This window comes from Plecotus auritus (assembly GCF_963455305.1).
Source record: "Plecotus auritus genome assembly, chromosome: 3".
NCBI classification, from domain to species: domain Eukaryota; kingdom Metazoa; phylum Chordata; class Mammalia; order Chiroptera; family Vespertilionidae; genus Plecotus; species Plecotus auritus.
This window is the reverse complement of record NC_137772.1, coordinates 103,367,572-103,434,094: the sequence shown is the minus strand read 5'-3', so window position 1 is coordinate 103,434,094 and position 66,523 is coordinate 103,367,572. Positions and strand designations below refer to the sequence as shown.

General features: G+C 41.8%; 1 protein-coding gene across 1 annotated transcript; it reads right to left on the bottom strand.

Moving 5' to 3' along the window:
- Positions 1 to 6,555: 6,555 nt before the first annotated feature.
- KL (klotho) lies at positions 6,556 to 47,855 on the bottom strand (the record flags this gene model as incomplete). Its single annotated transcript, XM_080660385.1, has 5 exons — positions 6,556 to 6,893; positions 7,422 to 8,523; positions 16,810 to 17,078; positions 17,999 to 18,509; positions 47,034 to 47,855. The coding sequence occupies 5 exons, from the start codon at positions 47,853 to 47,855 to the stop codon at positions 6,556 to 6,558; spliced, it is 3,042 nt and encodes a 1,013-aa protein (XP_080516511.1).
- Positions 47,856 to 66,523: the final 18,668 nt, after the last annotated feature.

The following is a 66,523-nucleotide window of genomic DNA, read 5'->3' as shown; positions in this document are numbered from 1 at the left end:
ATAAAAAATTCCCTTCTATAGATTTCTATGTTTAATTGAAATATTTAAAATGTAGAACAATTGGCAGCTACATTAAACTGTCAAGCATAGCAAAATGGTTGTGCAATGTTCTCCCTTTTTCTGTGACATGAACACACACTCAACAAATGGAGGGGTAAAGGAACATGGAATGACTGTGTTTATTTAGTGTGCTGGAAAGACAAAAAAGAAATCTCCCCAGTGCACTGAGTGAAACATAATTGCTGACAGAATAGTAGCTACAGGAACAATAAAGTAAAAAAGTCAGGTCTCATGAAAAAGTGACTGAAAGTTTGCCTACTAGACCAGCATTCTTCTATTTTTTTTATAATTCCACAAAAGGAAGACAAATTGGGATCATGCTGACTTTTTAAACAGTTATAACCCTCTCTCCCTCCTTTGCTCCCTCCCTCATTTAGCTATACATCTAAGAACTTAGTAGAATTTTCCATTTGTTTGAAGTTTTTTTCAAGACTTTTTATTGCAACCACATTTCTTTTCCATTTTTGTGTTTATTTTTGCTATTGATTATTGCATGTATTTTTATATCTATCCATTTTATCAATTCAAGCACCTTTTTGTAAGCCTCTTGAGATTTCCAGGAATGTAATAATATCAACAAGAGTTTTATCATTTCTTTTCCAATGTTTATACAAATTTTTTTACTGTCTTGTCTTACTGCATTTGCTAGACCCTCTAACAATGTTGAAGAATAATGACAAGAGCAAGAAGTTTTACCTAATTCCTGATCATAATTAAAGTACTTTTAATACTTTTCTTTAGAATAGTGTTTAACAATGTTTTGTAGTCTTTATCATACTTTAAAAGGTATCTCATGTACATATTTTCCTAAAGTTGTTTTTAAGAGTAATTGCTGAATATTTATCAAAATGACTTTTCAGCAGCTATTCATATGTTCATTTTTCTGCTTTATATTGCTTGATTTCCTGTTATCTATGCAACCTTGAATTCTTGAAGTAAACTCTATCTGGCCATAGTTTAGTCTGTTAATATATTGCTGGATTATTGTAACTAAAATTACATTTAGAAATTTTTTCATCGTAATTTTTTTACAGTATCTTTATCAGATTATAGTAATAAAATTGACTCCATCAATACAATGAGCATTTGTCTCTATAGTCTTAAATAGTTTAAATTACATCAGAATTGCTTACCCTTTAAAGCCAGTGTTCAGCTACAAAATTTTTACTAGTAAATCCTGTTAACTTTTCCAATAACATATTTTGAATAACTTTTAAAATCGCTTCTATGGTGCTCAGTCTATTCAAGTTTGCTACTTCTTAATTTAAATTTAATAATTTAGCTCTAGCCGGTTTTGCTCAGTGGATAAAGTGTGGGCCAGCGGACTGAAGGGTCCCAGTTTTGATTCCAGTCAAGGGCACATGCCTAGGTTGTGGGCTCAACCCCTAGTGGGGGGCATGCAGGAGGCAGCCTATCAATAATTCTCTCTCATCATTGATGTTTCTATCTCTCTCTCCCTTTCCTTCCCTCTCTGAAATCAATAAAAATATATTAATAATAATAATAATTTATATTTCCCTAAGAAATAATGTTTCCTAGATTTTCAAATCACCTTTTTAAGATTGAAATTTTCAAGCGCATACACAAGTATTTTTATAAGTATTATAGGAACACTAAAAGACAAATAGAAATTTATTGACTCCACCTTGTAGCAGACACTAGCCATAGATTTAGGACAGATTGGTCCACTTTTCACCTTCTGTTTTTCATCTCCGAATTTTCTATAAACGTTTTCATCACACCTGTCCCCAGTGGCTAGTAACTTCTATTTACACTTAGGTCCCAGTTTTGTGTCATGTTCCCACAGGAAGTCCTCCCTCTTACTCTAGACTAGATTGGAGAACAGCTTCACAATATGCCAATAATTTCCTTCTTGGCACTTGTCCTTTGTAGTTATATTATACTAGAGGTCTGGTGCACAAATTTATGCACAGGTGGGGGCCCGAGGGGGGGTGGGGGAAGCCGGGATGCGATTGGCCCTGTGGGTGGGCGGTGGGATGCCCTTGCCAGCCTGATATCGAGATCTGTCCCGCTGATATTAGCGCCAGTTGTCAGGAGCTACCTGGCGGCCGCTTTTAGATTGTTTCTTCCTTGCAGAGTGTTGGCAGTGCTGTTGGGATCCTGCCAGTGGCACTGGTCCGTCAGTGCCTGGCCTGTTCTCTGGAGATTGGACCTGCAGGACTACTGAGGGAGTGAGTGGCTGCTGCCATGCTGGTGGGAGGCCAGGACAGGTCGGTCAGCTGAGCAGCACTCCCGCTGTGGGAGCGCACTGACCACCAGGGGACAGCTCCTGTGTTGAGCATCTGCCCCTGGTGGTCAGTGCATGTCATAGCGATTTGTCAACCAGCTGTTTTGGTCATTCCGGTCATTTAGGTCGTTCTGGTCATTTGGTTGCTTAGGCTTTTATATATATAGATAGTTATTTGTATAATGTCTTTCCCTCCAACTATCTAGTAAACTCTGAGGGTGAGAAATCTCTGCTTTATCTTATCAGAGAAGAGCTGAACATGGTAGAGTGACTGGCACATAGTAAGTATGCAATAAATATTTTCTGAATGAATGAATGAATGGTTTGTTAATCAGAGGAGATGTAATTCAGGACTGTCACTGGCAGTTAGTTTTCCACCAGCAAAACCTCAGGGAATCACAGTGTATCACTCAATACCCCTGTAGAGAGAGTTGTTCCCACAACTACTAAGAGATGTAGGTGTTCCAAGGGAATGGTCTCTGTACTAATAAGAGAGAAATATGGTAATTGACCGTCACTCCACAATGCCCACAGCCAACCAGGAGGGAATATGCAAATTAGTGGGACAAAGATGGCGGCAGCCACAGAGCCAGCCAGAGCAGGTGGGAGGCTTGGGTCGCCCAGGCCAGCCGCCAAGGGAGGAACCTGCAAATGGCCCTCAGCTCCTCACCCAGGCTGGCCACGCCACCATCAGGGTGAGGATTTCCGCTGGGTGGCGTGGCCATCCTGAAAACAGCCCTCAGCCCCTTACCCAGGCTGGCCATGCCCCCATGTGGTGAGGGTCCTTGCTGGGGGGCATGGCCAGCCTGCAAACAGCCATCAGCCTCTCACCCAGGCTTGCAAGGCGGGGACCCCAATCCTGAAGGGGGTGTGGCCAGCCTGAAAACAGCCCTCAGCCCCTCACCCAGGCTGGCCATGCCCCCCCAGTGGGGACCCTCACCCCATGGGGGCATGGCTGGCCTGCAAACTGCCCCAGCCCCTTGCCCAGGCCGGCACCATCCCCAGTGGGGACTCCCACCCCCATGGGGGCATGGCCAGCCTGCAAACCACCACAGGCCCCTCGCCCAGGCTCCCCCACCCTCCAAGGGAACCCCCACCCTGATCCAGGACACTCTTCGGGGCAAACCAGCCGGCCCCCACCTGTGCACCAGGCCTCTATCTATACTAATAAAAGGGTAATATGCTAATTAGACTGGGAGACCTTCCAGGAGACCTTCCAGATGTTCTTCTGGACAAAGCCATGGTGGCAGGGCCAAGGTAGAGGCAGTTAGGGGCCAAGAGGGGAGGGCAGTTGTGGGTGATCAGGCCAGCGGGGGGGGGGGGCAGTTGGGGGAGAGCAGGCCATCAGTGGGGGTCATTTGGGGGAGATCAGGCTGGTGGGGGGGCAGTTGGGGGTGAGCAGGCTGGCAGGGGGGCAGTTGGGGGCAAGCAGGCCAGTGGGAGGGCAGGTGGGGGTGAGCAGGCAGGCAGGCAGAGTGGTTAGGGGCAATCAGGCAGGCAGGCAGGTGAGCGGTTAGAAGCCAGCAGTCCCGGATTGCGAGAGGGATGTCTGACTGCCGATTTAGGCCCAATCCTTGTGGATTGGGCCTAAACTGGCAGTCGAACATCCCTTGAGGTGTCCCAGATTGGAGAGGGTGCAGGCCAGGCTGAAGGACAGCCCTCCCTCCTGTGCATGAATTTCGTGCACTGGGCCACTAGTATTTAAATAAATAAGTGTGTGTGTATATATATATGTAATGTGTTTATATATGTTTATACATATATATGTATATATATGGGGTAGGCAAAAGTAAGTTTACAGTTGTTTGTAACTCAAAAGAATGTCATCATAACTGTAAACCTATGTTTGCCCACCCCTGTATATGGCATGGTGAAAATTCCAGAATTCCCAAGAGTAAAGCATCAATAGAAGGAGTGTAATGCTCTGAGACACTGCTTAAGAAATGAACATGCTCTGGGCTGATCTGAGAGGCACTTCTCTCCTTTCAGGCTGGCAGTGAGCCATGGACCTCCCACTAAGGGTCTATGGTGACTCAAAATTAGCATGATGCTGTCATTGTAACTCAGCTGAATGATTTTGAAATGTTGTTTCTCCTCAGTACTTTGGTGTCTGTCATTTTCAGCTCTTCCCCTATTTTGCTTTCTCAGTGTCTGAAATTATCTTTCAGCTCAATCACAGAGACTAGCCTGGGGCACTCTCCCCAACCTACGTTGCAGTTTGCTCCCTCTTTCTGTCAGGCCTATTTCCTCACCACTCCAATCATGTTCTATGTGGTTTAGACAACTCAAAAACATGTTTTAAAGAAATTTATCTAGCAATGAATAATATGGTTCAGAAAGAAGGTAAAGTTATAGGTCAGTTTATTATAATCCATTATCAAGTAACTGTAGTGCAGGACCATGCAGTTCCCCGGGGATTGGTCACCCAGGTACTGTAATTACTTCTCTATGCACTCAAAAAAATGCTTGTAGAAAGAAAATAATGTTTAAGTAACATTCATTATTTAACAGTAATTAACAATAAGAAACTAGTTCAATAAATAGGAATAGTTAAATAAGTTGTGATAAATTTATATAGTGGAATTACTCTATGACTATTAAAATAGGGTGTTTTTGAAGATAAATGACAAAGGAAATGCACACAATAAAAATTAATAAAGATACATAATTTACAATATGATGTGACTCTAAAACGCACTTTTTTACATATAGGTTCTGTGGGTTTTTTTACAATTAATATATATTACTCTTCTAATCAGAAAAATACATACATAAAATAAACTATGATTATCTAGTTTCCAGTTTTAATAAGTACAATTTTGAAAAGATTAACCCAAAAGTTTACCTTTCAATGAAAAAAATCATACCACCCCTAAAGATGATACATAATACAGTACAATATTTCTTATCCATTGCATTACTGGGTCAGCAAAATTAGTTATGCCTGATATGATGTTGGTTTATTTTGCCTGACACAATGTTGGCTCATCTATAAAATAAACATTAAGATCACCTACAACTCTAGTGTAATAGATTTCCCTGTCTGAAAATAAGCAAGACTTATTTAAAGGGCATTAGAGGATAAGATTTAACCCTTTCTGGAAATCAGTAGCATGCTTCAGTGTAAAAATTCAACTAATTAGCACAACTAATTCAAAGTTAGTTCCACAAAAGTAGCAGCAAAATAAATAAATAAATAAGTAAACTGGACTTCAGCAATCACAAAAGAAAAATTTCCAGTGTTATCAGACCAAATGCTTTTTAATCTATTAATACTTAAAACTCAACTCAGAGAAATTATGGCACATTCTAAAGAGCAGAAAATGAAGTCATTCTTCACAGGATGAATTATTATCTTGTTTTTATTCTCTCAAGAAAGGTCACCTCATTCATTCCAAGGTCTGTTCTAAAATGAAAGGGTTTATAATAAAATTAATCATAATGTTGCTCATAATACGTACTTTTTACTCCTTCCCTCCTACTGGAGCTACTGCAGTATAATACACTTCAAAATCGGTTTATGCTTCCTGAAGAGCCCAACATCTCATGAGTCATGTTTATTTTTCTGCAAGCATACAGTAAAAATCCCTTATGACACAAAGCCTTCAAGGACCAAGGGTTTAGAGAACTCCTTGAAAGTCACATAAAAATATAAAGTTCTGTAATTTGCTCTGGCAAGTATATCATTAACCAGATATGTAAATTAACATTAGCAGCATTTGAGAGAAATGCTGCTTTTAAAATAACTGTTCCAGCCACAGGCCTTTTGTCATCTCTCCTATATTCTATCATCTTCGTGACAGAGACCATTAGGCATATCATGGTAGTTGGAAGATGGTTACTTGGGACTTAAGGTTGTATTCTAACACTTGCAATTATTACTTTAAGTAAACATTATATTTAGGAATGGGCACAGATAAAAATAGCCTAGCTTGTCATTAAATTTCTGTAAAAATATTACAGAATGGATGTCATATCTCATGCTTTTGTTACACAGTGTATGGTAGAAATTATGTTTGTTTTTTAATTACCCCTCAAAGATAAACAAGTCCAGGCACTATTCACATTATTCAAGATTTTATAATCATCTATGCTTATTTGAAAACGTTTGTCATATGCCACAAAAAGGTTTTGTAGAAATCAGTATATGAAATCTATAGCTTCACAACACTGACAAGTGCAAATGATTAACAACTAATATGTGTGCGTAATTATTTCAAAATAAGTGAATAGGAAAATTTTCAGGACTACTTGTAACTTCCCCTGCCTTTCTTAGAGTAGTGAAAAATAAGAGAAAGAGAAATAATTAAAGCAAAAAGTAGAAAAGCTATGAAAGCTAGTAAAGTCTTTCGAGTATGAAAAAAGCTGCACTCGGTGCACAGGGTGAATTCTTCTGGACAAAATCTCTCCATGGTTTCAGCACCTGGGAAGCCATTGTTGTCAATAATTTTCCTATAATGTTTCATGGACGGTTTTGGTTCAAACTGATTGGCAGCATAACGATAGAGGCCAAACTTTGGAGCTGTGCGATCATTAAATGAAAACACAAAGTAGCCACAAAGGTTGATCCCATCCAATATGTAGGCTGGAAAAACAAAAGGACAGGAGAATAGTTAATGAAATATTTTGCACATAACACTTTACTTTTACATGGCCTTGTTGTCTCAGGAGAAAATGTCAATACAATTATTAAAACTTCAGAGTAAATTGTATTTAATTAGAAAAGTCTTCTTTTATGGAAAGACAAATAGGTAAATACCAAGACAAAGTATGAGCTACATTTAACATAGTAGGTTTTACAAAATGAAACCTACTCTGAGGTACTTGAGCTAATCTTCACATACATGAAGCAGATCAGACTGCTTTGAGGCCATCTGAGGATGGAGGACAGGATGGTCCATGCTTTTATAGGTTCAGAGTAAGTTGTAAGCCACTTTTAGCTAAACTCCTTTATCTCTGGAGAAAATACTAACTCTTGGTAGGACTTTTTCAGTGTGGCAAGAAATGAACAGTGCTTCTCTCTGAAGGTGACTGTGTGTATTTGAGAATTTCTAACAGGCATCATGCCTTCGAGTAACATAACCTTCAAGAGACAGTTTTCAGGAGGCCTTACCTTTCAGAGCTTCATTTACATAATTCTGCATATAGTACACCCTCAAATTGTCTTGGCCTGCTTGCAGATCATCATCAATGCCATTGGAGATTATATACATGGGGAGGTCTCCATATTTCAACTTTAGCCAACTCAGGACCTTGCGTAAGCCCCAGGGCACTACTGCTACCTGACTGGGGGAATTGAGCCATGTGATATCTGTCATTTCTTGAACTTCCAGATAATCATTATATTTTATTGGATCTTCTTTTTCCCAGTCTACAAGGATGGTGGTGTAATGGCTTAAAGCCAAAAAGTCAAAGGAACCCTGTATGAGCTTTTTTTCATCTTCAGTGAAATAAGGTAGAAGGAAATTGTTTCTATGATTCAGCCAGTCCCTCATCACACGTGGATAATCTCCAGAACCAAAAATGGGCTCTGCCAGCCAGCCAATGTCAAATTCCAAAACTCTCTCTGCCACTTCTTTGTCCTTTGGGGAGAAAGGGCAGGCTGGTTCTATCCAGTCAGCCTGCAAAGCTATGGATATTTTTCCTTTCTGAGAGCGCCTAAACTTCTCATCATACACGCGCCAAGCCAGAGCATGGGCTTTCAGCAGGTTGTGCCCTGCACTGTAGGTCATGTTCCGCGTGTACGGCTCGTTCATGGTGATCCAAAACTTGACGTGGGAACCAAGATCTTTAAAGCACAACCTGGCATACTCTGCAAAAGCCAGGGCCGTCTGGGGATTCTCCCAGGCGCCCTGCTTGGCCAGGGGCTCCGGCAGGCCTTGGTGCGGGGCCACAGGTCGCCACAGGGCCACCACGGGGGTTATGTTGGCATGCAGGAGTTCACTGGCAACGCAGCGATAGTAGTGCAGGACCGTGTGGTTCACCTGGGATTGGTCACCCAGAGGCAGGATCAGGGCCCAGTCCAGCGAGAAGTGGAAATGTGTTACACGCATTTCCTGGAGTAGGGCGATCTGGAGCTGGATGACAGTAAAGTCGACACAATAAGGTTTCCTCCTCTTGGTCACAAGGCCGTCCACCTTAATGAGCTCCTTACTGTGGTGGACATCCCACAAGTAAACGTTCGGGTCGGTAAATTGAGACAGAGTGGTGTCAACCTAGGAGGAGCAGAGGGACCATAAGTCTATGACTTTAGCTGGGCAGGCCTGGAAAAGTACTTCAATGCAATTCTTTCAAGGAAGCTAGCTAGCAAGATGAGCAAAAACAATAACCTTTCTAGCTAAAAATTGAAATTATTTTTCATAAATAGTGAGTTTCTGAAGAAGAAAATAACCCACTTTCTTTTTTACACATTTGTTTTACCTGTAGTTCTCTTTATTTAAACCCATAGTTCAATATTTTAAAAATCTGAATTTTTTTAGTTACTTCAGATAACAAACATTAGTAGTGATTCTCACACATGTCTGATCTGTGTTAAGCAAGCAGAGTATTTTTGAACATTTTTCTTTTAATATAAGAAATCACTATGGTGATGAGACTTAAAAAAAAAAAGTTTAATGAAAAAGATAAAGCCTAAAACCTAAGTGAGTTAGAGTAAAAAAATTGAAATGACATTTAAAAATTATATTGTGCTTTTAAAAATCACATTCTACACAGATTTGCTCTCAGAAGAGGAGGTACTAAATAAGCATAACTGTAGCCTTTTGTTAGCTTTGCAGTTGATGACATAATTTAACAAATTCAATCTGACTGATGGTAGAAAGTGACAAAGAATATGGACATAAGAAACAATATTGTCATCCATCCATAATGGAATATTTTAACATAGTTTAAAATTTTTCCTAATTGTTTTTCTATGATGATCTTGACAATATGGTTCTCAACATCTGACATCAAAGCTTCCAAAATAAAAATAGGTATTCAGGACATTGAAAATTGTAAACTCATAATGACAAAAATCCTCCCTCCACATGTAAACCATGAAGGGAATGCAAACTGAAAGTGCACCCCAAACTCATTGTCTACATCTGTTTTCTCCTGGCAAATAGTTTCCTTAAAGAAGGTTACTTGGTTTGACCCTTTGTATAAAAACAGGGGTCAGACAAACTCCAGTTTTGAACCTCTAGTAGAGATTTCCTTAAAGTTTTATGGGCCTGTTGCAAATGAGCTGCTGTTTCATTGGAGGGGTCGGTGCTGTGTTCCTAAAGGAAAATAATATGAACAGCATGTCAGAGGGAAATTGCATTTTCTGGAAGGTTGTCCCTTGTAGATCACCCACACATGCATTTCCCCTAGTACTGTGGGAATGCTGTCAGAAATATTTTTCCTCTGTGATGTACCTACCAATCATGTTTCCTTGGCTTTGCAAGAGAAAATATTTGCATGCTCTTTTGAAATGAAAGTGTTCATAGTTAGAAAGAATTTTTGGATTATTTTTATAGAACTCTGAGTTGACTAGATTTGTATCTTTTCTACCATAATTGTTCCAAAACACCAGCTTTTATTCAGTCCATTTGAAAACAAAAGAGACACTAAAGTATAAATCTTGGGGGTAGAGGAATTTATTTCTTAAAAATACGGGATATTTATGGAGGCTGCTGGAGACCCAGGCAGTTGCTCTGTCAGAGACAGCAAGAGCACCGCTGTCTATAGATTCTTCTAAATTCTTCTTGACTATCTCAGGGCAGTTTCCTTCTCAAACCCTGCCCACTGTACTAACTGTTGGAACTTAGTCCAAGTTCCTCCTTTATCTTCTGCTCACTAGTTACAGGTGTTGGGTCTGAGCCCCTCTGCCTGGGGCTGAGTCTTCTTGCACACCGGGTCTTAGATGGAGAAGCCATGAGAGGTTGTGGGTATATAAGAATGAGTCTTTGTTGCAGAAGCCAGTGGCCATATAGCCATTAACCAACAGAGTCCTTTACAGCAGGCCTATACAGCTGGTGAACAGATACATCTTTCCCACAAAAGCAGCATTAGTCTCTGTACCCACAGCTATTATCTGAGCCAGGGGTCCTCAAACTTTTTAAACAGGGGACCAGTTCACTGTCCCTCAGACCATTGGGGGGCCGGACTATAGTTTAAAAAAAAAATATGAACAAATTCCTATGCGCACTGCGGGCCTGGGACAAGTCAGCTGCTAAGCAGGACAGGCGGGCCGGATAAATGTCCTCAGCGGGCCGCATGTGGCCTGCAGGCGTAGTTTGAGGACCCCTGAATTCGCATGCTGCCTCTAAACCCACCACCTTACATCATAGTGGTATCTGAGCTCTTTCTTAGAGCTACAGCCTCAGTAGGCTCTCCAGCCTCTCTGGCTCAGTAGCTTCTCCTCTCTCCCTTGCTCAGCACACCTGCTGGTCTCTGTAGCCTCACATAGTACCTCTAAGCTTCTCTCTCAGTATACTGGCTGGTTAACTTAGTAGCTATATCTGAGCTCTCTATGAGCTTTTGGCCTTACATCATAGCAGTACCAGCTCTCAGCTCTGTCTGAGCTTTCAGCTCCCTCTGAGTTCTCTAGCCTTCCCCCTCGCCCCCCGACCCACCAGCCTACTCTCTAGCAGACTCGCTTGTCAGTAATCTGTATATTACTCCAGAGACAAAGAAGGCTAGTTGCCAATAATTACATCATCATTTGGGTTATAGAAGGGTGCAGGGTATGGTGAGATCGCTGTGGCCTTACAGCTGTGTTGAGAGTGGCCCCAGCCATTTGGCATACTGTCAACAAGGCCTTTCACACTCTGAGTGGCCTTGGCTGTCTGAGGACTCTGGCATGGTTCTCACATGGTCTTAAAGGGCTGGTGCACAAACTTACACAGTCCCACTCCCTCTGAACTCCAATGCTTGGACAGCAGCTTGGGGGGATCCAGGTACAAATGGGAAGGAACCAGATTGTCTGGCATCAGAGCAAGAACTTGGGGGGTGGCTTTCTCCCAGACAGAGGTGCTTATAGCAATTATTGTTCCTATGCTGAGACCTCATCTATCTCAGAGCTGACTGGTAGGCACCATATCTAAGTCTCCACCAACCTGGCTCACACTATTCATTCTGCCATGAGGAGCCTCTGAGACTCTGCCCCATCCAATTTGCAGCCCCATCCAAACTGTTTGCAGTGGCTTTTCCATATGAATGACCTCTCCGGGCTCAGGCTTCCCTAAAATCTCTCAAACAAGCATCAGCTGGCATCAGCATGACCCAGCACAAGCAGCAGCCTACCTTGCTTCACAGCTTGGCCTTGCCTGAGCACTTCCTAGCCCAACACAAGTAGCAGCCATATTCAGATCACTCTGTAGCTCCTGCTGAGTGGTTCCAGGCAGTAGCTGACTTTTCACCTCTCTGGAGGCCCCAACGCCAGTGCACCCAGTGGGTAGCTTCAGAACATACCAGATTACAACTCTACACATCCTCAAGTGATATACTCAAGGGGCAGACTCAGTGAGCTCCAAAACCCCACTGAAGCAAGCCCTGCTCCATAAGGGTGTCTCCTACACAGCAACTCTTCCACTATAGTTGCAACTGAACCTCAAAGCAAATTGGCCTGGATGTTAAATCCTCCGTGATGTCAACAGCAATCAATGTTCAACTACAATAGGATAGTGCACACAGCTCGCACAGGAGTGCACCTAGAGTTCCAGCTCAGGTGACTGGGGAGGATGAGCCACTGGGCCCTACAGGACACCTACTACACAAGGCCACTCTACCAATTCCAGGAGACAAAGCATCTCTACCTAATACATAGAAACAAACATAGAGAAGCAGCCAAAATGTGGAGACAAAAAAAACATGTCACAAATGAAAGAACAAAAAAAAATCTCCAGATAAAACTAAAAGAACTAAATGAAATGGAAGCAAACAAACTACTAGATACAGAGTTTAAAACAATGGTTATAAGGTTGCTCAAGGATCTTAATGAGCTTCAAGGAACTTAGTGAGACTTTCAAGGATCTTACTGAAAATTCCAAAGACATGAAAAAGGAACAGACAGAAAATAAGCATACATGAACTGAAATAAAGAATAATTTATAGGAATTCAACAGTAGAAGATTCCAAGAATAAAATCAACAATTTGGAATATGAGGAAGCAAAAAAACAGCCAATCAGAACATCAAAAAAAAAAAATAATAATCCAAAAAAATGAAGATAGTGTAAGGAACCTCTGGGACAACTTCAAGTGTACCAACATTCACATTATGAGGATGCCAGAAGGAAAAGAAAGCAGCAAGACATTTAAAATCTATTTGTAGAAATAATTACAGAAACCTTCCCCTATCTGGTTAAAGAAATAGACTTACAAGTCCAGGAAGCACAGAGAGTCCCAAACAAGAGGAACCCAAAGAGGACCATACCAAGACATATCATAATTAAAATGCCAAGGGTTAAAGATAAAGAGAAAATCTTAAAGCAGCAAGAGAAAAGCAATCAGTTACCTACAAGGAAGCGCCCTTATGAATGATTTCTCAACAGAAACTTTGCAGGCCAGAAGGGAATGGCAAGAAATATTCAAAGTGAGGAATAGCAAGCACCTATTACCAAGATTACTCCACCCAGCAAAGCTATCATTTAGAATTGAAGGTAGATAAAAAGCTTCACATATAAGAAAAAGCTAAAGGAGTTCATCACCACCAAGCCAGTATTACATAAAATATTGAAGGTTATTCTTTAAGAAGAGGAAGAGAAAGAGGAAGAGGAAGAGGAAGAGGAAGAAGAAGAAAGGAGAAGAAGAAGAAGAAGGAGAAGAAGAAGAACTGTGAATAATAAAATGGCAATAAATAAATATCTATCAACAATTGAATCTAAAAAATCAAAATAGATGAATAAGAAATTTAATGAACAAAATAAAATGATCAATAAAATAGAACCAGAGGCATGGAAACATGGAACAGTCTGATTAATCTCAGAGGAAAGGGTCAGGGGGGTAATATTAACCAAAGAACTTACATGCATATATGCATTGCCTATGGACACAGACAATAGGGGTGGAAACCAAGTGGAGGAGGGAAATAGGGATTAAAAAGGGGGACATCTGTAATACTCTCAACAATAAAGATTTTAAATAAATAAATAAATAAATAAATAAATAAATAAATAAATAAAATACAGAACCTTTAGAAAGGATAGAATTTAGGCAAAATTATATCTAATCTCATTTAAATTAGTTGACTTATCCTATATAATAAAAGAATAGTATGCAAATTGTCCCCTCCACCGGGAGTTCTTCTGGGAGTTCGACTAGGGTGTAGAGCTGGCTGAGGGAAGGGAGGGAAGCCCCAGGTTGCAGTGGCAGCAGGCAATCAGGGGAAGGGAGGAAGTACCTGGTTAGCAGCCGCTAGAGCCCTACCAGTGCATGAATTTCATGCACTGGGCCTCTAGTTTCTTAATAAAAAATGAAATAAAGCTGAATCAGAAGGAATGGGTATACAGTATGTATTTTGTATGTTATGGAAGAAACTTTCTTCTAACATAACCACTGCTAAAGAAGCCGTATATTCCCAGAATGTAGCGTGTTCCATACCTAATTCACTATGAGAATTAGTAGTTGTGGAAAATTTGGTCCAAACACAATGACAATCCATGTGGATAAGCCTAAGGTCAGATTTCAGACAGGTTGTGTGCTTAATGATTTTTTAAGTTTTTCAAGTAAAATGTATGCCTCATTAATATTAGGATTTTGAAATGCTAGACAGGAGGAAAAGATAAATTTCAATGGTTTAAAAGTCACTTCTCAGGGCTTTAATATAATGTAGTAAAAGGATAGAGTAAATTAAAACATACTCCCACATTCTTCTGAACTGCCCTAACAAAAACCTTATTTTACTTTGTCAATTAGGAAGCCAGCTTGGGAAGGGCACTACCAAAATAATGCATAGCTCATGGTGAAAAGCAAAAAAAATAAAATAGCAATTGCAGCTTTTTCCCACGAAAGAGCTTTTGGAGTTCAAGTCCACCATGGGCTTGAAAGTGACTTAATTTTTTGTTGGACTGATTCTGCATAGGAGAGCACTGGGGGGCTCTGCTAGGTGGAGGAGTAGGGACCCTGAGCTGCTGACCTGAGAAGAAAGGTCCATGGCTGATAAGTGGCTGGCATTAGATCAAATTCTAAAACAAGTGCTTCTAGGAGTAGAAAAAGGGGTTCTCTGCCCATCTCTGCTCCTCCTCACTGTCATGCTTGTTGCAGCTGATCAGGTATTTCTCTTCCCTTTTGAGGAAATAAGATATATTCTTAAGACTTTCTCACTCCTTACCAGTCCCCAAGGTAAACACATTCCCCTTGGGTGGGGAATGAGCAGAGTGAAAGGGCTCTCAGTGTCTCTGAGCTCACATTGTCTGCACAGAGAGGCTAGTGGAGATGTCTCTCCACAAAGGACTGAACTGAGAATTACCTGCCCAGGCTCAGGCTACCATCAGAGATCTGAGAGGAGCATAAGCCCTCAATGACAAGGGGTGCAGGGCCCAGTAGTGAGCAAGGCATGATAGGAGGTCAAGAGATGGAACAAGGGCCGGGTACCATATCACCCAGCCCCATTATTAAAGGGGAGGAAGAAGGAGGAACTGTGAGTCTACCTTCCTCCCTTGTCCCTTTCCTTCTCTCCTCTCTCACTTGCACCACTCCTGCCCCTTCACATCTCACTTAAACTCCACTATTTATCCCCCTTGCAGGAAGGGAATTAGAATAGGGAGGTTGCAAATATCAGTGGGCTGAGGTAGAAGAGAGGAAGGAGGCTGGAAAACACCCCACTGAGTGGGTGGAGCTGAGATTTGCTGTTTTGCTTCTGATATCCTTGCTAACCTGTAAGGAAGGAATTTCGCTCTGAGATTGTCTCTAAAACTAACTGGAGGTCTGAAAAAGACATAACAGTAATACAAACCAGCAATAAACAAAAAATGTATTAAGTATAGGGTTGATATATTTTCTTATAAATAAAAGATTATAATTTGATATTTACAAGAAAAGAGCAACCCATTTCAACTAGAAGGACTTTCCTCAGATCCAAGCATTCTTCCAAATACTTTTGAACTGAAGGGTAACAGAACATGCCACCCCAAAATATGCCCCTTTAGTGTATTGATTATTTTGAACTGCAGGCACTTGAAAAACATCAAATGCAGGGAGAGACTTCCTTAGCACTCCCTTTATCTGCCTGAAGATGGATCCTCCAACAGGAACTGAAAGTCATAAATCCCCTCCCCAGAGTTTTATCAACCAGGGAAGATTGACTCTTGTTACAGAAGAGACTAGAAGTCAACAACATATTCAGACAAACTTTGTCACAAGCTATCATAGTTCCCATCTATTCTTATAAGGGCCCAGTTATGTTTTCTAAAAATCATTTACTCTCCATTAAGAGACCTATGTCCCCACTCCCCTTTTCCTGTTAACATGGTATTTAAGCCTGAATTCTAAGCCACCCCTGGAGTTATTCATTTTTCACTGAGTATTTCCAATGTATATATGAGGTATACATGTTAATAAACTTCTGTTTGTTCTTCTCTTGTTAATCTGACTTTTGTTACAGGGTTCTCAGCTAAGAACTCAGAAGAGTAGAGAAAAAGTTAATTTTCCTCCCCTACAGTACCAATGAATTGGCTAGAAGCATTCAACATGCTTAATCCCATTGCTTGTCTTTGGATACTGAACTTTGCCTATTTTTCATACTCTACTCTCGCATATGTTATATTATTTATGTATCCATCATTTTCACTCAAGACTCCTTTCACAGCAGGGATCATATCTTACTCATCTTATTGTATGCTCCTCTCAAACATTGTAGCATAAGTGTATATGCTAAGCATCCAATAAGTGCTTACAATTCAATTATACTCTAGAAAACAAATTTCTTTAAAATCAAAGAAAAATTAAATTAAATCTTAATTTTTTAATTTAAGTAAGTAAATTAAAATATTTTAAAATTACATTAATATTGAGAACTAACTACATAGTATGTACTCAATAAATATTGGTTGACCATTATGGAACTTCCTTACCATCTCAATGTCTATTGCTCAAAATGATTTTGAGCAAGAGTTTCCATTCTCTACATATTTCAGCAAGATTGTGGGATCCAAAGCTATATCTCAGGAGGGCTCTGCCCGTCTCAGTTTTAGCAGCTCCACTGAGATATCAGATAATTTGGAGTTCTGTGTTACTTCTCCTTTATAGAAGAACTCAGCTGCTTTAAAAAGGTTTGAAAATTGCTGTGTTAAAAAAGAATATTTTATCTTATCAGATCTTAAATATTACACTTTTTTTATTTGTTCCCCTTAGGGGGCTGATTTAAAGTGCAAGGCGAAGCTAGGAAGATTTTTGGAAAGAAGGATGCAGCATTCAAAAAATCCTCTTAAGGAGCTGTGTTTGGTCCAAAGAACAATGTGCATGACAACCTAATAAGGAGGTTCTACTTACTAGTGATAGGGCTTGTGAGATTGTTGATTGGTTTTGTCAACTGACTTACTTGAATGTAGCTGTCAACAATTCCCCAAGCAAAGTCACAGGGAAATGTCCCTTCTAAGGGTTGATGTTCAGGTAAAGGAGGGAAGCCATTTTTCTCTATCAGCTGTTGGTAGAACAAAGCTGAAGACTTTGGCAACAATTTCTTATCCTGGCTCAAAAAATCAACATAGAAGAGTCCACGCCTGATGCTGTAGCCTCTGTGCCACTCGAAGCCGTCCATGAGGGACCACGCTGTGTACCCAACGATGTCCACCCCGTCCAGCCTGATGGCTGCAAAGGGAAGAGAGGACAAGAGATCTGAGGGTTTTACTATGTAAGGAATAAATTATATAGTGTGCTTATTGTTTGGTAGAGCAATGACCTACAAAAGAATCTAATCAAACCTAGATAACTCTATAAATAAATGTCTTCACAAATAGCTTATCTCCAGTAAGTTTTTATTTAGATTTCTTTTATTTCCAGTGGGTGCTCTTTGGGCCTGGGATTATGTTCCCCTTTCTATCCTAACATTGTGCCTGATGCAATAAAATGAAGAAAGTTTTTAAAAGCATGAACTACTTACTATTTTCTCCAGAAAATGTTGATATTCTTTTTTCTTAAAAAAGTGTTTCATTCAGGCCCTACCCAGTTTGGCTCAGTGGATAGAGTGTCGGCCTACAGACTGAAGGGTCCCAAGTTCGATTCCGATCAAGGGCACATGCCCAGGTTGTGGGCTCAATCCCCAGTAGGGGGTGTGCAGAGGCAGCCGATCAATGATTCTCTCTCATCATTGATGTTTCTATCTCTCTCTCCCTCTCCCTTCCTCTCTGAAATCAATTTAAAAAAAGTTTTTTAAGTTTTTCACTCAGTACAAGCAATAAGAACGCAAAAACATTTAAGGGGAGCTAGATACTTTGAGATTTACTTAATCCTTAATGTAATATAAAAATCTATAGTAGTAACTCTGAAAGTCAAGTAATTTCACATATTATAACCCAGTTTTTGATTTACAAAATGGGTTTAAAAATTATTTAAGTTTCTTAAGGCCCCAAATGAAAAAGGTGTTACATAGATGCATTCTTATTATTGCCAAAATGAACTTCTGCATTATGATTAAAAACTATAAACTCACATAGTTTATTACAGATCATCTTAAAGATTGTTTTACCAGTGGATTTTGGCAAGAATTAGAATTTTATCCCAAATCCTACCTTTTAAAGTTTCCATTATAAATTTTTTGAGGTAATACATATATTTGGCATCATCCCTCTTGGTGGTCCCTGAGACAAACCAGCTGTTTTCCACAATAAATATTTGAGGGTGGTTATATTCAAGGTCAATCCAGGAAAGCAGTTGCCTCAGGCTGGGAGATTCTAATTGGCGGAACTTCATGCTAGGGTCCAATAGTTGAAAACTCAAGGTTGGTCCAAAGGAAAGAGCAAAAAAGTCAGCTGTGCCTTTGATGAACTTTTTCTCAGGTTCAGTAAAAGCAGGCAGAAGAGATGAAAGATTATTCTTCATGCTTTCAGGGTAGTCACCATCAATAAATATGGGTTTGGCAAACCAGCCTAGAACAAAGTCAAGAGATTTTTGACATTCTTTGATGTTGTGGTCTGTCATTCTTCGCGGATTGATCCAGTGGGAACTTAGGGCAATGGACACCTGGCCCCCCTGAGTTGGACGAAAAGTTGTATTGTAGAGATGCCAGATTTTGGCATGAGCCTAAAAAGAAAAAGAAAAAAAAAAACCATGATAAACTTATTTATGATTGTGAGGAGACATATAATACATATTTGAATTCCCAACCCTAGTTGTATCTGTTTTTCATCAAACTTAACTAATTACTAACTCCACAATGTAAAAGTCACCTGGAATCAGTAAATTACTTCAGAGGTAGGTCAGCCAACAGTGAGTTACTACCCTGACTGGAATTATTTCCATTGTTTTTCAGCAGCTGGTGTTGAATGTGTAGTTATTATTCATACTTTGAAAAATTAATGAAATAAAAATGTTGTAATATCTTACTGCTTAATTAACTTTGTATTATGTACTTTTAATTAATAGGCTTGGTGAAAAGAACCAATCCCAAATCTGTGATTGCACCAGAAATCTCTAAATAGGATTATATATTTTTTTATCCTAAGAGACTGGGAATTTTCAGGTTGACTCAAATTGTTGGAGTCAATTTTATATTATGTACCCATCTCTCAGAGCTAAAATTCTAACACATGTTCTCACAATCTTTGTTTTTCACTAAGAAAAATCAGTGCATAAATTAAAGGATCAATTCCAATATCTAACCTTAGCCCACCCACCAGAACTCTGGAACAGTGCTGACTTCCCACAAGACCCAGCATTCAAGGTACAAACAAAGCAAAAAACAAAACAAAACAAAACAAAAAAAAAACAAACACACACACACACACACACACACACACACACACACACACACAAAACAAAAAGACACACCGAAATACAGCTTTAGGAGATCTGATGTCTGTAGTTAGTCAGCACTCAGCCTGGAGTTTCCTACAGCAAAGAAATGGGCTTTGCTTCCATAATACCAACTTTATATTCCCGTAAAATCTTATTGACTTCTGATTTCTTATTTTAATTTGTTTCCTTTTTATTGATAAATAGTGAGAATGATATGGGGTTTCCTACCTTAAATTATGTTTCTCTTTACTTTTAAATTCCTCAATTTATTCTATTTTGCTAAAAATACAAGTGCTGTTTATCAGCCTTTTACGCTCTTAGTATATCATCTTTAAAAACTTATTCTAACTCTGTTTGACCCAAATTCTCCAAAATGATCATGCCAGTTTTCATTCCACTCCCTAGGCTCTTTCTCTCAGTATGCCTAATATCCTCTTTATTTTTTCGGAATAATCTTCTGGTTATTTCAGTGTGGGTGTCCAAGAATGGCATCATTACTATTCTTATGAGTTCAGCCAAAGATTTCAGTGGAATAAAATAGTTTATGTTGAACTTTCATTTTTAGTGTCTTAGTAAATATCTATGTTTCATTTCATTGAATGTATTTTGTGCGTGTGTGACCCAAAGCAGCTATCTATATGCCAAGAAGAAAATGGAGAATAAAATGTTGATCCAAATAATGGTGACATTTGCACATGTGATTCAAAACCTGGAGCTTAATTGTGCTATACTGCTGGCTTTCTGATGTCTTCTACCCTTCTCTGTCTTTCTCTGTTTTGACATCCAACTCTTCTTTCCCACTTACAAGAAATCTCAGCCTGACATTTAACAGTTAAACAGAAAAGAAAGAGAGCCATTCACACTAGTACTCGGGGCTTCAGACCAGGGGACTTTATTAATTTGGCCCAATTGGAGGCCCACGACAATTATGCCTTAAATTTTACATACCTCTACAGAATAAATGCTGCAGTAAGTAGAGTGGGGATCAGGCAAGAGTGAGAGCAACCAAAGAACTTCCTAATCTGTGTGAATTTTTCAGGCAGCTGAAGTCACAGTCATCCTACATAATAAAAGGCTAATATGCAAAGCGACCTAACAACAAACGACCAGTTGCTATGACATGCACTGACCACCAGGGGGCAGATGCTCAACACAGGAGCTGCTCCCTGGTGGGGGAGTGCCACAGGGGGAGTGCCACTCAGCCAGAAGCCTCTCCTGACTCCACAGCAGCACTAAGGAGCAGCTGAGTGGTAAGGAGCTTGCCATTAAGGAGCAGCTGAGCAGTAAACCTGCCACTAAGGAGTAGCGAGACAAGTGGTAAGGAGTGAGCAGGTCCTGGGGATCAGGCCTAAGCTGGCAGGCGGACATCCACTGAGGGGTCCCGGACTGGGAGAGGGTGCAGGCCAGGCTGAGGGATGCCTCCCTGCCCCCAGTGCATGAATTTCATGCACCGGGCCTCTAGTATAATAGAATTGTTTACAATCATGGACTACTACTATAAGCATAACTACTTTGACATGACTCAAAGGGAGTTGGGCAAAAAAAACAAAAGACCTGAGCCATATAGCAATACACATGTGGTATTTGATGTCAGATAAAATTCCTGCTCCATCATGTTTAGCTACATCTTTTACCACATTACTTAACCTGAGCAAGTGAGACTAACTTTCCTGTGTCTTTCATGCAGTTATTATGAGGATTAAATAGGATAATTTAAATAAAACACCTAACACAAAGTTTGCATATGTTAGGGTCTCCATGAACATTTATTCCTTCTGTCCCTAAGGATGAGCAAACCAAAAAGGAAGATGTTGCAGCTAAGGAAACACCCTCTGTTAAGGAATCATGTGATGCAGTGACATGTCCTGTGGTTTGGATTAGAAGAGACAGGTTTGGATCCCAAGTCCTCTATCCATGACCAGTGTAAGCTTTAGTTATTTCTCTGTAAAAATGGAAATAGCATCTATTCTCCTGTAGGACATTGTGAGGATTAAATGACATGATGCAAGTGAAAGCTTATATCAAGTTGTTTATTATTTAGAAAGTATAAATTTGCAACATTGGAAGGTATGATAGTTAATTTTATGTCAAGTTAACTGGGTTTAGGGAACCCCAGACAGCTGGTAAAACATTTGTTGAGAGTTTAACTAAGCTACTCATGGTATTGCTGCCTCAGAACCCACTTTGTTCAATCATGCAGCCTCAGGGACCTTAAACAGACACTGGACTTTCATAAAAACTCATGACCTAGAACAGGGGTGGGCAAACTTTTTGACTCGAGGGCCACAATGGGTTCTTAAACTGGACCGGAGGGCCAGAACAAAAGCATGGATGGAGTGTTTGTGTGAACTAATATAAATTCAAAGTAAACATCATTACATAAAAGGGTACGGTCTTTTTTTTTTTTATTTCAATAGTTTTATTCATTTCAAACATTTTAACAAGAAGAATGTAAACACTAATTATTATAATTTGAAACTTCAAAAAATGGAGGAATCATAGCACAATAACATACCTTATATTGAAGATGGCAAAGGCAAAATAAAATTGCCTAACGAAGGAAAGGTACAAAAGCCTTTCAAATTAAACTTAAATATAATAAAATAATTTAAAACTAAAACAAATAGAAAAGAACAAAATGTGTAAACAGTAAATTAAACATTTTCTTTAGTGCAACTTCCAAATTATGCCCGGGATGTAGATGTAGATGGCAATGTAGACTGGGTTGAAAGGTTTTTGGTCTTTAAAACATCAACTTCAGTGGGAACAGTGTTGTTGGTCTCCTTTTTAGCTAATGCTCTGATACTGTGCTCTCCAGGGGCATGTCTCCCTACATCACCACGATAATGTGTCTATGCATTCCCAGGGTGATGTCGGGGGACTCGTCCGCGGGCATTACAAGGAGCCAATGGAAGATTGAGAGGTTGTTCCTTCTACTGAATGGGCGGATATAAATCCGCCCACTCAGAAGGAGCTGCCGCCGTGTTTCCCAACGTTGCCATGTTAACACTGCTGCTGGTGAAGGAGCGTAGGGGAGAGCAAGAGAACCCTCCGCTCTTTCAGCTCCGCAGGCCGGGTAGAACAGCCAAACGGGCCGGATCCGGCCTGCAGGCCATAGTTTGCCCACGGCTGCCCTAGAAGGTGGCCTGCAGAGTCATAAGAAATTGTGAGTTCCTGATATGACTTTCCCAACAGCCCTTGTGATTGACAGTCTCTCCTTCCTCCCTCTGCCTGTATGCCTTATGCACCTCTTATATAAGACTCTTGTGGGGCTTACCAAAACCATCTTTTGGTTTGAATTGACCAATTTGGCTCTAGCCCAAGAACCCCAAAGCACTCCACCTATAAACCCTAATAAAGGCATGTGTCCCAAGTTTGTTTTCTCTCTCTCTCTCTCTCTCTCTTTCTCCCTCCCTCTCTCTCTCTCTCTCTCTCTCTCTCTCTCTCTCTCTCTCTCTCTCGTACTCTGCCTTGACATCCCTGTATGGCCCCTTAAGGCATGCCATGTACAGCCTCTAGAATCTCTGAGTACCAAACTTCTCTATATCAGTTTCTCTTGTGCTGTTTCTCCCGTGCTCTGTTGTTAAACCCGGGCTCACACCCTATGCTCCATTTAGCAAATGTCAATTTAACAAAACTATGGCAACATCATTTCTGGGTATGTCTGAAAGGGTATTTCTGGAAGAGATTAGCTTTTGAATTGGTAGACTAAGTGAAGAAGATCACCCTCACCTATGTGGCTGGGCATCATCCAATCGAGGCCTGAAAAGGCAAAGGAAGAATGAATTTGCTCTCTGATGAAACTAAGACATCCATCTTCTGCTGTCTTTGGACATTGGCTCTTTTGGTCTTAGGCCTCCAGAAATGGACTGAAACTACACCACCAGCTTACCTGAACCTCCAGTTTTCAGACAGCAGATCATGGGACTTCTCAATCTCTCTACATGTGATCCAATCCCTCATAATAAATCTATTTCTATATATCTATATTTATCCTATTGGTCTGTTTCTCTGGAGAACCCTAACTAATATAGAAAGCATCTTAGGTACCATTTAGCTTAACCACTTGCCCCATTCCAAACCCCCCAATGTATCTGTTATTTGATTGCTCTCTACAGCAACACAAATTGCAGGTCACTCCATGTATGGCATCTTATCCAGGAAGTCCCCTTACCCCCTCCTATCCCACTTGCCATGCTGAGCTGCCCGGCCTTCCTCTGGATGCTCTCTAAATCTTATGCAAACTTTTCTTACATCATGTGGTGAGTGGCTACAGTGTTTGGGCAGGTTCAAGCCTCAGACTAATGAGAGGGCATAGTCCTCTCATGGCCACAGATAGATCACTCTACAGTGAAGCTCAAAGTCAACAGATCCCACAGACCATAGTGTTATACATAACTCCTGTTGATGGACATTTGTGTTGTTTTCAGTTTTTTTGCTATTGTGAATAAGGCTACTTTAAACATTATTGAACAAATCATTTTGTAAGTTTTTATCTTGATATTGTATAAGTCTTTTTTGTGGACTTTCTCATTTCTCTTGTGTGTGAAATTGCTGAATTGTAAAGAAGGCCTATGTTTAATTTATAACAAAGTGCCAGAGAATTTTCAAAAATGATGGAACTATTTATATTTCTATCAGCATTATATGGAGTTCCAGTTGCTTTTCATCCATGTCAGATTTTGTCATCAGTCTTTAATTGTAGATATTTCAGTGGGTGTGATTGTGCATTGTGCTTTTAATTTTAATTTCCCTGATAATGTTGATGTTGAGAATTGGTGTAGACACTCTTGTGAAATGTCTGTTCAAAGCTTTTGTTCGTGATGGGGAAAAGGGTGTTGTTTCTTTTTTTTTTTTTATTTAAATTCTTTATTGTTTAATGTATTACATAAGTCTCCTTTTTCCCCATTGACCACTCCCCGGGTGCCCTCACCCCCCAGCACATGCTCTCATCCCCCACCCCCTGTCTGTGTCCATTGGTTATGCTCATATGCATGCATAAAAGTCCTTTGGTTGATCTCTTACCCCCTCACCCCCCTCCTTCCTTCATGGGTTGGACAGTGTGTTCGATGCTTCTATGACTCTGCATCTATTTTTGTTTATCAGTTTATGTTGCTCATTATATTCCACAAATGAGTGAGATCATGTGATATTTATCTTTCTCTGACTGGCTTGTTTCGCTCAGCATAATGCACTCCATTGCCATCCATGCTGTTGCAAATAGTAAGAATTCCTTTTTTTTACAGCAGTGTAGTATTCCATTGTGTAGATGTACCACAGTTTTCTAATCCATTCATCTGCTGATGGGCACTTAGACTGTTTCCAAATCTTAGCTATTATAAATTGTGCTGCTATAAACAAGGGGTGCATATATTCTTTCTGATTGGTGTTTCTGTTTTCTTGGGTTATAATCCTAGAAGTGGGATAACTGGGTCAAATAGAAGTTCCATTTTTAATTTTTTGAGGAAACTCATACTGTTTTCCACAGTGGCTGCACCAGTCTGCATTCCCACCAGCAGTGCAAGAGGGTTACTTTTTATCTGCATCCTCACCAGCACTTGTTATTTATTGTTGACTAGTGGCCCAGTGCATGAGATTCATGCACGGGGGTGGGTTCCCTCAGCCCAGCCTGCACCCTCTCCAATTGGGGACCCCTTGGGGGATGTCCAACTGCCAGTTTAGGCCCATTCCCACAAGGATCAGGCCTAAACCAGCATTCGGACATCCATCTTGCAATCTGGGACCGCTGGCTCCTAACTGCTCACCTGCCTGCCTGCCTGATCACCCCTGACTGCCTCTGCCTGCTTGCCTGATTGCCCCTAATTGCCTCTGCTTGCCTGCCTGATTGCCCCTAACTGCCCTCCCCTGCCAGCCTGATCTTGCCCCCAACTGCCTCTGCCTGCCTGATCACCCCTAACTGCCCTCCCTTGCTGGTCTGATCTTGCCCCCAATGGCCCTCCCCAGCCGGCCTGATCTTACCCCTAACTGCCATCCCCTGCTGGCCTGATCTTGCCCCAACTGCCCTCCCCTGCCAGCCTGGTTACCCCTAACTGCCCTCCCCTGCCAGCCTGATCTCGCCCCCAATAGCCCTCCCCTGGCAACCTAATCTCGCCCCCAACTGCCCTCTCCTGCTGGCCTGATCGTCCCTAATGGCCTCTGCCTTGACCCCCACCACCATGGATGGCTTTGTCCAGAAGGAAGTCAGATGTCCAAAAGATGACTGGTCGACCCGGTCCGATTACCATATTACCCTTTTTGTAGTATAGATAGCCATTCTGACAGGTGTGAGATGGTACCTCATTGTTGTTTTGATTTACATATCTAGGCTGATTAGTGACTTTGAGCATGTTTTCATATGTCTCTTGGCCTTCTGCATGTTCTCTTTTGAAAAGTGTCTATTTAGGTCCTTTGCCCATTTTTTTGATTGCATTGTTTATCTTCCTTTTGTTAAGTTGTGTGAGTTCCCTATAAATTTTGGAGATTAAAACCATATCGGAGATAACATTGGCAAATATGTTCCCCCATGCAGCGGGATTTCTTGTTGTTTTGTTGATGGTTTCTTTTGCTGTGCAGAAGCTTTTTATTTTGATGTAGTCCCATTTGCTTATTATCTCCTTAGTTTTCATTGCCCTAGGATCTGTATGAGTAAAGATATTGCTACCACAAATGTCTGCTATTTTGCTGCCTCTAAGATTTTTATGGTTTCCCGTCTTAGGTTTAAGTCCTTTATCCATTTTGAGGTGTTGTGTGTGTGTGTGTGTGTGTGTGTGTGTGTGTGTGTGTGTGGTGTAAGTTGGTGGTCTAGTTTCATGTTTTTGCATGTATCTGTCCAATTTTCCCAACACCATTTATTGAAGAGACTGTCTTGACTCCATTGTATGCTCTTGACTCCTTTGTCAAATATTAATTGAGCATAATGGCTTCAGTCGATCTCTGGGTTCTCTGTTCTATTCCATTAGTCTATATGTCTGTTCTTGTGCCAATACCAGGCAGTTTTGAGAACAGTGGCTTTGTAGTATAGCTTGATATCTGGTATTGTGAACCCTTCTTTCTCAAGATTGCTGCAGCTATGCAGGGTCTTTTTTTTATTCCAGATGAATTTTCAGAGAGTTTGTTCTAAATCTTTGAAGAATGCAGTTATTATTTTAATGGAGATTGCATTGAATCTATAGATTCCTTTGGGTAGTATGGATATTTTAATGATGTTGGTTCCACCAATCCATGAACATGGTATATTCTTCCATTTGTTTATGTCTTCCTCTATCTCATTTTTCAGCATCCTGTAATTTTCTGAGTACAGGTCATTTACCGCCTTAGTTACATTTATTCCTAGGTATCTTAATTTTTTTTTGTTGTTGCAAAGGTAAATGGGATTGTTTTTTTAGTTTCTCTTTCTGTGAGTTTTTTATTGGTGAGTAAAAAAGCCATAGATTTCTGGGAGTTAATTTTGTATTCTGCTACACTGTGAAATTCATCTATTAGTTTTTTGATGGAGACTTTAGGGTTTTCTATGTACAATATCATGTCATCTGCAAATAATGACAATTTTACTTCTTCTTTTCCAATTCAAATGCCTTTTATTTCTTCTTCTTGTCTGATTGCTAAGGCTAGCACTTCTAGTACTATGTTGAACAGGAGTGGTGAAAGTGAGCATCCCTGTCTTGTTCCTGTTCTTAGGGGAAGTGGTTTTAGTTTTTGCCCATTAAGTATAATGTTTGCTGTAGGTTTGTCATATAAGGGTTTTATTATGTTGTGGTATGATACCTCAATTCCCACTTTGCTGAGTTTTTATCAGGAAAGGGTGTTGGATTTTATCAAATGCCTTTTCTGCATCAATTGATATGATTATGTGATTTTTGTCTCTCAATTTGTTTATGTGATGTATCACGTTTATTGATTTGCAGATATTGTACCAGCTTTGCATGCTTGAAATAAATCCCACTTGGTCATGGTGTATGATCTTTCTAATGTAACCCTTGATCCGATTTGCTAGAATTTTGCTGAGGATTTTAGCATCTAAGTTCACCAGAGATATTGGCCTGTAATTGTCTTTCTTTGTGGTATCTTTATCTGGTTTTGGGATTAGGATAATGCTGGCTTCATAGAAAGAGCTTGGAAGTGTGCCTCCTTCTTGAATTTTTGCAATAGTGTGAAAAGGATAGGTTTTAGTTCTTCTTTGAATGTTTGGTAAAATTCCCCTGTGAAGCCATCTGGCCCCAGCCTTTTGTTCGCTGGAAGTTTTTCGATGACTGCTTAAATTTCCTCCTTAGTTATTGGCCTGCTAAGATTGTTTTATTCTTCTTGGTTGAGTTTTGGAAGCTCGTATTTTTCTAGAAAAATGTCTGTTTCCTCTAGGTTATTTAGTTTGTTGGAATAGAGTTGTTCATAGTATTTTTTTTTTTTTACAATCCTTTTTATTTCTGTAGGGTCTGTTGTTATTTTGCATTTTTCATTTCTGATTTTGTTTATTTGGGTCCTCTCTCTTTGCTTCTTGGTGAGCCTGGCTAGAGGTTCATCAATCTTGTTTATCCTTTCAAAGAAACAGCTCTTGGTTTCATTGGTCTTTTGTATTGTTTTTTGGTCTCTACATCATTTATTTCTGCACTGATCTTTATTATCTCCTTGCTTTTGCTCACCCTGGGCTTTTCTTGTTGCTCTCTTTCTAATTCTTTAAGTTATAGAGTTAGATAATATATTACCATTTTTTCTTGTGTTTTTTTAGGTAGACCTGTAATGCTATGATCTTCCCTCTCAGGACTGCTTTCACTGTGTCCCATAGGTTTTGGACTGTTGTATTTTCATTGTCATTCCTTTTCAGGATATTTTTCATTTCTTCTTTGATCTCTTTGGTAACCCAATCATTGTTTAATAGTATGCTATTCAGCCTCCAAGTGTTTGAATTTTTTAATGGTTTTTATTATAGTTGATTTCTAATCTTATGCCATTGTTTTCTGAGAAGATGCTTGATATAATTTCAATCTTCTTTGATTTGGAGAGACTTTGCTGTGACCCAATATGTCATCTATCTTTGAAAATGTCCCATGTGCACTTGAGAAGAATGTGTATTCTGTTGCTTTGGATTGAAATGTTCTGAAGATGTCAATTAAGTCCATCTGATCTATTGAGTCATTTAGGATTGCTGTTTCTTTGCTGATTTTTTGTCTAAAGGATTTATCCAGTGATGTCAGTGGAGTATTAAAGTCCTCTATTACGATCGTATTGCTGTCTATCTCTCCCTTGATACCCTCCAGAAGTTTTTATTTTTTATGTATTGGGGTGCTCCTGCATTAGGTGGTTTTGAGAAGCCCTAGGAAAAGTGATGCCCAATGCTGAGTGAGCAGAAATGCTAGAGTTGCCCTGACAGCTGGTGGAGGGAGGAATAAAAGAAGCTGAGAGAAGTAGGCATGCTGGAATAGCTATATTATGTACTTTTTTGTACTACTTTCCATATCTTTGCCTTCTTGCCCTGTTCTTAGAGAGATTTAATCACCTTTATTTTCTAACCCTTCTATTATTTTTTTTCATTTCTATATAATGTATTTAATTTCCAAGAGTTCTTCCTCCCCACCCCCACATTTTAAAATATTATTATATTCTTATTTTCTAAGTGCAGTATTTTTTCTTCTCTCTTTAAACATTTATTGGGTGTTTAAAAATATTTATTTTATTCAGATACTGACATATTTACATATATTATATTATTTTCAGGTGTATAACATAATGATTTAGCATTGTATATACTGTGAAATGATCACTGCAATAAGTCAAGTTTGCATCCATCACCATAATTATGATAGTTTTTCTTGTGATGAGAACTTTTAAAATCCACTCTCTTAGCAATTTTCAAACACACAATATAAAATTAACTAAACTAGTAGTCACCATCCTGTACATTATATCCCATGACTTAATTTATTTTATAACTAGATATTTGTACCTTTGACTGTGTTGTTTTATTGTTTTAGTTGATATTTTTCCCTGCATAATTTCTTTCCTCCAAGTTGTGTTTTGTTTTGTTTATTTGTATGGGTCTCCATCTTGATTGTCTACTCATATTTAAGAATGAGAAACAAAATACCAATTGGAAGGTCTGAGCATGTGGGTGGGATCTGTTGACTTTGAGCTTCACTGCAGAGTGAGCTATCTGGACTATTTGTTGTGGAGCCTTGTAGGACCAGCACCTTAATCTTTCCTCAGGAGCTAATCAGTTTCCCTGGAGAAGACATTCCCAATCCCTACCTGAGAGCACAGTCACACTGCCACCATTTGAGAGTGTGTTGGGAGAAGAGGGTTGGTAGGGTGTTGGGGGATAGACCAGGGTGTATGTGCATTCTTTCATCATTCAACAAATACCTGCATCTTCCTCTCTCCAGGCCCTGGAAGGCTGTCAGTATAAAATGGAAAACAAGACAAGCATGGTTCCTGGTATCTCAAAGCTGAGGGCTGTTGTGGTAAGACAAATAAATCATTTCAATTAATGTGCTAAGAGGGAGTAGGATGAGATTTTATGGAAGCAGAAAGAAGGAATATCAAACCTGGGCTTGGGCATGTCAGGGAAGGGACCTTGGAGAAAGGAGGCAGAGAGCCCAGCACAGCTGAAGAACAATGAAGTGCTCACTACTTAATTACACTGATTTCAACAACAAAGATATGGAAGAAGCATAATATAACTGGCATTTTTGTGTGTGACTTTTTAATCACCATACATTGACATTTTAATAGCCAAATGCTATTCCACTGCACATGTGTTCCATTATTTATTTAACTGATCACCTTAATATATATAGGTTATTTCTAGTTTTAAAGAATCACCCACTATCTGTAGGAGCCCCCCTCTAATCTTTGCCCATTGTAGATGAAATTTAATAAGATTAAAAGATCAAAAATAAATGACAGCCCTGGCTAGTGTAGCTCAGTTGGTTGGGTGTCATCCAGTACACTGAAAGGTTGCTGGTGCACCAGACTAAACTGCTAGACAGTTCCCCATCCCCTGGACCTCAGCCCCTTCTAGAGCTCTGCAAACCTGCAGACCCAGAGACAATCCTTTGTCCTTTGTCTATGCTGGGAGCTTTGCAATGTGACCTGGCCATGAAGCGAAGAAAGGGGCCAGGTGACTGGTTCACGTGAGCACAGCCCACATTAATAAATAGGAGGACACCAAATCTCTGGTGAAGCCCAGTGTGCTTTTAGTAAGGAAATGACTATGCTATAGAGTTCTATTTGACCTCAGATAATATCAGGGAGAATGTACCTGAGCCCAAGGTGACAGACCCCTATCACCCTTGCCCCCACCTCTGCAGAGCAGGCAGGAAGTCCAGACACTGAAAGAACTCATGTCACCAAGAGGGGAAGGGTCTGAGGGAGAGGACCTTTCAATGAGTAAACCAAAGAGAAGGGGGAGTCATGCAGGGAGGAGGTGACAAGCATTCCTCACCCCTCATCTGCATTGTGGCTTTGGGGCCACCTCCTAGTCCCTGACAAAAAGAACCTCCAAATGTACCTCAGGCACAGGAATCCCAATTCTCTTCAGGGTCCAGAGACCAGAGACATGGGGCCCTCATCCTCAGTCATCTACACTCACCAGCAGCTCATTGATATGGAAGATAGGACAGAGGTGGGTCTCACAGACAACCTGAGATTGCTTGGTTCCTGAAAGAACATGACCCACTCTGCTTGGCAGATAGAAAGGTCAAGTTTTCCATCTCCCTCCCCACTTTATCCTCAAGTGTCAGAAGATAAAGAGGCCTCTCATGAGTCACATTTGTCTCACCATTAAGCAACATACCGGAAAAACACAGCGGCATTTCCAGTTATTTGAAAATTTTTCTCGTCAAAAAGCAATTCATTTTATTCTTTGAGATTTAGGAACTCAAAGAGACAACCAGTCTAGTACAGAGGCAGGTTTTCATTCAATATAAAGGTAAAACCGAGCTGCAAGTTGAGTGGAACCATCAACTGAATGGGGAACTCTCACATCACCTGAGTTCCTCTCGCTATAAATAGTGGAGCAGAAGTTGGACCCCATGAGGGCTACAGTAAGGAAAGAGTTTACCCTGAGAAGAAATTTTACCTGGAACACCCTTCTAATTCTAGCATTCTAATCATCAAATAAAAGTGCACTTATGGACATGGAAATGTTTTCTAAGCCATTATATTTAAATTTAATGTATATCACTGCTTTTAGTTTATTTTCAATATTTTATCTAACTATAATGATATTGATTCATGGATGACATCCATATTCTGAAAAAAAATGTTATTGATAAAACATATATATTCAGACGTGGGTTACAAGAGTTCACTAAATATTTATCTTTAGTTAATATAACAAATTAGCCACAACCAGTTTGACTCAGTGGATAGAGTGTCGGCCAGTGGACTCAAGGGTCCCAGGATCAATTCCGGTCAAGGGCATGTACCTTGGTTGTGGGCATAGCCTCAGTAGGGGGTGTTCAGGAGGCAGCTGATCGATGTTTCTCTCTCATCGATGTTTCTAACTCCCTCTCCCTACCTCTCTGTAAATAAATAAATAAATAAATAAATAAATAAATAAATAAATAAATAAATAAAATATATTTTTAACAATAATAACAAACTATATCAGTCATATACTGAGTATATTTCTTTTTTACTTTATTTTATTTATTTTTCTATTGTCTAAACTTTTACATATGTCCCCTTTTTCCCCAATTGACCTCCATGCCCTAGCCATTCCCACCCCTGGCAAGCCCCCACTGCCCCAGTGTCTGTGTCCATTGGTTATGCTAATATGCATGCATACAAGTCCTTTGGTTGCTCTCTAACCCCACCTACCATTTGTCTCTAGATTGATCTGTTCTTGTTCATCAAATTATGTTGATCATTATATCTCACATATGAGTGAGATCATGTGATATTTATCTTTCTCTGACTGGTTTATTTCGCTTAGCATAATGTTCTCCAGTTCCATCCATGTTGTTGCAAATGTTAAAAGTTCCTTCTTTTTTATAGCAGCATAATATTCTATTGTGTATATGTACCACACTTTTTTAATCCACTCATCTGCTGATGGGCACCTAGGCTGTTTCCAAATCTTAGCTATTGTAAATTGTGCTGCTATGAACAAAGGGGTGCATATATCCTTCCTGATTGGTGTTTCTGGTTTCTTGGGATATATTCCTAGGAGTGGGATTACTGGGTCAAATGGTAGTTCCATTTTCAGTTTTTTGAGGAAACTCCATACTGTCTTCCACAGTGGCTGCACCAGTCTGAATTCCCACCAGCAGTGCATAAGGGTTCCTTTTCTCCACATCCTCACTAGCACTTGTTGTTTGTTGATTTGTTGATAATAGCCATTTTGACAGGTGTGAGATGATATCACATTGTTGTTTTGATTTGCATCTCTTGGATTATTAGTGACTTTGAGCATGTTTTCATATGTCTCTCAGCCTTCTGTCTGTCCTCTTTTGAAAAGTGTCTGTCTAGGTCCATTGCCCATTTTTTGATTGGATTGTTTATCTTCCTTTTGTTAAGTTGTATAAGCTGCCTGTAGATGTTGGAGATTAAACCTTTATCAGTGATAACATTTGCAAATATGTTCTCCCATACAGTGGGGTTTCTTGTTGTTTTGTTGATGGTTTTTTTTTTGCTGTGAAAAAGCTTTTTATTTTGATGTAGTCCCATTTGTTTATTTTCTCTTTGGCTTCCATTGTCTTAGGGGCAGTATCAGTGCAGAAGTTCTTTCGGCATATGTCTGAGATTTTGCTGCCTGTGGATTCCTCTAGTAATTTTATGGTTTCCCATCTTATATTTAAGTCCTGTATCCATTTTGAGTTTATTTTTGTGTATGGTGTAAGTTGGTGATCTAGTTTCATTTTTTTGCATGTATCTGTCCAATTTCCCCAACACAATTTATTGAAGAGACTGTCTTGACTCCAATTTATGTTCATGCCTCCTTTGTCAAATATTAATTGCGCATAGGGGTTTGGGTCAATATCTGGATTCTCTATTCTATTCCATTGATCTATATGTCTGTTCTTGGGCCAGTACCAGGCTGTTTTGAGGACAGTAGCTTTGTAATACAGCTTGAAATCTGGTATTGAGATCCCACCTACTTTATTCTTCTTTCTCAGGATTGCTATGGCTATTCGGGGTCTTTTTTTATTCCAGATGAATTTTTGGAGAGTTCTTTCTAGGTCTGTGAAATATGCCGTTGGTATTTTAATGGGGAGTGCATTGAATCTATAGATTGCTTTGAGTAGTATGGACATTTTAATGATGTTGATTCTACCAATCCATGAACATGGTATGTTCTTCCATCTGTTTACATCTTCCTCTATCTCTTTTTTCAGTGTCCTGTAGTTTTCTGCGTATAGGACTTTTACCTCCTTGGTTAAGTTTATTCCTAAGTATCTTAATTTTTTTAGTGCGATGGTAAATGGGATTGCTTTTTTAGTCTCTGTTTCTGTAAGTTCACTATTGGTGTATAGAAATGCCATAGATTTCTTGGCATTAATTTTGTATCCTGCTACATTGCCGAATTCATTTATTAAGTCTGTTAGTTTTTTGAGGGAGTCTTTCAGGTTTTTTATGTACAATATGTCATCTGCAAATAAGGACAGCTTTACTTCTTTTTTTTCCAATTTGGATGCCTTTTATTTCTTCTTCTTGTCTAATTGCAATGGCTAATACTTCCAGTACTATGTCAAACAGGAGTGGTGAGAGTGGGCATCCCTGTCTTGTTCCTGTTCTTAGGGGAAATGGTTTTAGTTTTTGCCCATTGAGTATGATGTTAGCTGTGGGTTTATCATATATAGCTTTTATTATGTTGAGGTATGATCCTTCTATTCCCACCTTGTTGAGAGTTTTTATCAAGAAAGGGTGTTGGATTTTGTCAAATGCTTTTTCTGCATCAATTGATATGACTACGTGATTTTTATCTCTCAATTTGTTTATGTGATGTATCACGTTAATTGATTTGCGGATATTGTACCATCCTTGCATTAATGGGATAAATCCTACTTGGTCATGGTGTATGATCTTTCTGATGTACTGATGGATCCAATTTGCTAGAATTTTGTTGAGGATTTTGGCATCTACGTTCATGAGGAATATTGGCCTGTAATTCTCCTTCATTGTGTTGTCTTTATCTGGTTTTAGTATTAGGGTAATGCTGGCTTCATAGAAGGAGCTTGGAAGTGTTCCTTCCTCTTAAACTTTTTGGAATAGTCTGAGGAGGATATGTTTTAGTTCTTCCTTGAATGTTTGGTAAAACTCTCCTGTGAAGCCATCTGGCCCTGGGCTTTTGTTTGCCGGAAGCTTTTTGATGACTGTTTCAATTTCTTCCATAGTCACTGGCATATTGAGCTGTTTAGATTCTTCCTGATTGAGTTTTGGAAGGTTATATTTTTCTAGGAATCTGTCCATTTCCTCCAGGTTGTCCAGTTTGTTTGAATAGAGTTGTTCATAGTATTTTTTAATAATCCTTTGTATTTCGGCGGGATCTGTTGTTATTTCACCTCTTTCATTTCTGATTTTGTTTATTTGGGTCCTCTCTCTTTGCTTCTTGGTGAGCCTGGCTAGAGGTTCATCAATCTTGTTTATCCTTTCAAAGAACCAGCTCTAGGTTGTGTTGATCTTTTGTATTGTTTCTTTGGTCTCTATGTCGTTTATCTCCGCTCTGATCTTTATTATTTCCTTCCTTCTGCTTACACTGGGCTTTTCTTGTTGCTCTCTTCCTAACTCTTTGAGTTGTAGGGTGGGGGTGATTTATTACCATTGTTTCTTGTTTTTTGCAGTAGGCTTGTAGAGCTATGAACTTCCCTCTCAAGACTGCCTTCGATGTGTCTCATAGATTTTGGATTGTTGTGTTTTCATTGTCATTTGTTTCATGTTTTTTATTTCTTCCTTGATCTCTCTGGTAACCCAGTCATTGTTCAATAGCATGCTGTTTAGTCTCCATGTGTTTGATTTCGGTGGGTTGTTTTTATTGTAGTTAATTTCCAGTTTTATGCCACTGTGGTCTGAGAAGATGCTTGATATGATTTCTATCTTCTTGAATTTTAAGAGTCTTTGCCTATGTCCCAATATATGATCTATCTTTGAAAATGACCCATGTGCACTTGAGAAGAATGTATATTCTGTGGCTTTGGGGTGAAATGTTCTGAAGATGTCAATTAATTCCGTCTGGTCTAGTGAGTCATTTAGGGTTGATGTTTCTTTGCTGATTTTTTGTTTAGAGGATTTGTCCAATGGTGATAGTGGGGTATTAAAGTCTCCTACTATGATTGTATTGCTGTCAATATCTCCCTTGATATCCTCCAGGAGTTTTTTTTATGTATTTGGGTGCTCCTGTATTGGGTGCATATATGTTTACCAGAGTTATTTCTTCTTGTTGGATTGCTCCCTTTAGTATTATGAAGTGGCCTTCCTTATCTCTTGTTATGTCCTTCACTTTGAGATCTAATTTGTCAGATATAAGTATTGCTACCCCAGCTTTTTTTTCATTTCCATTTGCCTGGAAAACCTTTTTCCATGCCTTCACCCTCGGTCTGTGTGCGTCTTTTTTTCTGAGGTGGGTTTCTTGTAGTCAGCAGATATATGGGTCTTGTTTTCTTATCCAATCCGTTACCCTATGTCTTTTGATTGGGGCATTTAATCTATTTACATTTAAAGTTATTATTGATAGGTACTTATTTGTCACCATTTTTATTCTTTACCCCTGTGTTCCTTCTTCGCTTCCTATTTCCTTTTTTTTTTTTTTTTACAGCAGACTCTTTAGCATTTCTTGCATTGCTGGTTTGGTGGTAATAAATTTCCTTAGTCCTTTTTTGTCTGTGAAGCTCCTGATTTCACCTTCAATTTTGATTGATAGCCTTGCTGGGTACAGTATTCTTGGATTCAGACCCTTCCTTTGCATGACTTTGTTTATTTCATTCCATTCCCTTCTGGCCTGATGAGTTTCTGTTGAGAAATCAGTTGCTAATCTGATGGGGGATCCTTTGTAGGTAACTTTCTGTCTCTCTCTGGCCGCTTTTAAGATTCTTACTTTATAGTTGGTGTTTGCCAATTTAATTATAATGTGCCTTGGCATCAGTCTTTTGGGGTTCATTTTGCTTGGGATTCTGTGAGCTTCTTGGATTTGTGTGGGTTTTTTCTTCCCTATATGAGGGAAGTTTTCTGTCATTCTTTCTTCAAACAGGTTTTCTATTCCTTGCTCAGCTTCCTTTCCTTCTGGAACCCCTATTATGCAGATGTTGTTTTGTTTCATGTTGTCCCAAAGTTCCCTGAGGCTCTCCTTCTGCTTTTTAATTTTTTTTTTCTAGAAGCTGCTCTACTTGGGTATTTTTTCCCATCTTGTCTTTTAGCTCACTGATGCAGTCCTCTGCTTCTTCTAGTCTACTCTTGATGCTTTCTATTGAGTTCTTTACATCAGCGATGTCATTTTTCATTTCTTCTTGGTTCTTCTTCATTTCCTCTTGGTTCTTGCTCATATTGTCGAATTTGTCTTCCATTCTTTTCAGCCACCTTATGACCATTTCTCTGAATTCTTTCTCTGGAAGGTTGCTTGCCACCATTTCGTTTACTTCCTTTTCTGGTGATGCCTGCTTTTCTTTCATATGCGGGCTGTTTCTTTGTCTCCCCATGGTCTCTCTTCTCTGGATGTCTGGTTATGTAGTTCTCTCTCTCCTTATCCCAGGTGAAATCTGACCTTTCTGTGGTGGAGTGTAGAGCTCCTCTGATTCTGCGTGTTTGTGCCAATTGGAGAACGGTGTTCTGGGGCTCGAAGCTGTTCAGTGGTTGCCGTAGTTGTGGCTCAAAATTATTTTAAAGTATTTGGTCAAATGCTACTAAAAATATTGCAAAGACTTCATCCCACTGAATGCTACAAGTTGCAATAAAGAAGTTAAGTGAGACAACAATTTCATTTCTTTCTTCTAAAATAACTCAAGAGGATAATTTCTCCAGTACTTTTGCCATTATTATTATTACTAGAAGCCCAGTGCACGAATTCGTACATGGGTGAGGTCCCTCTGGGTGGCCTGCAGGGATCGGGTCGAAACCCACAGTCTAACGCTGCCTGCAGCTCCTAGCTGCTGCTCCCACTAATCCGGCCCCACTGTGCCTGCCTCAGGCTCACACCCAATCATCCTGATCAGGAGAGGCTCATGCTACCACAGCAGTGCTCCCCAGACAAGAGCCCTGCATCTGGCGCCCTCCCAAGGGGAGTGGCCTATGGGATCAGGCTGAAACCAGCTTTCTGACAGCCCCTGAGCAGTCCCAGATTGAGAGAGGGTGCAGGCCAAGCTGACTGCATGATCTGACCAGGAAGGGACCACAGGAGGGCTCCAGGGTGTGTCTGGCCCATCTCACTCAGTCCCAATTAGCCAGACCCCAGAAGCAAGCTAACCTACTAGTCAGAGCATCTGCCCCCTGGTGGTCAGTGCACATCATATTGACTGGTCGACTAGTTGACTATCTGCCCCCTGGTGGTCATTGTACATCCTAGCAAGTGGTTGAGCATCCTTAGCATATCATTAGCTTTGATTGGTTGGTTAGTTGTTTTGCCATTTGGTCTATTTGCATATTATCCTTTTATTATATAGGATTATTACTAGAGGCCCAGTGTACAAAATCTGTGCATGGGGGGTGTCCCCTCAGCCAAGCCTGCACCCTCTCCAATCAGGGACCCCTCAGGCAATGTCCGACTGTTGGTTTAAGCCCGAAACCAGCAGTTGGACATCCCTCTCATAACCTGGGACCACTGGCTCCTAGCTGCTCACCTGCCTGCCTGCCTGATTTCCCCTAACTGCCTCTCTGCCAGCCTGATCACCCCTAACTGCTCCCCCTGCTGGTCTGGTCACCCCCAACTGCCCTCCTGCTGCCTGGTCACCCCCAACTGCCCCCCTATCAGCCTGGTTGCCCCTAATTGCCCCCCTGCCAGCCTGGCCACCCCTTCCTGCCCCCCCCTGCTGGCCTGATTGCCCCCAACTGCCCCCCTCTGTGACCTGGTCACCTATAACTGCTCCCCCCGCTGGCCTGGTCACCCCTTACTGCCCCCCCCACTGGCATGGTTGCCCCAAACAGCCTGCTAGCCAGTAGTTTGGTCGTCCCTCACTAAGCCCCCTGGCGGCCTGGTCACCCCATGCAGCCTACTGTTCAGTCATTTGGTTGTCCCTCACTAACCCCCTGCTGGCCTTGTTGCACCTCGCAGCCTGCTGTTTGGTCTTTACTGTCACTGTGATGGCGTCCCGGACAATTTACATATTCCTCTATTATTAGTATATGACAATAAATCCATACCTCAACTCACTTTTGTAGAGCTCTTTATGTTTTCCAAAACATGTTGACATACATGATTTTGTTTTAATTCTCAAGATATATCTGGGAGGTAGGTGGTATGGCAGACAGTTGGTTGCCCTGAATGATCTGTTCTCACATGATTTCAACATAATAGAATTATTCTCTGAGCACAGGTTTCCACAGCAGACAATAATTCCCAGGCTCCTTACACCACGTGACTGGGTCTTTCCAATAGGATGTGAGTGGAAGGGATAGTACAGCTTCCAGGTCAGCCACATTCTTCCTCTTCCCCTCCTTCCCTGTATAATGGAGGAAATTGGGATATTATTTGCCCTGGGGATGCACAAAGGTCATATACCTATCTAGGCAGGAATTTTTTTCCATTCTTCCTCAATCTGAAATTCCTTCCTAGAATATGTGAGAAATCAGACTGTAACTATCCAATTTGAAAGAAAGAAAAAGGGCATATTGAAATAAGCACAGATTATTTTACATCTACATTTATTCCTTCATTAAAAATTGTATTGAGAGGAACCAAGATGGCGGCATAGGTAAACACCTGAACTTGCTGCCACGCACAATCACATCAAAACTACAACTAAAAGACAAAACGGATATCATTCAGAACCGCAGCAAGGCTGGCTGAGTGGAAGTTATACAAACAGAAGGTAAGAAAAAAGCACACTGAGACTGGGAGGAGGTGCAGAGGTGCGGAAGTAAAGTGCAGAGGTATAAATGTGCAAGTGGAAAGGGGCTGGCAACTGGGTACGCTGTGTTCTTTTTCAATCAGGAAGGAGATAAAAGCTCCCGACTGCTCTGAATTCCAGTTCTGGGTGAGACTCTGGGGACCCAGATCATATGGGGAGAAACTGGACTGTCTGGCATCGGGCCAGAACACTAGGGCGGCTTTCTCTCAGAGGTGCTTGTAATGATCATTGTTCCTGCACGGTGCGGCAGGAGACAGAAACCTGGGGACCTCTTTGGGGCAGGGCTGACAGTCAGCCATTGCTGTTTGCTCTGCCCTGGTGATTCTCTGAGACCCCACACAACCCAATTTACAACCCCACCCAAGCTGTGTGCAGAGGCTTTTGCATATGAATGGCCTGGCCTTTTGCAATCTAAAACCTAACAAACTGCAGCTGGGTCAGAGAGTCCCAGAGCCTCCAAAAGAAGGCCCAAGGCTGGACAGCAGCTTGCATTGCTTCACAGCTGGGCCTCATCTGAGTACCTCCAAACCCCAAAGAGGAGGAATCTGCAGATCTCTCGTAGTTCCTGCTGGGTGGCCTCAAGCAGTGGCTAACTTTGCACCTCCTTGGAGATCCAAGAGCCAGTGTACCCAGTGGTCAGAGTGAGACCATCCAGATTACAAATCTTCACATCCATAAGAGATACACAAAGGGGCAGACTCAGTGAGCGCCAAAGCCCCACTGAAGCAAATCTTGCCCATAAGGGTGTCTCCAGACACAACTGTTCCTCACAGCCAATTGGCCCAGAGGTCAATTCCTCCCAGTGATATCAACAGCAATCAAGGCTTAACTACAACAAGACTGTGCACACAGCCCACAAATGGGGTGCACCAAGAGTGTCCACCTCAGGTAATTAAGGAGGCTGAGCCACTGGGCCCTATAGGACACCTAGCACACAAAGCCACTCTATCAACACAGAGAAACAGCCAAAATGTGAAGACAAAGAAACAGGTCACAAATGAAAGAAATGGAGGAAAGCAAACTACTGGATATAGAGTTCAAAACCACGGTTATAAGGTTACTCAAGAATCTTCTAGAAACATCCGAGAAATTTAGTGAGACCCTCAAGGATATGAAAAAGGACCAACTAGAAATTAAACATACACTGACTGAAATAAAGAATAATATACAGAGATCCAACAGCAGACTAGAGGATTCCACAAATCAAGTCAAAGATTTGAAATGCAAAGGAACAAAATCACCCAACCGGAAAAGCAAAAGGAAAAAAGAATCCAAAAATATAAAGATAGTGTAAGGAGCCTCTGGGACAACTTCAAGCATACCAATATCTGAATTATGGGGGGTGCCAGAAGAAGAGAGAGAGCAACATATTGAAAACCTATTTGAAGAAATAATGACAGAAAACTTCCCCTACCCAGTGAAAGAAATAGACTTACAAGTCCAGGAAGCACACAGAACCCCAAACAAAAGGAATCCAAAGAGGACCACACCAACACACATCGTAATTAAAATGCCAAGGGCAAAAGACAGAGAGAATATTAAAAGCAGCAAGAGAAAAACAGTTAGTTACCTCCAAGGGAGTACCCATATGACTGTCAGCTGATTTCTCAACAGAAACTATGCAGGCCAGAAGGGAGTGGCAAGAAATATTCAAAGTGATGAATAGCAAGAACCTACAACCAAGATTACTCTACCCAGCAAAGCTATCATTTAAAATTGAAGGTCAGATAAAGAGCTTCACAGACAAGAAAAAGCTAAAGAAGTTCATCACTGCCAAACCAGTATTATATGAAATGCTGAAGAGTATTCTTTAAGAAGAGGAAGAAGAAGAAAAAGGTAAAGATAAAAATTATGAACAACAAAGTGACAACAAATACATATCTATCAGCAAGTGAATCTAAAAATCAAGTTAATAAAAAAATCTGACAAACAGAATAAACTGGTGAATATAATAGGATCAGGGGCATAGAAAGGGGGTGGACTGACAATTCTCAAGGGGAAGGGGGTGAAGTGGGTGCAGGAAGAGACTGGACAAAAATCGTACACCTATGGATGAGGACAGTGCGGGGGGGCGGTGTAAGGGCAGGGGTGGGGGTGGGTACCAGATGGAGGGGAGCTATGGGGGGGAAGGGGAAAAAGGAACAACTGTTATAATCTGAACAATAAAGATTTATTTTAAAAAACTGTATTGAATATTTCCTCTGTTCCCAGGGCTGAGATAAAGACTTAAAATTTAAAAATAAATGATATTATTTATTCCTCTCTGATCTCAATGAATTACAAATGAGCACATGATCTGCTCTGCCTGCTGTTATCACAAAATGGAAGTATTTATGTCAACTCTTTGGATGATAAATTTGAGTTTATCCCTAGATAGAAGGGAGAAGAGGTATAGTGAACCTTTGGATTAACTTTGTACCAAGATATATCAAGATAAGAGTCTATAAATGGTAGAATATGCTTATCTGTTTAAGTAGAAATTGCAAATATCAGTTTGGAGTTTCCTCAAAAGATTTTATCTTTGATGATTCAGTAACAGTATGTATTTTTATTTACTCACTCTTTTATTTCTTGTCCTTCCAATAGATATGTGTTCTATTATCCTCCTACAGCTAAAATTTACATTATGCTTTAACAGATAACATTCATTGAAAGAAAGGCATTATAATAAAATTCTGACTTAGAGCAATTGTATTGTTTGAAAAATTAAGATAAATCAGAAGACGTTTGTGTGCAAAAGTCATGACTAATGACATATCCAAGTAACATAGTTGTACATTCATTAATGTTATACTTAAGAAGTGCACATTGACATTATTTGAAAGCTTAGTAGTCTCTATATTGCCTCTTTTCTTCAACTCAAAATAATAGACATTGTTAAATATTGCTATGATTTTAAAATCATTTTATTAGTTCTTTTTCTATTCTTAATTTTTTTCTTGGACATGACTGTAACCTTCAAAAAACACTATGTTCAATCAGATATTCAAGAGGAGTGAGTCAAGCTCTTTGGGAGATGTTTTATCTATTTCTGATTAAAGATACAATTGGATTTTGTAGTATTCTATAAAATACATTGTTTCAGCCCAGTTGATTATTCCATTCATATACTAAATACATTTTAATTAAAAGAAAATTGGTATAGCCCTTGCCGATTTGGCTCAGTGGATAAAGTGTCAGCCTGCAGACTGAAGGGTCCCAGGTTTGATTCCAGTCAAGGACACATGCGTGGGTTGCAGGCTGGATCCCCAGTAGGGGGCATGCAGGAGGCAGCCAATCAATGATTATCTTTCATCATTGATGTTTCTCTCTCTCCCTTTCCCTTCCTCTCTGAAATCAATAAAAATATGTTTGGGGGAAAAAAGAAAATTGGTATGGTGCTTTCCAAAAGTACATAACATATATAATTTGAGCATGTATCTAGTAGGTAAATTGCCTCTCCTATTACTTGGGGAATGAAAATTCAACCAGATAAGAAAGCCACTTCCAATTCATGTTTCTAAAGCCAGCCAGAAGACTTTCCCTACTTTCCATTTTGAAAACTTCTTCATAAAGTTCTATAGTGATTATAGATAGTTTTATAATTATTTGGAAATGTTTATAATGGAATCATCAGTTTGATGATGAACCTTGAGCTTTTACTAAAAATGTCAGATTCTATCCTATTATGTTTATTGATTTTCCTTTCTGGTTAGGATTTGGTACTTCCCACTGGAAAGTAGCCAGAAAGACTGAGAAAGAGAGCAATCCTGGAAACATCCTTCACAAAGCCAGAGTCAGGCTATTAAATAGTCAGAAGTCATTCACTGAGCACCTACCAAGGGCAAGAGGAAATTTTAGAATAGATGAAGTGAACATGGTTTCCTCACTTAAGGAATTGCCTAGCAAGTGGAGTGGTGTAAGGAGGCAAATGGTTAAATAAGGGAACAATTTAATGTGGTAGGAGCCATCACAATGAAGCATTGTGGAACTCCATAGAAGGAAGAAATAGCATTCAGGTGTGGGGTCAAAGGGAGCAAATTAGCTGGTTCTTGAGGAAAAGGTGAGATTTTCATAAACAAGGAACTTTATCTTGTTCCCATTATTAGGTCACCGAAAGAGGAAAGAGGAAAGCACGAGGCCAGAGTGGTGAGGGATTACTAGTTTATTCCATCACCCACACACCAGGTGACTGGATGGCTCCAGCACCCAGTGACTGGAGTCAGCGGCTTGTAAAGGACTTTTGGAGGGCTTTGTTCTGGGTGGAGACTTCTTTATGCATACCCAGAGGGGAGATAATGGAATGTGGTCACCGCAAGTGAAATGTGGTCTTCAGCAAAAAGAATGTCCATAGTGAAATGACCTGAAAAGCCAGTTCCTGGTGGAGGGGTATCAGTTCAATTGCTCGATCAAACCTAACACCCATATAACAGTATCCTTGAGAATATCCATTACTGCAGTGGGTGAGGGCAGAAGCAAGGGCATCAGCTAGGAAACTATTCCAATTATCCAGGGAGAATGTGATGGATCCGCCTCCTTTGGTTTTAGATAGGGAGAGAAGTGGTTGGATTCTGGATATATTTTGAAAGTAGTTGGAGCTATTGGAGCTGTTGATGGATTCAAAATAAGATGTGAGAGAAAAGGAGGAAGTAAGGTTTGTGATGCCACCCATCTGAAAGAGCAAAGTTGCCATAACGAAGACGGGGAAAAACAGGAGTTTGTATTTGAGTGTGTTCAATGTGACATGCCTATTGGACATCTAAGTAGATAAGACAGTAGTCTATTCATATACAGAGCTCAGAGAAGAAGTTCTGGCTGGAGACTCAAAGTTTGCAGTCATCAGAATATATAGAGAGTATTCAAGAAATCACTTGGAGTGAATCTAGAGAAGAGGCCCCAGGGTGAAGTCCTGGGCATGCCAATATTAGAGGCAAGGTGAGGAGGCATAAGCAAAGGGGACTGAGAAGGGATCACCAGCGAGCTGAGAGGAGAAGAGAGAATATGGTTCTGGAAGTCAAGTTGAGGTGTGTCAAGAAAGAGGAAAGAGTGGCTAGATAAATATTGCTGACAGGTCGGCTTCTTCAACTCAGTCCTGGTCCTCTCAGAAACCTATGGGCAGAATAAAAAACTCAGAGACTGAATTCCCAACTATAGGCCTCAATGCTAGTTTTGCAGGGGTTCTCAAACTATCTTTCAAGATCTGTGAAGGCACACAGTCCCTCTTTAAGTCTAAGAGAGAAGGTGTGTTCTCTTTCTGCATTATACACTGATGAGCAAAGCAGTCCAGCCTCCCAGAGCTCTTCAGGAAAATTCTTTCAGTTCTAAGTGCTGTTTCTAGTTCCTCCCCTCCCCTTCCCTCCCCTCTCTTCTCTCTCTCTCTGTCAAGGTTTATCCCAGTATCAGGAACTCACAAAAGATCCCCCCTTTTATTCATCCGATAGTTTGGCCTGCCTCTGTCTTCCAGCCCAACAAACAATGATTCTTAAATCTCGGGGGTGGTGGTGGGGGGATGGGAATGTAAAATTTCCAGTGTCCCCAGGGGGTATCCTTACCCAACTTTTAAAAGAGTGGAAGCACAGTACAGAACCGAAGGGGTGGGGTGCTGGCCAGCTTTATCCTTCAGTAGCATCAGATCCCCAAATGCAAATGAAATGTGAGGAGCTCAGTGGCCCTTAACAGCAATATCTAAGCCCCAGCTGAAATGTTCTATTAACAAAACTTGCAGAATATGTTTTATCTCTTCAAGTAAGGTCAAAACTTGCCTATCCCCCCTCTCTGCAACACTACACCAAGAAAGAATATTAAAATATCTAATGAAAAAATTAATTTAAGATATTCTTTGATAATGACAACTTACTTCATAATATACAAAAGTGACTAAATTCCAAACCAAAGAAATTAATGTTTTACAACAACTAGCATTTCAATTGCAGCATCAGCAAAAGCAAGTATCACCTGTCACTAATTTCCTATGAATTCAGAGTCCACTGCATTTCTGGGAAGGGTGATTAGTGTTTGGCAAGGTTGTGTGTGTTTTTTTTTTGTTTTTTTTTTGTGTGTGTGTGTGTGTAAGGATCCAAAAATACAACTAAGAAGTTAATTAAAGGGCTGAGAGTGGGCACAAGAATAAAAAGCATGCTAACTATGTAAAATACCAGAGTACCAGAAAGCTCCTGCTGTCTCAATACCTTATTTTACATATGAAATAATCATGTAAGTCACTAAAATAGCAACTGATGACTTTTGTATACATATGGAGTTTATTACATGCACTCTAAAAATATAACTCATGTGATTTAAATCTAAAGTGGTGATTTTGCAGAAATGGTCTTATTTGGTCCACCAGCTGGTCCTCAGAACTCTTATTTTTTTCTGGTATGGACTGAAATTTGCTTATGTCTTCTTCAGAAGAGGGGCCAGTTCTTCTTATAATTTTTTTTATCACCAACCATAAACAGGTGGTCCTTATGATCTTTTGTTTGATTCCTTCAAAGGATGGCCAAACTGAAAAGTTTATTAGCATTGTTCTGAAGTATGTTAATGAAAAGATATATATCAATATGAAATCACTAACATCTCAATTTTTTTTTCAAACAAATCCAGCATGCTTTCATGATCTGTGGTAGCAGATTTTGTGGAGCTGACATACAATGTATTTAGCCATTATTACAACATCACTGGCAGCTCAGAGCACTAAGCCAACTCAATAATCGACATGTGATGCCTCAATTATCTGCAGCTTCAATTAAAAATATTCAGAAGTGTTTTGTTCAAAATATGTGGCTTAATTCTTAACGAGTCATCAAAATACAGTCCCAAAAGTTATACATTTAAACACTTTTATTTAAATGTTTGTACATACACATAAAATATTCTCTCGATACAAAACTATACAAAGTGTACCAACAACTGACATCATTATAAATGAATGCTCATATCAATGAGACCTAATCTTAAACACTAAGTAAAGAAGAAAAAGGAGGAAGAATTTTTTTGGGGAGACAGCTTGATCATAGCATATCAACATTTTCTACTGTAAAATTTTATTAAGCTTTTTGTACAACGGTGTTCAAATCATTTTTTTTTTTCAGATTAAGAATATCTTCCCGGAGGAATCCTTCCAACTGACGAGAGCATCGTGGAAATACACTTGGAGGACATCTGTAGTTATGTGCTTTTATGGCTAGCTTTGTTTAAGATTGTTTTAGGGGTTTTCACATCCCTGCCAATTAAATAAGGTTAGACAAAAAGAACTTCCAAAGACATTTAAATCCAGCTCTCCACGATATGCGATTTTGACACCTTTGCATTTGCTGCGGTGTGGACTGAGTCACAAGCAACACAGATCTTATTGGATTAACATTGAACTCCTGCCATCTCCACAAACCCTAGCAGAATAAAGCTGTCTCCGCAGCTTCTGAACAAACTTGGTCTTTCATTCATCCTCCTCATCCTCCCCATAGCTACTATTAATAAATCCTCCCCGCCTTACATTGGAGAATTTCTCTACACCCAGAGAAAGGAGCTCCCTTTTCTCTGAGAGAAACTGATTCTATTATCTCCCTGACAAATGGTCTCCAAAGGGCACTCACTCTGGGCACTCATTGGCGCACCCACTGCGGGATTTCCATCCCATTCCCAACTCCACGCCCTCCAAAGAAAGCCTCAACTGCTCAGTCCCCCCCCCCCCGCCCCGCCACTCCACTCTCCTGCCCCCCCCCCCCGCCCTGCCCCGCGCCGCCCTCCATGTGCGACTACCAAGTGATCACGCAAACATCTCAGGCACCCCTTGACCCTGGAGTCTCCAGAGTCCCTGTCCCGGGCCCTGGCCCGTCGAACTCACCAGCAAGAGGTTGTGCGCCACCAAGTACCCAAGCCGAGAGCTACCCTGGACGCCGGGGGCCAGGCGCCCAGTGGCGTAGCCATGCCAGGCTACCACGTAGGGATTGTCGATAGTGATCCAGTACTTGACCTGACCGCCAAAGTGGCGGAAGCAGAGCTCCGCGAAATCCCTGAAGTGGTCCGCCAAGGCACGGTTGGCCCAGCCGCCATACGCGTCTTGCAGACGCTGGGGCAGGTCCCAGTGGTACAGGGTGACCACAGGCTGCACTCCCAGCTCCCGCAGCCGCTCCAGCAGGCGTCGGTAGTAACGCAGCCCTTCGCGGTTGGGGGTGCCCGCGCTGCCATTGGGGAGCACTCGCGCCCACGAGATGGAGAAGCGGTAGTGAGTGACCCCGAGCTCACGCAGCCCCTCCGTGTCGCGAAAGACGTTGTTGTAGCTGTCGCTGGCCACGTCCCCGGTGGCGGACAAGGACTGTGATAGGGCGCCCGTCGGCAGACCGGCTATGGGGGGATCTCCCTGGAGTGTTGGGGGTGAGTGGGTGAACGTGTCCCAGATGGACGCGCCCTTGCCGTGCTGCCGCCAGCCGCCCTCTGTCTGGTAAGCGGCAGTGCCCACAGCCCAGAAGAAGCCGTCGGGGAAGGTGTCGTGGAGGATGCCAGCATCCTCGGGGGCCAGAGGGCGCGCGAAGCGGGCCCAAGTCTCCACACCGTCTCCAGGCTCAGCACGCAGAAGGCGACCGCCTAGGGCCAGCAGCAGCAGCAGCAGCAGCAGCAGCAGCAGCGGTGGCGACCGCGGGCAGCGTGGCGGGGCGCGGGCCGGCATGCTGCGTGTGATACGGACCTGGGGCCCCGCGCCATCCCTTTATGCCCGCGCCCCACCGCGCCGGCGCGCCCACCCCCGCTTCCCGGGGGCGGGTTGGCAATAATTACCTGAGAGCCGGCGCCTGCCCAGCCTTGCAAAGGGCCGAGCGGGGAGACAAGGGCGCAAAGACCAGCAGGTGCCAGGGAAAGGGGCGCGACAGCCTGCAAGGGGCAGCAGGCTCTGCTCCCGGATGGACATCAGAGAAAAGGCACCTGTTCCAAGGCACCTGTTCCTCGCTGCGCCTGGGAGCCACGGAGGATGTTTGGGCGACCTAAGTTCTCTGCGCACCGCCTTCTCTTTCCCACCTCCTCGCGCTACAGGAAGAAGCCTAGGAGTGGGTGTTGGTCCGGGAAGTAAAGGCGGCGAACCAACTTTCCCTGAGTCTGGCGCGGAGCCTTTGCCAGCCTCATGGGTCCGTGGACCCAGAGGCACCGGCTTTCTCTTTTCTACCCTTGGGAGGCCAAGAAAAGCAGATTGACGTGATTAGAGCCAATTAGGAATTGGCTGCAGTCATATTGGGATGGCAAGGTGGGGACACTTAGGTCGGAACTTTGAATGTCGCAAGACAAGGAATGGAGGTGGACTTTTCTTAAAGCCTTTATGTGAGAACCAGACACTTGCGCAGGGCCGATGGCTGTCCTCCAGGCCCCAACCCTAGGAAGCCCTGGAGTAAGACATGAAGCTGTATGGTTGTCTTGGGACTTTCCCTCTTACTGTTTTTTTGTTTTTTAAGTTGAAAAGTCATTCTTATCGAGGAATTTGGAGGGAAAGTCTCATAATAGTAAAAATACTAAAGTTGAATGTAAAAAAAACTCAGTGGTGCACCGCAGTGCCTGGCTGGGAGGCGGAGGGCGCAGGAACTGCCCCTCCAAGGCGCAGGCTGGATGGCAGGAGAGAAGCCTCCAGAGGAAGGCGCTACAAGGGAAAGCCTCCGGGAGGGAGAGAAGGGAGTGGGGGTTCTTCTCTAAGATTAGCCCAAATGCACATGAACAGCATAATATACAGCGACGGGCTCAGCCTGCTCCTGCTCCTGCTCCTGCTCGGCCAGCCTCAGCCTAGCCCTCCTGTCTCAGCCACTGACACCTTGGGACTGCCACTCGGCCCCACCAAAGGAGAGGGGGCCGGGCCAGCATGCCACAACTGGGTTGCTTATGGTGCCTCGGGCTGGGTGGGGAGAGGTGACAGCCAGGGACAGCTGGGGAGAGGGGCTGAGGGGGCGGGCAGAGCCCACTGGACCCCCAATTGCACGTGGCTGCAGAAGTCCTCAGCATTTCCTACGTGAATCTCATCCAAAGACCGAGGCCACGTCTGGAGAACTGGGTGAAATAAATTAAGAAAAACCGCAGGACAACGCTCCTTCCGAGTGTGGTCAGCCCTGTCCACAGCATGAAGGCCTTCCCTCGCATGCTAGGAGGAATGTAGTTCCTCCAAACGCATCCAGAGAGCAAAACATTCAATAAAGATCGTTGCTGCGGGCTCCCTCCCCACCCATGGAGGTGGCGTCCAGTCTGTGGCACCAACGCGTGTCCACCAGCGCTGAGTTGGCCCTCCTCAGGCCGTATCACTGGCCAAGAAGAACTGTGGGAAGTGGGGCCTTGTCGTGAAGTGGGGCCTTGTCATGAAGTGGGGCCTTGTCGTCTTGGAGTTAGCAGGAAACTTGTCTATGTAAAGTTTTCTGGAGCCAGAGGTTCCTGGATCCCAAAATGTCTCTGAGCTGTGAAGGGAGAGAGGAGCAGGGATTTAGCACAAGCATCCACTCCCTCTGCAACAAAATAGGGTCTTTCCGGTTGCCAAAGAGGCCTTTGGACAGAAGTGGTGGAGACACTTTGTCCATTTGAGTATGTGTGTATGTGAAGCCTGGTCTCCACGTTTGTGATCTTGGCCAGGACAAGCTTTAAGATCCTCATCTATCAAATGGAGACAACTGACATGTTGGCCCTGCCACCTTAGAGGCCTGTGGAGCTCAAATGAAAAATGTGCAAGATGACTCAGACAGGAAGCATCCAGACAAGTGTAAGATCTTGTTAATAATACCTTTACCTCCCATTCCAGGACCTTGTGCCTCAGTCTCCACACACCGGCACTGTGTTGAATGATGAAGATCCTTACAGTGGTACATCCATCTTGTCCATTGATCATCCCCGTGCTGTGTCATACACACTTAAAATCAATAAAGTTTTAAATATTACAGATTAAGGTACTTTTATTAATCCTCTTAAAAATGCAAGCACAAGAAATGTATTCCAATATTTTATTAAATATTCCCAGCTGCAACTAGCATATAGCATATATTTTCATAATTAGTAAGATTAAGCCATCAGACTGGAACAAGAATTATTGCTATTTTTACATGTGGCATTTCTATTTCTCAATAAACATAAAATAAAAAACAATGACATTTTACCAATTAAAAAAATTACATCACCCAACTGCACAGTCACACTCTCTTCCAGCTAAATTAAAAAGCTTCTATGTCTGCAATGCAGGATCACATTTTCTAGAGCTGAAGATTGGAGTGTTTGCTGCATTGTAGCTTGTTAAGTTTCTATTAGAAATGCTTCATGGGTTTCATGGAAAATAGCTTAGGCCAGTGGTCAGCAAACTGCGGCTCGCGAGCCACATGCAGCTCACGAGCCGCGGTTTGCCGCTCTGTTGACTAATGAGTTTGCTGACCACTGGTTAGGCTAAGTGTACGCTTGTTGATGTGTGGTCTGTTTGCTCAGGGCAGATTGTATCTATTGCTACTTTTATTTAACCAACAGTAAAAAAAAAAAAAAATAAGGCTTTTTTTTCTTTTTTGAAGTGATTTACAAAAAAGACTAAGTTGACTAAATTCTTCACATTTAAAGTTTATGCCTCTCTGTGGGTGTGGGGGAAGACATATATCCCCTAATGATTTCAGCATTTGCAGAGATGTTCCAAGGTGATAGTTAATTTAACCCAATGATAAAGATTACATGATAATTAAACTTTCTTCCCAGAACTTGATGTTATCAAGATTTTGTTGACAGTTATGTTCTAGATTCCTGAAGTGTGACTAATGGCTACTACTTACTCCTCATTTGTTCTGGTTTATTTTGGTTCTTACTTTTCACAACCACCTTTGAACATCTAAAATGTGGCTTTCATTTAATGCTTTGTTCTCCCACAAGGCTTTTAGTATTTGTACTTTGGATATGAAGATAATGTTCTTGGTGCATTGAAGGAAAGGAAATTTTTAAATTTACTTACTGACTTTTGCCAGGTGATGATTTTCAACAACCTAAAGGTGGTCATCACGCTGAAACATTCCTTCATCAATCCTTTCTGACGAGTTCTTCTGTGTGTTCTTGGGACCCAGAGGCCTCCCTGGCCAAGGTAATAGGAGGCTCACTGACCTACATAGGTCAAATTACATCTCCAACCTCACACCTCACCAGCCACAGACACTAGGCCTTGCTGAGAAGTTACTGACATCATAATACTGAGCAACAATCATGGGCAAAGCCACCATGAGAAGCTTAAGACTTCAAAATATAGAAGACAACTGCTGCCCTCAAAGATAATACTGGATTAGAGAACCAGGATAAAGGAAGTGACAATAAATTGTTATGCCCAGATTTCGTGATCCCCAAAGACCACCAGGGAGCCGAGTCCGATGCAAAAGCAAAGAGCCTTTAATTGAGCTAGCTTGAGCCCAGTCCCCCCCCACACACACACCGGTGCAGCAGCGAGGTGGAGAGAGAGAGAGAGCCCCAGACCCCAAACGCGCTGATTTATAGGGGGCCTGGGAGAGGTAGGAGGGGTGAGGTAGTGTGGCCTCCACTGATTGGTCGGGGTCAGGTTGCACATGGGTGCAGGGCGCGGCTTACTTTCCCTTGCATTTCTATTGGCTAATTCAAAGGTGTGGGTTGGGCTCTTGGAGAGGTTCTAGGGTGGGAACCTGACTCCACGAGGTGGAAGACATGGAACAAAAGGAACATGGAGTCTCCCCGCCCTTTCAAAATAAGTTGTTTGTGTTGAGTATTAACAAATGACACACATGAAGAATTTAGGGGAAGGAGAAATTATCTCATTTTCAGCAGCTGGAAAAGTTTCACAGAGATGTGATAATATCTGATAATATCTGGGGTTTAAAAGAGTAAAACTTGCAAGGAGACATGGAGGCAAAGATAATAGGGAAGCAAAATATGAAAGAAAAATAATTGCAGCATATTTGTGGTAAAAATAAATATTTAATTAAAAAATAAATCTATTAGTGCAAGGAAATAGTGAACTGAAAAGATAGGCAGGGGTCAGACCTTAAAGAGTATTTAATATTAAAGTTTTATCATTATATTGCATCAGAGCCTCTACCTTCCTGTACTCATTAAACAAATGTTTGTATTGTGCTGAGTGCTATTCTAGGCACTAGGAAGGCAGCAGTTAACAAAAAGGGCCAACAACCCCTGCCCTTCTCTCATACCACTCTTCCACTCTACTCCTTTCCAGCCACAGTTGCCTCCTGGTTGTTCTTGAAACACACCAAACTGGTTCCGGGCCTCAGGGCCTTTGACTGCCTCTTTGCTTTCTCTGGAATGTTCTTCACAGGACTGCCTGTTTCTCCTCAGTCAGGTTTTAGAACAAAAGCCACATTCTGATAGCAGCATTTCTTTAACCTCTCCACTGAAAGCAGTTAGACAATCACTCTCAATTACAATGCCCTGTTTTATCTTTCTCACTGAGTTTGAGTACCTCAGATTATCTTTGTTTACTTAGTTTCTTTATCCCCAACTCAAAATATAAGCTCCATGAGAATAGGCATCTGTCTTTTTCTTTACAGTATCTCTAAGACCTTGAGACCTACAACAGTGCTTGCATATTGTACGTGTTCCATACATATTTGTGGAATGAATGAATGAATAAGTGAATCGGTAAGAAATGGCCAAAGCACATTGTTAAGAATATGATAACAAAAATAAAATTTAAAAATTGTTAAATTCTTGGAAGACAAGAAAATCTGTTAGGAACTAGTACAAAAAGTAAACCATTAGAAAATAAGAGAGAATGGTTAAGGAAAATTTGGAAGATCAAAATCCAACTTATAAGAGTTCAAGAGAGAACACAGAAAATTTCATAATTGAAAGATATGAGTTTCCAGTTAAATGAGTGTAAGTAGCACAATTATGATTAAAAAAAAAACACACAATAAAGTAAAGCACATCATTGTGGAATTTCAGAATCCCAAAGATAAAGATAAAATCCTAAAGCTTCCAGAAGGAAAAAATCCTATATAATAAAAGGCTAATATGCAAATAGACCAAATAGTGGAACAACTGAAAAACTGGTCACTATGACGTGTGCTGATCACCAGGGGACGTGTGCAGAACATGGCGGGCATTGGCAGCAGGCAGCAGACCACAGAACATGGCAGGTATCGGCCGCGATGGGATGGTGGAGCAGGTGAGTGGGGGCGCCAGAACAAGGCGGGGTGCCAGTCGCTGTCATCGGGGTGATCCTCTGGTGATTACTGAAAATTCTTTGCTCCTATTCCAGCACCGGAGCCACTGCTCACACCCACTGCCAGCACCAGGCACCAGTCCCAATTGCTCGGCACCATCAGTGGGTGCAAGCGACAGCTGCTGGCCCTAATCGACCCTGAGGGCTTCTCCATCTCCCCCTGATCCTGAGGGGCAATCGGGGCAGCAGCTGCCGCTTCATGGGTGCGAGTGGGTGGTAATGTGGGAGCAGTGGTGGTAGGAGCCAGGCTACCGGCAGACCTGGGACCATGGGCTACAGTGGGAGGGGCCGGGTGGGGGCAGGGAGGATGGGCCGAGACCCGCCCCTGTGCCCACCACAGCCTCACAGCCCACAGTTCCTTTCAAGATACACAAATTTGTGCACTGGGCCCCTAGCAATAATAATAAAACAAGAGTAGCATTGGGCTCTTCAAAAGTAACATTGAACATTAGAGATCAGTGGAGCCATATCTTTAATGTTCTGAAGGAAAATTATTTTCAACCCAGTATTCTATATTCCACCAAACTAATAATTAAGTGTAATAGTAGTATACACTATTTCAGACATTGAAGATATTTCAAAAGGCGCTATCCATAAACCTTTTTTTTGTGAAGCTGTAGAAATATGTGCTCCACTAAAATGAGGAAGTAAGCAAAAAACAAAAAAAGAGGAAACATGGGGTGCATATAACAGAGGCTAAAAGGCAGAAGAAATATAGCAGGAAGTCATAGGATTGTAGCAAAAGGAAGCCTTGGGATACAGCCAATTTAGAGCATGAGCATTCCAGGTGGACAGGAGAACACAGGACTTCAAGAGGGATGTCCCCAAAAACAAACAATCACACAAAAGGAACAGGTAGATATCTGATTAACTTGGTTGAGAGAGATTTTATAGGACTTTAGGAGTGAATAAGAAAACTTAGCTAGAGGTTTGAAGTAAAGGATTTCAGGTTTCTGGTCCAACATGTTAGGCTCTTGGAAGTACTCTTTTATCCTCACATGAAAAAAAATTGAACAAACTGAAAATCAACTTTTCTTAGACACATAAAAGAAGTGAGATTGCATGACAAGCTACTCCCCCCAAAACTTTAAAGATAGGTCAATACATAGAATCACAGCATACCATGTGCAGAAGCCCACATCTGGAGACAATCCCAGTAGGATAACTTTAAATTGTGATTGACAGATTGCTGAAGATTCTGTGTAAACAAGCTTGAGAGTTAAAAATTCTGAGGACCCAGCCTTAGGGGACCCACATACTTTTGTGAATTTAACTCCATGAACCCTATAAGATTCTCACTGTAAAGAGGGAAGAAAACTTTCCTCATGCTACTGGCAAAAGAGAAAAAGTAAGCATTCTGAAATATACCTGTAGCTCACTCTCTTCTCCTTAACAAGCTCTTTGTTTCCTCAAAGAAAACTGACCAAATGGGGTTTTACCAAAGCCCAGCTAGCCTGAAGGACAGGAAACACCCAACTCCAGTTCCCTCTACCCTTTGACATGGAGCAAGAGAAATATCCAATTCAGGTTCACTAATAGACTCAATCATAGGACTACAGAATGTGCCTCTTACCCCCACCTCACCACCACTTCAAGAGGGCTCCTGTATAATGGGATTATATCTAAAAGAACTACAAGCCTCAGACCCTATTTAAGAAGAAGTCTCTGGGGAAATCCAAAGACAATGGGACAGACAAAAAACAAGAACACTAGAGGAAATTTTAGCCTCTGATAGCACAGATACAAGGAACAATAAACACAGCCAGATAAACATAGAATCTCACAATAAAGGCCTGTCTACTTTAGTTCCTTTGACCTGATACGTTATGTCCAGCTTTTAACAAAAATTGCAAAGCATGCTAAAAGGAAAAAACAAAAACACAGTCTGGAGGGATATATCAAGCATCAAAACCAGAAAGAAAAAAAAAGGAGGTAATCACTTCTCCAAGAAAAAAAAAATTGTATGATTAAAGAAATGTTCTCATAGTGTACTACTTGGCTCAGCTGTGAATGAACTTTACATATTTATACTTAATATGAATGTAAGAGAATTACTATATTAGGCAATTATATAACTGATTCAAGAGAAAGAGTTACATGCATATTATTTTAAAATGTTGAGGTGAAATACCAAGCAAAAACAGCTAAAATGGTTGAAAGGAAAGAAATCATGGGATTGAAGATTTTTTAATAAAACTCTTCAACATTATTTGACTTTTTAACTTTCATGCAAATTAAAGAAAGTACATGTTAATAAGTTTTGGTCCAAAGTGAGAATGGATTATATCTTCTTGAGTGGAGAAAGAAAAGTGGGTGGCACTACAGAGAAATTCAAAGGCAAAGATGGAGGTGCAGACAAATATTTTTGAGGTGAGAGGCTGACAGGGGTTAAAGGAATGACATGAAACTTAAAACTGATGATTTATACATTCTAGTAGCATAGAAGATTAAGTCAAGGATGAGTGTGAAGGAGCTGAGTGAATAAGAAAAAAGAATCACTATAGTGAATTTACTGAATGTCAACAAAAGATGATTGAAACATCACTGAACAGCAAGATTGAAGCTACACAGCATGAAGTTTTAAAGTAACTATCTAAAATACCCACATTTATTGAAAATATTTGATGTGGTATTTCAGGTTGCCTATTTGTCTGTATTTAAAATACATAATTTTGTGACCTATTTTTCACTGAGATAACAAAACAGCTATATATTATTTAATTAAATAATGACTGAATATTTAAATGCTATTAAGGAATTGGGGAAAATTATTTTTAAATATTTTTATTGATTTCAGAGAGGAAGGGAGAGGGAGAGAGAGATAGAAACATCAATGATGAGAGAGAATCATTGATCAGCTGCCTCCTGCACACCCCATACTGGGAATCTAACCGTGACCTCGTAGTGCATAGGTTGATACTCAACCACTGAACCACATCAGCCAGGCATGGGGAGAACGTTTTAAAGATTTTTATTGAATTTTAGAGAAAGAGGAATGGAGAGGGAGAGAGGGAAATATCAATGTGAGAGTAAAACATCAATTGTCTGCCTACTGGGGATAGAACCTGTAACCCAGGCATGTGTCCTAACCAGGAATCGAACCACCAACCTTTCGGTGCACTGGAGGACACCCAAGCAATTGGGCACTTTCAAATAATATTAAAAAAACAAGTTTCCAGTTTTTGTTTTTTTGTTTTTTTTTTAATATGGCCAGTCTCTTTTGTTGATTAGAACCAAGATCAACATTTCAGGGCTTGCATGTCCTAATCAGCATCCATCTGACCCACTCTCAGATTGCTTTTCTGCTCCTAGCCACAAACTTGAAATTGGTCTCCTGAATCATCAGGGTCATTATTTGAAGCAGAAAGTGAATTAATTAGTTGGAATATATGACCCACAAAGAAAAATCATACAAGATGCATCCCTCTTCAAGTGTGACTAATAAAATTTGGTTGTAGCGCCTGAGACCTTGACCAAGTGATGGAAGAGTTGCCTATAAATCTTTAGCCCCACAATATTGATTTTATACCTGCACTATTTTGGTCATCTCTCTCTAAATAGAGAGCCTGGTGGGGTTTTTGTTTGTTTGTTTTCTTTTGTTTTGCTTTGTTTTTCATCAAAAGCTGACATTTGGATCTTTATAGCTTGCTTTCGTCACAGAATTCTGTTATTCTGACTTAGCTACTCTTCCTCTTGCTTACTATCTCCAACTCCTAGTCTTTGACCCTCTATATGCCCTTCTGAATACTCAACTAACTCTCGATTTCCAACTTTGAGAATGATTTCTAAATTTGAATCTCTTCATCATGATCTCATCCTTAACCTTTCACTTCATACCTTCAGTGCCTGCTAGCATTTCCACTGGGAAATTTCAAGCACCAAGCTCAAAGTTAATGTGTTTACATTGGCAAAACATGCAAACACAAAGACTTAACATGAGAGCAAATCAGATATAATATAAACATCAAAAATATTCAACATCATTTGTGATAGATGTAAATTGCACAAAAATTGTGAAAGGAAGAATAAAGGAAGAATTTACACTAATATAATCAAAGCAATATATTATTGCAATAGGAATAGTGAAAAAGCAGTAAAACATACTAGCATACACAAAACAGCTCAGGATAGATAGATAGAGTAATTTAACATAAGCTAAAATGTGGAAAAAGTATGTTTCTAAAGACTGGGGAAAATGATCATTCATTTGGAAAAAAAATTGTTAGATTATAAGTGCACACCATACTACCAAAATATTCCTAATTAGGTAGCTAACTGAAAATGTACAAAAATACTAGAAAAAAAACTGTAGGAGAATATTTCATAATCTTGTGAAGAAAGCTTTTCCTACCATGAAGAAATAAAGATAATACACGCAGTGCAAAAATCATCCAAGAATATGAAAAGGGATGTCACAAAGGAAAAAAAAAAAACACACAAAAGTTCAATAAATAAGCAAACAGGAACTACCAGACAGAGAGCAATAATAATAATAATAATAATGATAATTTTAAAGAGATTTAGGATTTTCATCTAAAAAGGGAAAAATTAACATTTAGTGTTAAAGTACAGGACAATATGCATTTATACACTACTTTAAAAATTTTTTTTCTTTATTGATTAAGATATTACCTATGATAAGGATACATATACACTACTTTTGAGCAGCATTTAATGTAACTGACCACTCTCTTCTTTTTGAAAAAAAGAAAAAAATATATTTGAAGGCAAAACCCTTGAAATTGAGAGGGTTAACTTGAAACGCAGGCAGACAGGGCAGGGGTCCAGTGGAAAACAAAGGCAGGTAGAACATAGGCAGAGGCAGACACGGCAGTTTGAGCCAGCCTAATCACAGGAACCAATCATGCAGAAATCCTATATAATAAAGAGGTAATATGCAAATTGACCATCATTCCAACACACAAGATGGCCACTCCCAAGTGGACACAAGATGGCCACCACAAGATGGCCAGCAGGGGAGGGCAGTTGGGGGCAATCAGGCCTGCAGGGGAGGACAGTTGGGGGTAACCAGGTTGGCAAGAGAGGACAGTTGGGGGGGACCAGGCCTGCAGGGGAAGACAGTTGTGTGGGGGGGATCCAGGCCTGTAGGGGAGGGCAGTTTGGGGGGACCAGGCTGGCAAGGGAGGGCAGTTGGGGGTGAGCAGGCTAGCAAGGGAGGGCAGTTAGGGGTGACCAGGTCGGCAGGGGAGAGCAGTTAGGGGTGACCAGGTCGGCAGGGAAGGGGAGTTAGGGGCAATCAGGCTGGCAGGGGAGCAGTTAGGCGTTGATCATGCTGACAGGGGAATGTTTAGGGGTGATCAGGCTGGCAGGCCGAAGTGGTTAGGGGCAACCAGGCAGGCAGGCAGGCGAGCAGATGGGAGCCAGCAGTCCTGGATTGTGAGAGGAATGTCCCAGATTGGAGAGGGTGCAGGCTGGGCTGAGGGACACACACACCCTCCCCCCACCATGCACGAATTTTGTGCACCAGGCCTCTAGTAATAAAATATTTCTGGAAGCAAAGTGGGAGACATGGGAAAACAAGGGAGGGCCTATACCAACAAGGTGTATGAAGGCATAGAAGCAGAGAAACTTCAGCACAGTAACAGAGAAAAAACACATAGAAACAGGGAAAGTTTAGGTCCATTGCTGGGCAAAAACAATTGAGGGAATCAATCAGGTGACGACACGAATAGACATAGAGCAGGCTTGTAGCAAATTATACTCCTGGACTACAGGACTTTAATGGGGAGCCCATTATTGGGTCCCCCTCCCCTTGTGGGGAGTCTGAATCTGCTTGTAATAAATTTTCCACACTTTTGCTTAAATCTTCTGGTCCATGGAGGTCATTCTTCAGCTTTGTGAGACACAACTTGGAAAAAACACCGCAGCTCACTGTTCCGGTTTCAAAATCATCCTTGATTTTCTCCCTCTTGTAGCCTTTATCCAATCCATCAGCAAACTCCATTGACTCTACTTTCACAAATTATTCCAAATCTGGCTGGTGGTCACCATATTCACCACTATCACCTTCATCCCACCTAACATTATTTATGCCCTGAATTCCTGCAGTCACTTTCTCTTTATTTCAATTATTGCTCCCAGATTCCTTAAGCACTAGCCAGAGTGATCTGTCTAAAATGTTGACTTAATTGTTTTCCTGTTCAGCTTCTTGTCAAACTCGGAAACATTCTGAATCCTTGATGTGACTTATAAGGTCCCATATGATCTAGACCCCATTAGTCTCCTAGATTTTATCTTCTGATGTTCTTCCTTCATGCCCTAAGGGCATCCAAAATTTACCCTTAAACTGAGTAGGCATGTTTCTGACTCAGGTCATTTGCATTTGCTGATCCCTCTGCCCAGAATGCTCACCTGAAATATCTCCACAGATTATTTGCTTACTATATTCAAGTCTTTACTCAATTGTCATCTAAAAAAAAAGTTCTTTCTTGACCACACAATATTAAATATCGCCCCTCATATCATCACTCTCTTGGTTTTCTTTATAACATAGATACCTGATAATCTATAATAATAAAAGGGTAATATGCTATTTAGACCAGACGTCCTTCTGGACGTCATTCCGGATGTCCTTCCTGATGAAGCTGGGGCCAGAGGGAAGCCAGCTCAGGTCCCGGGTGCTGGAGGGAAGCTGGTGCCGGCAGCTGGGGGAAGAAAGGCCTACTCTTGCACAAATTTTCAAGCATCAGGCCTCTAATACATTATATATTCGTCTCTTTGTGTATTGGCTGTCTCATATTCCTAGACTATAGGTTTCATGAGAACAAAGACTTTGACCTGCTCAGTGCTTATGCCCTGACCCTCTCTGGGGCTTGGCACTTAATAAGCACCCAAATATTTGTGGAATGAATGATATGGGAAACCAGCACAAATCTCTATGTCAACATAATCAACGATCCTTGGTCCATATCATTGAAAGTGTCACCATATTTCTGCAAGTACACAGTCACTATTTGTGAGATGCCAATTTTTAAGGAGATACATACAACATTAAATTATTAGGTAAAATAAAGTTCTAATGGAATTAAGAAGATAGCCACATGATAAAGAAAAAGTAGTCTTGTGAACTGCTAATAGATAGAATATGGCCTTTCCTTTTGTACCTGAATTTTGCCTCATGAGAAGTCAGGATAATGGTTGGAGAGGAGTTTGAAGTCAGTGAGTGGACAACTGAGCATCAGCCTAGCTCAGGGGTGGGCAAACTTTTTGACTCGAGGGCCACAATGGGTTCTTAAACTGGACCGGAGGGCTGGAACAAAAGCATGGATGGAGTGTTTGTGTGAACTAATATAAATTCAAAGTAAAGGAGCGGAGGGGAGAGCAAGAGAACCGGATAGAACAGCTGGATCCGGCCCGTGGGCCGTAGTTTGCCCACGGCTGGCCTAGCTCATGCCAGTGGAGCCAGCCATGTTCATGGTGGGGGCCAGGAGGTGTGTGCCAGCTGTTAGGCTCCTGGGTATCCCAGAAGAGCCCCAGAACTTTAGAGCAGCTTTGGGACCCACCATGTCTACCTGAGTTGCCCTGCCCCAGGCCCAAGGCAACCTTCATCTCTGAGAGGATCCTGGAGGGTAGGGCATTCTAAGGCTTTTCTATCTTGAAAGTTCTGCTCAAAAAGTATAAAATGCGGGGGAGGGGGGAGGAGGAGGGAGTCCAAAGTCTTCTTAAATTTATTTTCCAGAACCTCCTAAAAATGAGGAATTCTTCATGAATTTTAACATAGTATTCTTCCGAATGGAATCCTGGGGTAATTCAGAGCATTACTAGGTCATATTGTTCTTGGTCCTATTGTCAGCTACAGCCTTTCCTCATCTTGTCCAAGATAAGAGAGTGAAAACTCTTCCATCAGTTTACTTCCCACTTTAATTGCAAAAGCCACCTCAGAAAGCTTGACCAGTATATCACATTGGGCTTCTTTTTCTTCATTTATTGCTGGGAGGGCCAAGTTGGAGTCGGCTTCCCATACTCACTCAGGGAGGCAGTTCTTTACAGTGTTCCAGGGTGTCCTCCGAGGACTAGAAAAGAAGTTCAAAAAAAAAGAAAAAGCACAGGTAGCTTGTCATCTAATTGAGAAAGCAAGATATGACCTGAGCAGACATTTGGAAAACACAAGCCAGTGTATACAAAACATGCACCGTGAGAGAGGAGTGAAGCAGAAAGGGGCCATGAAAGCCCAGGATGGATTCATTCAGGACACTTTTCTTGTTAGAAGCCAGTCCTTGTTACGACAGCCTTGGCAAACTAATTCAGATGCAAGTTGTGATCTTACTACAAAACCAGTTTATCCTCTGGCTGCCCTATTTTCATTTATCATGACCTATAATCTCAGGGTCACCCAAGTTCAAAACATCTTCCAAGTATTAAAGAACTTTACTGATGACATAAATTGAATTGATAATTAAATAATGAATTAAACCACAGCACCTGTCATTGTTCCCTCTTCATTCAGTAATTACATCCTATCTAATAAAAGAGTAATATGCAAATTAACCATCACTCCGCTACACCCATAAGCCACGCCCACCAGCCAATCAGGAGTGAATATGCAAATAAACCCAAACAAGATGGCTACAGCCACAGAGAGCAGGAGGGAGGCTTGGGTTTCCCTGGCAATGGAGGAAGCCAAGCTTTCCGCCTGTCCTTGCTGGCCTAGGCCTCCACTCAAGGCTACAAAGTTTCAATTATCAAAGATACATAAATCAAAAAAAAATGGCTGCCGCCTCGGAGCAAGCAGAAGGCTTGGCTCCACTCCAGGCTACAAAGTTTCAATTGTAGAAGATAAATAAACCCCAGATACCAGGGCCTCCACTTGGGTCACCAGGGGGCGTGGCCAGCCTGCAAAGCACCACAGGCCCCTCGCTCAGGCCACCTCACGCCCCAAGGGAACCCCCACCCTGATCTGGGACACCCTTCAGGGCAAACCAGCTGGCCCCCACCCATGCACCAGGCCTCTATTCTATCTAATAAAAGAGTAATATGCAGATTGATCATCACTCCAACACACAAGATGGCTGCCCTCATGTGGTCAAAGATCCTGCCCCCAGGTGGACACAAGATGGCCACCACAAGATGGCCAGCAGGGGAGGGCAGTTGGGAGGGACCAGGCTTGCAAGGGAGCGCAGTTGTGGGCAATCAGGCCAGCAGGGGAGGGCAGTTAGGGGTGACCAGGCCTGCAGGGGAGGGCAGTTAGGGGTAATCAGGCTGGCAGGGGAGCAGTTAGGCATCAATCAGGCTGGCAGGGGAGTGGTTAGGGGGTGATCAGGCTGGCAGGCAGAAGCAGTTAAGGGCAATCAGGAAGGCAGGCAGGCGAGCAGTTGGGAGCCAGCAGTCCTGGATTGTGAGAGGGATGTCCGACTGCCCGTTTAGGCCTGATCCCACCAGGATCAGGCTTAAACAGGCAGTTGGACATCCCTCAAGGGGTCCCAGATTGGAGAGGGTGCAGGCTGGGCTGAGGGACACCTCCCTCCCTCGTGCACGAATTTCGTGCACTGGGCCTCTAGTATTACTATAAAGCACTGTGGGTACACAGATGCACATGCCTTGTTCATTTTTTTTAAATATTTATTTATTTATTTATTTATTTATTTATTTATTTGCTTATTTTAGTTTTTTTAAATATATTTTTTATTGATTTCAGAAAGGAAGAGAGGGAGAGGGAGAGAGATAGAAACATCAATGATGAGAGAGAATAATTGATTGGCTGCCTCCTGCAAGCCCCACACCGGGAATCAAGCCTGCAACCTGGGCTTGTGCCCTGACTGGGAATCAAACCAGGACTTCCTAATTTATAGGTCGATGCTGGGCTGGGCATGACATATTCATCTTTATTTCCACAAACTTTATGGAGTGCTTAAAGTGTTTTTTTTCATGTTCGAAGTAGACCTGACCTTGGCCCAGGCTAAGCCCTCATCCTCAAGGGACTGGATGAGAGGTCATGAATAGGGGAGGAAAGAAACAAACTAGTACCAAAAATGTTGTGTGTGCTAGGTTAGAGAAATGAGCAGTTTGGTAACGTGATTGCAGATTTTTTCCAGTAATGATGATATCATTCATGACTCACCATTGTCTGCACCATTTATTAACACAAGCTTTCCTGTGAAATAATTCATGCTACTATTAAATATTGTTTTTTTTCATACGTTTGAATGTTGTATTACAAGCTAGATTTAAATTTCTTAAGACAAAGTCTGTTCTTCCCTTTGTTGCTTCCCTTACACCAGTGCCTATAAAGTGGGAACACAATATGTGTTCATTGATTACAAATGGCAATTACTTTCAAATAAACAGATATCCATGCTCTCTCTTCTTCTGATCTTACCTTCTCTATATACTAAATATTAGTATATTTGTGTCTGGAAAGGTTGCTGGCAGGGATGGTCTCCCTTTTTTTTCTCTTTATAAGCTTAAGCCTATTTAAAAATATTGTTTATGGCATTGGAAAATTACACTATTATGGAAAAAATAGCAGGATATAAAACAGTATACACAGGATATATTCCAATTTTAATAGAGAACACAAGAGAGATAAAACATGCATAATTGGCAATCTCAGATGTCACCAGCCTACAAATACAAACATCTTCATGCTAGTGTTTTTGTAGCAAAGTTTCTGTTTTTGCTTCCAGCTGCACAGGCAGAACCTGTGACTCCACTTTAAAAGTCCCCCCAAAAGGGAACCTTATCTGTGCTCCTATCTAACTCTCAGATGTAGTCATTACCTGTCAACTAGCATGTCCACCTGCTCCTGCTTCCCAGATGTCCACTGCTGGTGAAGTCACACAAAGAGGTAATAATTCCCAGCAGGAAGTGCCAATATCTGCCCAAGGTGGGCTCAGTCCCTGGAACCATGAGGGGGGTTCCAGCAATGGGGAGAATGACCCTCTCTCCAGCTCCAGCTCCAACATGTTGTTGTCCAGGTAGACCCACTCTGTGTCTCTAAAGTAAAAAATCCATAACACCAAGTCATTCCCCTGCTGTTCCAATTTCTTTCTCCACATAGGCTGCAACTCCATCCAAAGGGCCAGGTGGAAAAGAGATATCATTTCTCTCTCCCCACTGCCTCTGTCCTTGTCTTTACTTTCACATGGGCCTTCAGAAACACAGCAACAATCACACATCCCTCTCTCCAAAACACCTGCCAGAGAACTAGACTGAAAAGCATATTAAACATATTAGTGGCCCGGTGCATGAAATTCATGCACAGAGTGGGGGTTCCCTCAGCCCAGCCTGCACCCTTACCAATCGGACATTCCCTCTTGCAATCTGGGACCTCTGGCTCCTAACTGCTTACCTGCCTGCCTGACTGATTGTCCCTAACCCCTCTGCCTGCCTGTCTGATCGCCTCTAACTGCCCTCCCCTGCCGGCCTGATCTCGCCCCTAACTGCTCTCCCCTGCCTGCCTAATCACACCTAACTGCCTCTGCCTGCCTGATCACCCCGAACTACCCTCCCCTGCTGACCAGATCTTGCCCTCAACTGCCCTCCCCTGCCAGCCTGATATCACCCCCAACTGCCATCCCCTGCAGGCCTGATCTTGCCCCTAACTGCCTCTGCCTGCCTGATCACCCCTAACTGCCCTACCCTGACTGCCTGACCTCGCCCCCAACAGCCCACTCCTGCCAGCCTGATCTCACCCCCAACAGCCCTCCCCTGACAGCCTCATCTTGCCCCTAACTGGCCTCCCCTGCCGGCCTGATCTCGCCCCCAATTGCCCTCCCCTGCTGGCCTGGTCGCCCTCCACTGCCCTCCCCTGCCAACTTGATTTTGCCCCTAACTGCCCTCCCCTGCAAGCCTGATCTTGCCCCCAACTTCCCTCCCCTGCCTGCCTGGTTGCCCTCAATTGCCCTCCCCTGCAGGCCTGATCTTGCCCCAAACTGCCCTCCCCTGATGGCTTGATATTGCCCCCAACTGCCCTCCCCTGTCAGCCTGGTCACCCTCAACTGCCCTCCCCTGCCAACCTGATCTCACCTCCAACTGCCCTCCCCTGCTGGCCTGGTTGCCCCCAACTGCCCTCCCCTGCCAGCCTGATTGCCCCTAACTACCTCTGCCTCAGCCCCCACCACCATGGCTTTGTCTGGAAGGAAGTCAGACATCTGGAAGATGGCCAGTCAATCCTGTCAAATTAGCATATTACCCTTTTATTAGTATAGATAGATTATTAGGATAAGATTGCTTAAATGGGGGCGGGGAATGCCTTTTTCAGCAGAAGATGCTCTTGGCAGACAAAAATACATAATCCCTATATCTGGACTGATAGCCAGCCATATGCACTATTCTGCCAAACTGGACATTAAAAAATTGTACCACTTTCTTATACCTTACACCAAAGAGCTGTTGCCCTTAAAACCCCTCCTCAGCCCCCACCTTAGGTTCTGCCTTTGCAGTTAACCCAGATTAGGTTCTGATTGGTCCGTTTCTATGCCTGTCAGTCAAAAGCTCCACCTCCTAGGCAGCCATTGGCTCCTTGCATTTCACCCAGATTTGGTTCTGATTGGTCAGTTTCTATGCCAGTCAGCATCTCCAGGCCTATCTCTGGGCCTGATCAGAGAGGCAGGGCTGATCAACAACTGCCGTGGAGGCTGTGGATCAGACCTTGCTTCTCTCTCTGGGCCTCTCTCCAGGCCTGATCCGCAGTCCCCTCAGCAGTCAGTGCTGGGTTGCCGTGCCTGCAACAGTGGTAGTCAGTGCTGGGTCACTACAGCTATCCAGCACTGACTGCAGGACTGACTTCCAGTGTTCGGTCATCTGTTTAATTGTTTTGGATGTTATGGACCCTGGCTCTTTATATATATAGACTAGAGGCCCGGTGCATGAAATTCACGTACGGGGGAGGGGGTTGTCCCTCAGCCCAGCCTGCACCCTCTCCAATCTGGGACCCCTCAAGGGATGTCCGACTGCCTGTTTAAGCCCGATCCCACCGGGCAGTCTAACATCCCTCTCACAATCCAGGACTGCTGGCTCCCAACTGCTCGCCTGCCTGCCTTCCTGATTGCCCCTAACTGCTTCTGCCTGCCAGCCTGATCACCCCCTAACCACTCCCCTGCCAATCTGATTGATGCCTAACTGCTCCCCTGCCAGCCTGTTTTCCCCTAACTGCCCTCCCCTGCAGGCCTGGTCACCCCTAATTTCCCTTC